Source organism: Homo sapiens, chromosome Y (assembly GCF_000001405.40).
Source record: "Homo sapiens chromosome Y, GRCh38.p14 Primary Assembly".
NCBI lineage: Eukaryota > Metazoa > Chordata > Mammalia > Primates > Hominidae > Homo > Homo sapiens.
Genome location: NC_000024.10, coordinates 25,725,329 through 25,797,417, shown reverse-complemented (window position 1 = coordinate 25,797,417; position 72,089 = coordinate 25,725,329). Strand labels below are relative to the sequence as shown.

Genomic DNA, 72,089 nt, shown 5'->3' with positions numbered 1-72,089 from the left:
GTGCATGCAACTTTCATTGAAGGTCAGTCACTTACATGATAAAAGCCTGTAATTTTGGCTCTTTCTCTACAGGTGATAAGACTCTCACTCAGGACAAAATTAACAGATTTGGGGCTTCTGAAGCTGGGAGACAGAATTTCTGAGTGCATCATTACCTCTGATCATTGTGTCCACTGAACTTAAGAGCTACCAACCTGCTTCATTGTGATCCTTGGTTCTCCATATATGTCAAAATTATTATGCAGAGAGTAAACAAAACTCATTGCCTCTCACAATTGGTGAATCAGAAGTGTCAAATGCATTTACTTTGCATAACTCTATGAACGGTTTCCACCAAGGATTATCAGTGTTCTCCATATAATTAGAAGTAGAATCCTTAGCATTTTCACATCAAATTATATATAGCAGGCAACACCAGAAACTCCAAAACCAATGAAAGAACTTCCTTTTCAATATTCTGTTTTCCTAGAACCACTTCTGGTACCAAAATCTGTATTACTCAGGATTCTCTAAGGGACAGTACTTTAGAAGAGTTTATTAAATACTAACTTACACCATTGCAGTGTCACATAATAGCCTGTCGCCAAGCTGAGGAGCAACAGGAGCCAGTCTGAGTCCCAAAACTGAACAACTTGGAGTCCAACATGTGAGAGGAGAGAGCATGCAGCACAGGGCAAAGATGTAGGCTGCGAGGCTAAGCCCGTCTCATCTATTCACGTTCTTCTGCCTGTTTTATATTCATTGGAAGTTAATGAATTGTGCCCACCAGATTAAGGGCTGTTCTGCCTTCTCCAGCCCACTGACCCAAGTGTTAATCTCTTTTAGGCAACACTCACACAGACTCATGCCAAACTAATACTCTGTATATCTCAATCCAGTTAAGTTGACATTCAGTATTAGCCATCACAGGTTCATGGCAATAAACTTGCTGGCTCCCAAAGAGGTCCCACTGAATCTCCACCTTCAAGCCAGTGATGGCCTGAAGTCTGGATCTCAGGCTGATGGACAAGAATGGGAACCAATGGTGCTTTTTGAAATGCACGCATTTTTGCCAAATAATCCAATCAGCAAGCACTTTGTTTCCTTTGAAGCACATAATATTCCTGGACTCAACAAGATTTGAGGACTTTTCAGACTACCTACTGTGGAGAGGCGCTACCCACTCAAGGGCCATCTCTTTGCTGTGAGCTGAGGAGACTTCAGGACTGTCAGTGGTGGGCTAGAGCTACCTGCCACAGTCTCTGCTGGGGAGATAATGGGATGATCAGCTAGAGAAGGGAGATACCCACTTGAAGGTCTTCTCTTGACTGAAGGCTTAGCCAATGTTAGGACCACAAGGTGTGAAGAGGACCTACCCACTCCAAGATCTTCTCTCTGTGGAGAACTTAACACCTCATAAGATGATCAGCTGGATGGAGAAGCTACCAAGTCCAGGGTTTCTTTCCTGCTGAGAGCTGGATACTAATCCTTGACACCTTGCCTGTGGAAAGAGCTGCCCGCTCTAAAGCCATCTCTTTGCTGAGAGCTGGACACTCATCAGAACATCCAGCCTGTGGAGAGGAGTTACCCAATGGGGATCTGTTTTGAGTTCTGTTCCTGAGTAAATCTTATCTATACATTTCTCACTCTCTACGTGTCCGTCTACCTCATTCTTCCTGGTTGCAGAACAACTATTTGAGAATCACTGAATGGTGGAGCTGAAAGAACTGTAACAAAAATTGGGATAAAAAGATGTCTCTTGATCATCACATTCTGAAAGACAAAAATAAGAGGACAGCTGTGGCCCTTCAGGGTGCACAGACCTAGGGTCTCTCGAAGACAGGGCTATGACACCCTCTTTAGGGCTTTGCTGTTTTTGGCATCCCGAAACTTCTGGGCACCACTACATTCCCCAGTATCAGCTGTGGAAGCTGCTTGCAGTATGCCTGGTCCAGCTGCTGTGTCTCAGTGAGATGGCACTTCTGTTGGCACCTAAAATTTCCTGCTTTGCCACTGCCGGCAGGCCTGGCTGTGTATAGCGGCTAGACCCCACACTTGCTCATACACCACTTGCCACTCTACCTCATGTTTGCCCTTGGCAGGTATGAAATCCTGACCCATAATGCAAGCTGAGTGCCGCCTGTCAGGCAGAGTGGGTAGAGCAAGCTTAGCAGGCCTGAGCAGAACTCAGGCAAAAGCACCACTGGCCACAGAGGTTTTCAACTGTCAAGGTGACTCTCCCAAAATCCCATGAAAAAAGGAGCATAGCTAGTTGTGTTTAAATGTGTTACTTCTATTGGATCTTGAAATACTTAAAATTCAGTCTCCCACATTTGGAATTTTTAAACCTTATTTGAAAATTATTTTGTTTCAAAATCTTTTAGAACTTAAAGTTGAAAAGTTGGTATTTACATTGTACCACCCTATCCCACTTGCTTACACAGACATATATTCTGTGAGAATGTACTTCTCTAATTCATGGCATTGGGCTTAAGGTTAATATTTTCCCAATAGATTACGAAGCTTACTAATGGAGCAGAATTTCTGATCCCTGGATTTTGACATTTTGTACTCATATAATTTCTTTTTGTGAGGAGCTTTCCTTGTGCATTGTATGTTGATGAGCAGAATTTCTGGCCTCTTACATTAAGTGCAATTGTAAACTCCTTTTTCCATGGAAGCAATACCCAAATATGTTTCTGTCTTGTGGAAATGAATTTGATGACTATCTTTATCATATAAGTTAAACACATAATACTTTTCCTTTTGCAGGATAGTGTTTAAAAAATAGGTGAAATGGGTGTTGAAGAGCTGATATAAAAAGGCCAAACTGGGGTAAGAAAAGAGTTACTGGTCTTCTGTCTTCATGTCAAAAAGCTCAACATCACTAATGGTGAAGGAAAAAGAAATCTAAATGGCAAGGAGATACCGTCTTAGGCCAGTGGAAATGGTGATTACTAAAAACCCATGAAATAACAAATGGTAGTGAAGTAGTGCAGTAATAAAATTGTTTTTACATTGTTGTTCAAAATATAAATCAGTATAGACAATGTGGAAAAATGTGTGGCGTTTCATCAAGTATCTAGAGTGAGAAATACCTTTGGACCCAGCAATTTCATAACTGTGTATATAGCACCCCCCAAAAAAATAAGTCATTCTATCACAAGGTCACGTGCATGTGTATGTGTATTACAACTTCTTCTTTTTAAAGGCTGCATAGTATTCCATGGTGTATATGTGCCATATTTTCTTATCCACTCTATCATTGATGGGAATTTGGGTTTGTTCCATGTCTTTTTTGTATGTGAATAGTGCTGTAATAAATGTACATGTGATGTTTCCTTATAGTAGAATGATTTATAATCCTCTGGGTATATACCACATAATGTGATTCCTGGTAAATGGTGTTTCTGGTTATAGATCCTTGGGGAATCACCATACTTTCTTCCACAATGATTGAACTAATTTACACTCCCACCGGCAGTATAGAGCATTCCTATTTCTCCACATCATTGCCAGCATCTGTTGTTTCCTGACTTTTTAACGGTCACCATTCTGACACGCAGATACCATGTGAGACGATATCTCATTGTGGTTTTGATGTGCATTTCTCTAATGACCAGTGATGCTGATCTTTTTTTACATATGTTTTTTGGCTGATCTAATGTCTCCTTTTGAGAAGTGTCTGTTCATATCCTTTGCCCACTTTTTGATGGGGTATTTCATTTTCTTGTAAATGTTTTTATGTTACTTGCAGATTTTGGATATTAGACCTTTGTCAGATAGATAGGTTGAAAAAATTTTCTCACATTCTGTATGTCACCTGTTCACCCTGATGATATTTTCTTTTGCTGTGGAGAAGTTCTTTAGATTAATTAGGTCCCAAATGTCAATTTTGGATTTTGTTCCAATTGTTTCTGGTGTTTTTGTCATTATGTCTTTCCCATGTCTATATCCTGAATGGTATTGTCTAGGTTTTCTTCTACGGTTTTTATGATTTTAGGTTTTATGTTTAAGTCTTTTAATTCATCTTGAGTTAATTTTTGTATGTGTTGTAAGAAAGGGATTCAGTTTCAGATTTCTGCATATGGGTAGCCAGTTTTCTCAGTACCAAGGAATCTTTCCCCAATTGCTTGTTTCTGTCAGGCTTGTTGAAGATCAGATCATTGTAGATTTGTGAATTACTTTAAGCAGTATGGTCATTTTCATGCTATTGACACTTCTTATCCATGAACATGAATTTTTTCCACATTTTTGTGTCCTCTTTTATTTCCTTCAGCAGTGATTTGTAGTTCTCCATAAAGAAGTTCTTCACATGCCTTGTAAGTTTTATTCTTAGTTATTTTACTTTCTTTGGAACAATTGTGAATTTGAATTCACTCATGATTTGGCTATCTGTTCATCTATTATTTGTCTATAGAAATGCTTGTAATTTTTGCACAATGATTTTGTAGCCTGAGACTGCTGGAGTTGCTTATAAGCTTAAGCAAACTTACAAAAAAGAGAAGTTGCTTCTCTATTTTTAAGGAGTTTTAGAGCTGAGACAATGGGGTATTCAAAATATACAACTATGTCATCTGCAAACAGGGAAAATTTGATTTCCTTTATTTTTATTTGAATACCTTTTATTTCTTTCTCTTGCCTTATTGTCCTGGGCAGAACTTTCAATACTATGTTGAATAGGAGTGGTGAGAGAGGCCTTCCTTGACTTGTGCCTTGTGTTTTGTGTTTTCAAAGGGAATGTTTCCAGCTTTTGCCCATTCAGTATAATATTGCCTATGGGTTTGTCACAAATAGTTCTCATTAGTTTCTGATACATCTCATCAATACCTAGTTTATTGAGGGTTTTTAGTAGGAAGGGATGTTAAATTTTATCAAAGTCCTTTTCTGCATCGATAGAGATAATTATGTGTTTTTTGCCATTGGTTCTCTTTATGTGATGGATTACATTTATTGATTTGCATATGTTGAAACCAGCCTTGGAACCCAAGGATGGAGCTGACTTGATTTTGATGGATAAGCTTTTTGATGGGTTGCTACATTCAGTTTGCCAGTACTTTGTTGTGGACATTCACATCGATATTAATCAGGGATATTGGCCTAATTTTTTTGGGTGGTGGTCTCTGACAGGCTTTGGTATTAACATGATGCTGGCCTCATAAAAGAAGTTCAGTAGGAGTCCTTCTTTTTGTATTGTTTGGAACAGTTTCAGAAGGAAATGGAACCAGGTTTTCTCTGTACATCTGGTAGAATTCAGCTGTGAATCCGTCTGGTCTGGGCATTCTTGTTTGGTAGGCTACCAATTACTGCCTCAATTTTAGAATTTGTTGGTCTCTTCAGGGATTCTACTTTTTCTTGGTTTAGTCTTGGTAAGGTGTATGTGTCCAGGAAGTTATTTATTTCTTCTAGATTTTTAAAATTTATTTGCGTAGAGTGTTTACAGTATTCTCTGATGGTAGTTTTTATTTCTGTGGGATCAGTTGTTACATCCCCACTATCTTTCTTTACCATGTCTAATTGATTCTTCTCTCTTTTTTTCTTTATTGTTCTGGCTACAACTCTATTTTGTTAAACTTTACAAAAATAAAAATAAAAAAGCTCCTGGATTCATGGATTTTTGAAGGATTTTCCTGACTCTATCACCTTCAATTATCTGATCTGTTATTTCTTTTTTGTGTCACTGTTTGAATTTGTTTGTTCTTGCCTCTCTAGTTCCTTTTCTTTCTGTCTTCTTTTTTTTTTTTTTTTTCTGAGAAGGTGCCTTGCTTTGTCACCCATACTGGAAGGGAGTTGTGCAACCTCAGTTCACTGTGACCTTTATCTTTTGGGTTCAAGGAATTTTCCCATTTCAGCCTCCCAAGTATCTGGGATTACAGGTGTGTGCCACCAGGCCAGGTTTTTTTTTTTGTTTTGTTTGTATTTTCTGTAGAGAGAGAGTTTCACCATGTTGGTTGGCCAGGTTGCTCTTGAACTCTTGAACTCAGGTGACATTCCTGGCCCACCTTCTGAAAGTGCTGAAATATGACGTATGAGCCACCATGTCCATCCCTCTGGTTCTTTTCATTGTGATTTTAGGGTGTGGATTTTTGATCCTTCCTACTTTTTGATATGAATATTTCATGCTATCAATTTCTCTCTTAATACTTCTTTAGCTGTGTCCTAGAGATTCTGGTAGGTTGTGTCTTTGTTCTCATTGATTTTAAACAACTTATTTCTTTCTTTATTTATTTTATTATTTACCCAGTGGACATTCAGGAGCAGGTTTTAGAGTTTTCTTTTAGTTGTGCAGTTTTGAATGAGATTCTGAATCCTGAGTTCTAATCTTATTCCACTTTGGCATAAGGGACTGTTTTGATTTCAGTTCTTTTGCACTTGCTGAGGAGTGTTTTACCTCCAATTATGTGGTCAATTTTAGAATAAGTGCTATGTGGTGCTGAGAAGAATGTATATTCTGTTGATTTGGGGTGGATAGTTCTGTAGATGTCTATTAGCTCTGCTTGGTCAATAGCTGGGTTCAAGTCCTAAGTATTCTTGTTAATATGCTGTCTCATTTATCTGCATAATATATCTGACTGTTAAAATCTCCTTTTATGATTGGGTAGTAGTCTAAGTCTGTGTAGGTCTCTAAGAACTTGCTTTATAAATCTGTGTGCTCCTGTATTAAGTTCATATATTTTTAGGATCATTAGTTCTTCTCGTTGCACTGATCCCTTTACCGTTATGTAATTCCCTTCTTTGTCTTTTTTGATCTATATTGGTTTAAAGTTTGTCTTAGGATAGACTAGTATTGCAACCCCTGTTTTTTCTTTTTTTTTTTTTTTGACTTTCTCCTTATTTTGAGTGTATGCCTGTCTTCACCCATGAGATGAGTCTCCTGAATATAGCACACCAGAGGGTCTTGTCCCTTTATCCAATTTGCTAGTCTGTGTACTTTAATTGGCAAATGTAGTTCATTTACATTTAAGGTTAATATTGTTATGTGTAAATTTGATCCTGCATTGGCATTGCTAGCTGGTTATTTTGTATATCAGTTGATGCCCTTTCTTCTTGGTGTTGTTGGTCTTTATATTTTGCTATTTTTTTCAGTGGTGAGTACAGTTTTTTCTTTCCATATTTAGTGCTTACTTCAGGAGCTCTTCTAAAGCAGGCATGGTGGTTACATAAATCATCTACACTTGGTTGTGTGTAACAATTTTATTTTTCTTTGGCTTAGGAAGATTTGTTTGGCTGAATACAAAATTCTAGGTTGATTTTTTTTTTCTTAAGGATGTTGAATGTTGGCCCCATTCTCTTCTGGCTTGTAGAGTTTCTGCAGAGAGATCCACTGTTAGTACTATGGGCTTCTCTTTCTAGGTAACCTCACGTTTCTCTCTGGCTGTCTTTAACATTTTTTTCTTTTGGTTCAACTTTGGAGAATCTGACAGTTATATGTCTTGATGTTGCTCTTCTCAAAGAGTATCTTAGTGGTGTTATCTGTATCTCCTGAATTTGAGTGATGGCCTGTCTTTTTAGGTTGGGGAAATTCTCCTGGATAATGCCTTGAAGCGTAATTTCAAACTTGGTTCCATTTTCCCCCTCACTTCAGGTACACTAATCAGTAGTAGGTTTTGTCTTTTGACATAGTCCCATATTTCTTGGAGGCTTTGTTTGTTCCTTTTCAATCATTTTTCTCTAATCTTGTCTTCATGCTTTATTTCTGAAGGGGTGGACTGCCCCTCCACACCTGTGGGTGTTTCTTATCAGGTGGAATGAGAGACTGAGAAAAGGAATAAGACACGGAGACAAAGTATAGAGAAAGAAAAGTGGGCCCAGGGGACCAGCACTCAGCATATGGAGGACCCGTGCCAGCACTGGTCTCTGAGTTCCCTCAGTATTATTAATCATTATCTCTACCATCTCGCGAGGGTGATGGTAGGGATGAGCAGGAGATAGATGCCTTCCTCTTATCACAACTGCAAAGAAGCCTTCCTCTTTTACTAATCCTCCTCAGAACAGACCACTTAAGGGTGTCAGGCTGGAGGATGGTCAGGTCTTTCCCTTCCCATGGGGCCATATCTCAGGCTATCACATGGGGAGAAACATTGGATGATACCTGGTTTTCCTAGGCCGAGGTCCTTGTGGAATTCCACAGTGTATTGTGTCCCTAGGTACTTGAGATTAGAGAATGGTGATGACTTTTAACAACCATACTGCCTTCGAGAGCTTGTTTAACAAAGCACCTCCTTCATAGCCCTAAATCCATTAAACCTTGAGTCAACACAGCACATGTCTCTGTGAGCACAGTGTCAGGGCTAGGGTTACAGATTAACAGCATCTCAAGGCAGAAAAATTTCTCTTAGTACAGAACAAAATAGAGTATCTTATGTCTAATTCTTTCTACATAGATAGAGTTACAGTCTGATCTTTCTTTCTTTTCCCCACAATTTCATTAAGTTGATCTATAATCTGTGATATCTTTTCTTCCTTTTCATTGACTCGACCAATGATACTTGTTTTTGCTTCACAATGTTTCTTGCACTGTGTTTGTGAGCTCCATTAGGTAATACATGTTCTTCTCTAAACTGGTTGTTTTAGTTAGCAGTTCCTGTAACATTTTATCAAGGTTCTCAGCTTCCTAACATTGGGTTAGAACATACTCCTTTACCACAGATAATTTTGTTATTACACACCATCTGAAGCCTACTTCTGCCAATTCATCAAACTCCTTCTCCATTCACTTTTGCGCCCTTGCTGGGGAGGAGTTGCAATCATTTTGAGGAGAAGAAGCGTTCTAATTTTCTGAATTTTCAGCTCTTTTGTGCTGGTTATTCCTATTTCTCATGGATTTATCTACCTGGGATATTTTATGCCGATGGTCTTTGGATTGGGTTTTTGTATGAGCGCCCTTTTTGTTGATGTTGATCAGTCAGGCATCTCTTCTGCAGGTCTGCTGGAGTTTGCAAGAGGTCTACTTCAGATGCTGCTTTACTGGGTATGACCATCTGAAGTTGCAGAACAGCAATAAGTGGAAGATTTTGCCCTGAGTGGGTCCTGACTGGTGCCAGCCAGAGCTCTTCTGTATGAAGTGTCTGTTGAAACCTGCTGGGATGTGTTCCCTAGTCAGGAGACACAGGGGTAAGGGGCATAGTTGAAAAGGCAATCTGTCCCTGAGCAGGGCTTGAACACTGTTCTCAGAGATACACAGCTCTCTTCACAACAGGCAGGCAGGAATGTTTAAGTCTGCTGCAGTTTCACTCGCAGCCATCCCTTTTCCCAGGTGGTCTGTCCCAGGGAGATGGGAGTTTTAAGTATAATCCCCTGACTGGGGCTGCTGCCATTCTTTCAGAAATGACATAATCAGTGAGGTGGAATCTAGAGAGCCAATCTGGCCACAGCTGCTTTGCATGCTTTTGCAAACTTCCTGGCAGCTTTCTTAATACTGTTAGGGAAACCCTTATATGTAAGCCTCAGTAATGGTGGTCGACCCTCTCCCCACCAAGCTTGATCATTCAAGGTTGACTTCAGGCTTTTATGCACGTAGTGAGAATTTGAAGCCAGTAGATCTCAGCTTGTTGTGTTTGATGTGAATGGGACCTGATGAATGAGACCACTTTTTTCCCTAGCTTCAGCCCCCTTTCCAGGGGTGTGAATTGTTCTGTCCCAGTAGGGTTCCAGGTGCCACTGGGGTACAAAAAAAATCTTTTGCATCTAGCTCAGTATGTGTCAAAGCAGCCACCCAGTTTCATGCTTGAAATCCAGGGTTGTGGTTCTGTAGGCACACTAGGGAATCTCCTGGTCTGTGGGTTGCAAAAACCCTGTGAAAAGTGCAGGATACGGGCTTGATGACACAGCCCCAGATGGCTTTCCTTGGCTGTGGGAGGAAGTTTCTAGCCCCTTGCGCTTCCTGGGTGAGGCAACAATCACCCTGCTTCTGCTTGCCTTCTGTGGGCCTCACTCAATGTCTAACCAGTCCCAATGAGATGAACTGGGTACCTCAGGTGGAAACACAGAAATCACTTGTCTTTTGTGTTGATCTCACTGGAAGCTGCAGACCAGAGCTGCTCTTTTTCAACCATCTTGCTAGATGCCAACTGTCTTTTATTCTTATTTAAAATGTGCACTGTTGAAGTTTCCAGCAATTTCACATGTAATGTGTAAAAGCAACAATGAAAAGGACAGTGAAAAATATTTTAATAAATTAGTCTCTGTCTTCAAATATCAATCAAAGGAAGTGCCATGTTTTGAAAGGTGAAGAAAAACTAACAGACCAAATACATGTGATTTTACACTTTGTCTCATTTTTGAAAAAGCAGATTCAAGAAGGTAAACCTCCAGAGTTCTAATCTGTATCATGTATTAAGCAATGAATATATGTACTGAAATTGAAATCAATGGCTTTTTCAATTCCCAGAGAAACTAGTTTGTACTCCAGAAATTCTTATTGCAGCTTTGACATCTGTGTGGGTTCAGTCAGGATGGTGGGGAAAATTATCAGATGCAAACCTTCTTGGAAGGCTTTGGGGATTGGCATAAGCTCCAGTAATAAACTTGGCTAAAGGCAGCCTTTTCCATTTAGTTAAATAAGTTAGAGTAGAAACAAAGGAATATGGGGTGTTTATCTTAATAGCTTGTTTGTTCATGTGGTCCTAAGACTAATCTTTGACTTACCACAGTGATTAATTGCTTTCTAATTGGGAAGTCCACACTGTCATTTACCCTTTAGTGGTGTTGACTTAAAGCCTTGGTCAATTAATCTTTACTTAATAAATGCGAGTCTCACTAGCTGGTACGGGTCACAGTCAAAACTGTTTACAACACTCTGCCTGGGGTCTGTAATCAGCCCAATGCTCAGCTGGACTGGCAAGGCAGAATATTTGTGTGTCAGTGTACTTTATTCATCCATTTATTCATTGTAGAAATCATGAATTAAAAAAATAAGGGTATAAATGTGACAATATGTACTAGCATTTTTTTTTTTTAGTTTTTACTAAGTAGAGCTTAGTGTGTGATCAGTTTTCTGTGGCACAAGACATGCATGCTTATTTTGGCAGCAATTATGGAATAACGAGAAAACATTAGTAACAAAAAGTGCCAGTCTGAAGAGATCACATATTGTATGATAGCATTCCTATGACATTATAGAAAAGTCTACAGAGAAGGTAAGCAAACCTGTGATGTACAGTGGCTTGTAGCGGGGCAGGGAGTAAGTTGAATAGGGGAATAGGATGTTGGAAAGAGGTGCAAACAGACCAGTTAGAATTGGACTGCTTGTGATTTGTGAGGTCATGCTTTGTGTGTGGAAGAGCCAGGAGTGTGTGGTACCAGCATGGATAAAAAGGTTCCTACTCAGCCAGGTGTGGTGGCTCAAGCCTGTATTCCCAGCACTTTGGGAGGCCAAGAAGGGTGGATGATGAGGTCTAGAGATCGAGACCATCATGGCTAACATGGTGACATCCCGTCTCTTCTAAAAAGTACAAAAAGTTAGCCAGGCATGATGGTGGGCACCTTTAGTCCCAGCTACTCGGGAGGCTGATGCAGGAGAATGGTGTGAAGATGGGAGGTAGTGCTTGCAGTGAGCAGAGGTCGCACCACTTTCCTCCAGCCTGAGCCACAGAGCAAGACTCAATTTCAAAGTAAATAAATAAATAAAAGCTTCTACTCCCTCTAGGAGAGACGGGTCTTCTTTCATTCACATGGAACTATTTCAGGACCAGTTCTCAGGAAGACTTTGTTGTATTTAGTAAAAGAAATGTAACATAAAATTTACCAATCTAAGCATTTGTAGGTGTATACGTAAGTGGCATTAAGTATGTTTGTGTTATTGTGCAACCATCACCACCATTTCACTTTCTCACCAGCAATGCACAAGGGTTCCATTGTCTCCACATACTCTCCAGTTGTCCCTTCTTCAAAAAAATAAAAATCACATTCTAGTGGGTAAAAAGTGGTAATATCATTGTGGTTTAGATATTCCTTTACCTAATGGCTAGTGATGTCAAACATATTTTTATGGACTTATTGACATTGAATTCATCAAGTTTCCTGGGTATGACAGAGAATGCACAGAAAACAAAAGAAAAAATAGATAAATTGACCCTCTTTAAAACAAAATTTAGGAAGATAAGAGGAAAATCCAGAGATTAGGAAAGATAGCTTCAAATTCTCTTAAAATGTGTAGCTTTCAAAAAAAAATGGAAGAGAGAATCTGAAATATATTTCAAAAGCACATACAATTAAAAAAATAAATCATAAGAAAATTGTCTAGCTCTCTGGGAGATTTGTTCCAAAGCTGCAGTAGCGAAATAGAATTTCACACGTAAAAACCCAGAGAGGCAATTATAAAAGCTCTGGGAATGACAGACCCACCCCAGGCCTAGAGAGATGTTGGTTGGATGGGAAAGGGGAAAAGGAAGGCGTCCAGCAGTGACTTTTCAGATGGCAGGTTAGAAATGCAGGAAAACATTAAGGATGTAATAAAAGTAGACAGTTTAATTTAAAATGGAAAGAAGAAAAGGCAATTAGAAATGACAAGAAAACAGAAAGCTAAAGACAAAATATGTATTACCCATAGAATACTAAGAAACGTAGGTGAATTCACAATGCCAATATACTCCTTACAAGAGGACAGTCTCAAGATTGTCCTGTATTGGACTGATGAAATAGATATCTAAATATATATATTCTACAATTGCTTACAACTTCAATGATCACTAAGAAGGAAACTAAACTCATGATATGCCTACCATTGGCTGAGGGTGGATGAAAGGTTAGGAGTCTAAGAAGCTCAGCCTTCCTCTGTTGTACCTGGTGTTAACAGGTAACTCAGGGCACTAGGTTTAGGTGCACATGGTGGCAGCTCCTTCTGTGTAACTCTTGCCTCACTTCTGTATTTTTCAGTCATGTGGATACATTTTTATTTTCAAAATGAAATATATGAGAAATAATCTGTGGTGTCAGAGACTCTAGGAAGAGTCTTTGTTCCAGCTCTACTGGTTTGAAGCCTAATTAAGTACCACAGATTCCAGCAGGAAATCCTGGCTCTACCCCACTTCCTCTCCCTTAAAACAAAACAAGAACTGAGTAGTCACAATATCCAGCTCAAAAACTCAATCAAGATCTGTCAAAGGAGATCCACATGTAGGCATCACCAAAGGTATCAATAGACACAGCCACAGAGGTGTCTGCAGTGTGCATCATGAAGTCCAGCCCCTAACTGTAGACCAACTGCCGAGCCTGGAAGGAAACTTCCTTGGAGGATGCCAGTGGTAGAGGCCTCAGCCATGATTCAGTTGCAGCCATAGAGGACTCTAGCATGTTACTGCAAGCAACCAGTGGGCAGAGGAAAGGACCAGGAAAGATGAAGGGGAGGGTGGGAGCATCATGGTCGTGCCCATACTGGTACATCTCGCCACCCTGCAGTGACCTGCGGGACACAGAGGACACCATATTTTTGTGGGCAGAGGCTCTCTCAGACCAGAGCAGTACTGTGTCCAGAATTCGGGGGTTCTTGGCCTCACTGACTTCAAGAATGAAGCCGCGGGCCCTCATGGTGTGTTTTATAGTTCTTAAACATGGTGTGTCCGGAATTTGTTCCTTCTGATGTTCGGATGTGTCGAGTTTCTTCCTTCTGGTGGGTTCGTGGTATCGCAGACTTCAGGAGTGAAGCTGCAGACCTTCATGGTGAGTGTTACAGCTCATAAAGGCAGTGCTGCCCCAAAGAGTGAGGAGCAGCAAGATTTATCTTGAAGAGCAAGAGAAAAATCTTCCACAGCATGGAAGGGGAATGAAGCGGGTTGCCACTGCTGGCTTAGGTGGCCAGGTTTTACTCCCTTATTTGGCCTCATCCATGTCCTGCTGATTGTTCCATTTTACAGAGCGTTGATTGTTCCATTATACAGAGCTCAGTTTGGTCCATTTTACAGAGTGCTGATTAGTCCATTTTACTGAGAGCTGATTGGTCCCTTTTGACCGAGTGCTGACTGGTGCATTTACAAACCTTCAGTTAGACACAGAGTGCTGATTGGGGTGTTTACAGTCCTTTAGCTAGACACAAAAGTTATCCAAGTCCCCACCCAATTAGCTAGACACAGAGCCCTGAATGGTACAATTACAAACCTTTAGCCTGACACAGAGTGCTGATTGGTGTGTTTACAATCCTTTAGCTAGACAGAAAAGTTCTCCAAGTCCCCACCCACCCAGAAGCCTGGCTTCACCTCTCAGTAAGACCCGGAAAGAAACTGAAGCCAAGCTAAGAATGTGGGTTCCTGTTTCAATTTGGCTACTAGTGGCTGTGGGCTCCAGGATATCACAAATTGCAATGCCTTTACCATTTTCCCTGTGGTTGCAAAGACTTTGGCCAGGCTCTGATTGACCTGGCCAACTTGAAACACTTAATAAAGCCTATTACTGGAAAACGATAATATTTTAGCACTTTATTTACAATGACTTTCAATGAAGTATTGTTCTCCAGTTTTGAAACTAGGAAAACAATTAACAAGAGCTTACTAGTTATGTGAATAAACGACAGTTTATCCTAAAGATCTATTAGGCAACAGTTGATAAAAAAAGAATTGGTATTTTGTGAATGCTCACTGTGTCTCAATGGTACTCAGGCTTTTGATAACCACCGCCCCTTAACATTTGCAACAATCCCATGGCAGGTCCTGGCAGCATCCCTATTGTACAGGTGAGATGTCACATGAATCTGCCTAGGGTCACACACCTAGGCAGTGCAGGATCTAAATATAAGCAGGCACATGAGGTGTCAAGAAAGATGCTATAGTCATAATGTTATGTGAAATGAAGGAGCAAATGTGCACATGGTGTGAAGGCCAGCCAAGATGTAGGCCTACCCCACATGTAGACCAGATCCACAGCTGGCCAACCTATATACTTTTCTTATCCTTAAAGGATCCTCTTCATCAAAGGAAGATCACAGAGTGCAAGGAGGGTGCTCAAAAAGCACTGATATGTATCAGAAACATGAGAAGAGTAAAAAAAAGAAAATAATAAAAATAAACACCCCACAATGACAGCTGGGTTTGTCTTTAGGTGGCAGGCCTGTGTGTCTTGTTCTAAGTTTGTTGTCTCCATTCTCCAAATATATATGTGAATTCAAGTGATGAGTCAGGCTGCAGGAGCAAGTGTAAGGTTAGAGAAAGCTGCTCCCCAAACCTGGCCCCTGACATGGGCTCCTTGCTGGTGGTTTTCTCCTCCCTGGGGTCTGACTTGATCACAGTGACAGGGCCCTGTCATCCCTAGGCCCACTCCATGCTCTACTCACTACTAGATGGTAGAGGGGAACTGAATAGGTGAGATGGTCCCATGGCCCATAGGATGACAGTACCTGGCAGTCAGTGGATTTCAAATGTTCTTGTCTCCTGGAAAGTCCAAGGCCAAGCCCAGTGGTTCTGATGGTCCTTGAGTGGTCCATTTTATTCATGTCCCTCTACAAGAGATCAGATAGCAGGGGAGGTTTTGTGGGACTCTGAGGCCCAGCCAGAAAATGCTGTCACCACAGGGCCACTCCAATACGCTTTGTTTATCTCTTTTACTGCTTTTGGTCTAAACCAACAATCTGTAATTGGAAAAGAGAGTTTCTCAGGTTCCAGGTGAGTTGGTCTACCCTCTGTGAGACATCCATGGGGAGCCATGGGCTGCTTCTGTGGAGAAAAGTCTCCTTATTGCCTTCAAGTCTATATGCCCTGAGAGCGTAACTGCTCAGCAGCATTTCACAGGTTGCTCAGGGAGATAACACTCCCTTGAAGCAGTAGAGTATAATCAAATATCTTGGCTCTTCCTGAAACCCACTCTGAACTGTTTCAGCCCCAATAATTTAAAGATCTTAAGTAGTTTAGACATACGCCTTTGCTCTAGGAAATTCACAGAAACTGCCCCCACTATACACCTTATTGAATGACTCGTGAGTTCTCCTTCACTGGCTAATCCTTTTCCTCATCGCTTCCTCATCCTCGCAGCTACCATGAGAACAAAGAGCTTGTAAACCAATAAATTGGGTGGAGCCCTAGAGATCTGGGCTGTAAGCAAGCCTCCTATGCTCCAGACCCCTGGTCCCAACCTTTAAGCAGTTATTCTGTCTCTTTGCAACTCATTTGTCTCTGCCAGTATTGGGGTACCCATCAGGTGATGTGGGGCTGGTTTCCCCAACACTAACCTGGGACATTCCAAATATTAGTGCTTGTGTTGTTTCTCAAATCAACTGACCAAGACCTCCTCTGGTGACACAATGCACTTTTCTCCAGCCAAAGACCTGACCCTGCCACACAGTGACCTTGAAATGCAGAGGGGCACCCACAACACCCCTTGGGCCAGTCCTGAGCCTCAGGTCCCTGGTTTAAGTGATCTCACAGCCAGCTGATTGAAAGGGACAGGGAAGTGGGTGAAGAAAACAAGAAAACCCTGCAATTCACGTTTATCTGTAACACAGGTTTAAAGTATATGTTCAACAAAACTGGATGTATGAGCACTTAAATAGAGAATTTACCTTGGGCCAAGCACAGTAGCTCATGCCTGTAATCCTAGCACTTTGAGAGGCTGAGGGGGGCAGATCACAATGTGATGAGATCAAGATCATCCTGGCAAACATGGTGAAACCCCATCTCTACTAAAAATACAAACAATTAGCCAGGCGTGGTGGCAGGTGCCTGTAGTCCCAGACACTTGGGAGCCCGAGGCAGGAGAATGGCATGAACCCATGAGGCGGAGCTTGCAGTAAGCCTGAATCATGCCACTGCACGCAGCCTGGGTGACAGAACAAGACTCCATCTAAAAAAAAATTACCTTTAAAAATGCATCCTATTTATTTTTCTGAGGGTGTTCCAAGATGGTCAAATAGGAACAGCTCCAGTCTGCAGCTCCCAGCATGATCGACACAGAAGATGAGTGACTTCTGCACTTCCAACTCAGGTACCTGGTTCTTCTCATTGGGACTGGTTGGACAGTGGGTGCAGCCCATTGAGGGAGAGCTAAAGCAGGTTGGGGAGTCACCCCACCTGGGATGCAAAAGGGATCAGGAGATTTCCCTTTCCTAGAAAAGGGAAGTTGTGACAAACTACTTGGAAAAACAGGACACTCCCACCCAAATGCTGCACTTTTCCCAAGGTCTTTGCAACTGGCAGACAAAAAGATTCTCTCCCATGCCTTGCTTGGTGGGTCCCACACTCACAGAGCCTTGGTAACTGCTAACACAGCATTCTGAGATCAAGCTCCGAGGTGGCAGCCTAGCTGGTAGAGGGACAGCCATCATTGTTAAGGCTTGAGTCGGTAAACACAGCACCCAGGAAGCTCAAACTAGGTGGAGACCACCACAGCTCAACAAGGCCTACTGCCTCAAGACTCCACCTCTGTAGGCAGGGGATAGCTGAAAAAAAGGCAGCAGACAGCTTCTGCAGACTTAAACATCTCCGTCTGACAGCTCTGAAGAGGGCAGTGGTTCTCCTAGAATGCTGTTTGAGTGCAGAGAATGGACAGACTGCCTCCTGAAGTGGGTCCTTGATTGCCATGTAGCCCAACTGGGAGACACCTCCAAGTAAAGGTCAACAGACACCTCATATAGGTGGCAGCTCCTTTGGGATGAAGCTTCCACAGAAATTATCATGCATCAATATTTGCTGTTCTGCAATATTTGCTGTTCTGAAGCCTCTGCTGGTGATGCCCAGGCAAACAGAATCTGTATTGAAACTCCACAAAACTCCAATAGACCTGAAGCTGAAGGACCTGACTGTTTGAAGGAAAACTAAGAAACAGAAAGGAATAGCAGCAACATCAACAAAAAGGTCATCTATGCAGAACCCCATCTGTAGATCACCAACTTCAAAAATCCAGGTAGATAAAACCACAAAGATGGGGAGAAATTAGAGCAGAAAAGCTGAAAATTCTAAAACTGAGAGCACCTCTTCTCCTCCAAAGGATTACAGCTCCTCACAAACAACAGAACAAAACCTGATGGAGAATCACTTTGACAAGTTGACAGAAGTAGGCTCCAGAAGGTCAGTAATAACAAACTTCTCCAAACTAAAGTAGCATGTTCAAAACCATCACAAGAAAGTTAAAACCTTGAAAAACGATTAGATGAAAGGCTAACTCGAATAAACAATGTAGAGAAGACCTTACATGACTTAATGGAGTTGAAAACCATGGCACAAGGACTTTGTGACATATACCACAAGCTTCAGTAGCTGATTCAATCAAGTGGAAGAAAGGATATCAGTGACTAAAGATTACATTAATAAAATAAAACAAGAAGACAAGGTTAGAGAAAACACAGCAAAAAGAAATAAACAAAGCCTCAAAAAATATAGGACTAAGTGAAAAGACCAAATCTACATTTGATTGGTGTACCTGAAAGTGATGGAAAGAATGGAACCAAGCTGGAAAACAATCTTCAGGATATCATCCAGGAAAACTTCCCCAACCTAGCAAGATAGGCCAACATTCAAATTCAGGAAATACAGAAAAAACCACAGAGACACTCCTCGAGAAGAGCAACATGAAGACACATAATTGTCAGGTTCACCAAGGTTGAAATGAAGGAAATAATATTAAGGGCAGCCAGAGAGAAAGGTTGAGTTACCCACAAAGGTAAGCTCATAAGACTAACAGCGAATCTCTTGGCAGAAACTCTAGAAGCCAGAAGAGAGTGGGGACCAACATTCAACATCTTTAAAGAAAAGAATTTTCAACCCAGAATTTCATATCCAGCCAAACTAAACTTTGTAAGTGAAGGAGAAATAACATCCTTTACAGAGAAGCAAATTCTGAGAGATTTTGTCACCACCAGGCCTGCCTTACAAGAGATCATGAAGGAAGCACTAAACTTGGAAAGAAACAATTGGTACCAGCCAGTGCAAAAACATGCCAAATTGTAAACAACATCAATGCTATGAAGAGACTCCATTAATTAATGGGCAAACTACCCAGCAAACGTCATAATGACAGGATCAAATTCACAGATAACAATATTAACCTTAAATGTAAATGGGCTAAATGCCCCAATTAAAAGACACAGACTGGCAAATTGCATAGAGTCAAGATGAATCAGTGTGCTGTATTCTGGAGACCCATCTCATATGCAATGATGCACATAGGCTCAAAATAAAGGGATGGAAGAAGATCTACCAAGTCTATGGAAAGAAAAAAAAAAAACAGAGAAAAACAAAGCAGGGGTTGCAATCATAGTCTGATAAAACAGACATTTAACCAGCAAAGATCAAAAGAGACAAAGAAGACCATTACATAATGATAAAGGGATCAATTAATGAAGAAGAGCTAAGTATCCTAAATATGTATGCATCCAATACAAGAGCACCCAGATTCATAAAGCAAGTCCTTAGAGACTTACAAAGAGATTTAGACTCCCATGCAATCATAATGGGAGATTTTAACACCTCACAGTCAGTATTAGACAGATCAATAAGACAGAAGATCAACAAGGATATTCAGGACCTGAACTCAGATCTGCAATAAGCAGACCTAATAGATATCTACAGAACACATCACACTTATTCTAAAATTGACTACATAACTGGAAGTAAAGCACTCCTCAGCCAATGTAAAAGAACAGAAATCATAGCAAACTGTCTCTCAGACCACAGTGCAATCAAATTAGAACTGAGGATTAAGAAATTCACTGAAAACTTCACAACTATGTGAAAACCGAACAACTTGCTCCTTAATGACTGCTGGGTAAGAAATGAAATGAAACCAGAAACAAAGATGTTCTTTGAAACCAATGAGAAAAATGACACAATGTACCAGAATCTCTGGGACACATTTAAAGTAGTGTGTAGAGGGAAATGTGTGGCACTAAACACACAAGAAAAACCAGGAAAACTGACACCCTAACATCACAATTAAAAGAACTAGCAAAGCAAGATCAAACAAAATCAAAAGCTTGGAGAAGGCAAGAAATAACTAAGATGAGAGCAACACTGAAAGAGATAGAGAGAAAAAAAATCCTTCAAAAAATCAATGAAATCAATAACTGGTTTTTTGAAAAGGTCAACCAAATTGATAGACCACTAGCAAGACTAATAAAGAAGAAAAGAGAGAAGAATCAAATAGATGCAATAAAAATGATAAATGGGATATCACCACCGACCCTACAGAAATACAAACTACCATCAGAGAAAACTGTAAACACCTCTGCACAAATAAACTAGAAAATCTAGAAGAAATGGATAAATTCCTGGACAAACAAACCCTCACAAAGCAAAAGCAGGAAGAATTGGATCTCTGAATAGACCAATAACAGGCTATGAAATTGAGGAAATAATTAATAGCCTACCAACCAAAAACAAAAGTCCAGGACCAGTTTGATTCACAGCTGAATTCTACCAGATGTACAAAGAGGAGCTGGTACCACTCCTTCTGAAACTATTCCAATCAATAAAAAAGAAGAAATCATCCCTAACTTATTTTATGAGGCCAACATAATTCTGATACCAATAAAAAAAGAGAATTTTAGACCAATATCCCTGAAGAACGTCAATGCAAAAATCCTCAATAAAATACTGGCAAACAGAATCCACCACCACATCAAAAATCTTCTCTACCATGATCATGTAAGCTTCATCCCTTGGATACAAGTCTGGTTCAACATACACAAATCAATAAATATAATCCATCACATAAACAGTACCAATGACAAAAACCACATGATTATCTCAACAGATGCAGAAAAGCCTTCAACAAAATCCAATAGCCCTTCATGCTAAAAACTCTCAATAAAGTAGGTATTGACAGAAATGTATCTCGAAATAATAAAAGCTCCTTGTGACAAGCCCACAGCCAATATCATACTGAGTGGGCAAATACTGGAAGCATTTCCTATGAAAACCGGCACAAGACAAGGATGCCTTCTCTTGACAAGGATGCTCACTTCTATTCAACATAGTGTTGGAAGTTCTGGCCAGGGCAATCAGACAAGAGAAAGAAATAAAGAGTATTCAATTAGGAAATGAGTGAGTCAAATCATCCCTGTTTTCTGATGACATGATTGTATATTTAGAAAACCCTGTCATCTCATCCCAAAATCTCCTTAAGCTGATAAGCAACTTCAATAAAGTCTCAGGATACAAAAATAAATGTGCAAAAATGACAAGCATTCCTATACACCATTAACAGACAAACAGAGAGCCAAATCATGAGTGGATTCCCATTCATAATTGCTACAAAGAGAATAAAATATGTAGGAATGAAACATACAAGGGATGTGAAGGACCCGTTCAAGGAGAACAACAAACCGCTGTTCAACGAAATAAAAAAGGACACAAACAAATGGAAGAATATTCTATGATCATGGATAAGAAGAACCAATATCTTGAAAATGGCCATTGTACCCAAAGTAATTTGTACATTCAAGGTCATCCCCATCAAGCTAACAAAGACTTTCTTCACAGAATTGGAAAAACTACTTTAAAATTCATATGGAACACAAAAAAGCCCACATTGCCAAGACAATCCTAAGCAAAAAGAACAAAGCTGTAGGCATCACGCTACCTGACTTCAAACTATACTACAAGGCTACAGTAACCAAAACTGCATAGTAGTGTTACCAAAACAGATACATTGACCAATGGATCAAAAGAGAGGCCTCAGAAATAAAAACACACATCTACAATCATCTTATCTTTGACAAACCTGACAAAAAGAAGAAATGGGGAAAGGAGTCCCTGTTTAATAAATGGTGCTGGGAAAACTGGCTGGCCATTTGTAGAAAGTTGAAGCTGCATCCCTTAATTACACCTAACACAAAAATTAATTGAAAATGGATTATAGACTTAAATATTAGACCTAAAACCATAAAAACCCTAGAGGAAAACCTAGCCAATACCATTCATGACATAGGCAATGGGCAAGGACTTCATGACTAAAACACCAAAAGCAATGGCAACCAAAGCTAAAATAGACAAATGAAATCTAATTCAACTAAAGAGCTTCTGCACGGCCAAAGAAACTACATTTGAGTGAACAGGAAAGCTACAGAATGGGAGAAAATTTTTGCAATCTACCCATCTGACAAAAGACTGACATTCAGAATCTACAAAGAAACCAAATTTACATGAAAAAAATTTCACCAAAAAGTGGACAAAGGATATGAACACATACTTCTCAAAAAAACACATCTGAGTGGCCAATAGACACATGAAACAATGTTCATCATCACTGGTTATCAGATAAATGCAAATCAAAACCAAAATCACACAACATCTGACACCAATTACAATGGCAATCATTAAAAAGTCAGGAAACAACAGATGCTGGAGTGGATGTGGAGAAACAGGCATGCTTTTACACTGTTGGTGGGAGTGTAAATTAGTTCAACCATTTTGGAAGACAGTGTGGAAATTCCTCAAAGATCTAGAACTAGAATTACCATTTGATCCAGCAATCTTTTTACTGGATATATACCCAAAAAATTATAAATCATGTTACTATAAAGACACATGCACACATATGTTTATTGTGGCACTATTCACAATACCAAAGACTTGGAACCAATCCAAATGTCCATCAATGATAGACTGGATTAAGAAAATGTGACACATATACACCTTGTAATACTATGCAGCCATAAAAATGGATGAGTTTATGTCCTTTGCAGGGACATGGATTAAGCTGGAAGCCATCATTCTCAGCCAACTATCACAACGCCAGAAAACCAAACACTGCGTGTTCTCATTCATAGGTGGAAATTTTGAACAATGAGATCACTTGGACACAGGGCAGGGAACATCACACACTGGGTCCTGTCTGGCGGTGGGGAGTGGGGGACTTGGGGAGGGATAGCATTAAGAGAAATATCTAATGTAAATGATGAATTGATGGGGGCAGCAAAGCAACATGGCACATGAATACATATGTATCAAACCTGCATGTTGTGCACATGTACCCTAGAACTTAAAGTATAATAAATAAATAAACAAATAAATAAATGCATCCTATTATGTGCATTTCATGTGTACTACATGATGCTATGGGATGTATTTTGATATTTCAAAGGCTACTATACTGAAGCAAATTAACATGTTTGTAATCTCACATAGTTACTGCTATAGTTTGGATATTTGCCTTTACAAACTACATGTTGAAATTTGATCCCCAGTGTTGGAGGTGAGGTTGAGTGGGAGATGCTCGGTTCATGAGGGTGGATCCCTTATGAAGAGTTCGGTATCATTCTTGTGACAAGGAGGGAGATCTTGTTCTATTAGCTTTTGAAAACAGATTTTAAAAAAAAGGCTGGCATCACTCTCCCTCACAAAAATATTGTGATATTACACAGTATTTTTCTCTCTGTGTTTAGTTGATTTCACTTAGCATGTTTTCCTCCAAGGTCCTCAGGTTTTGGCAAATGGCAAGATCTCACTCTTGTTCAGGGCTAAATAATACTTCATTATACTGGACAGTAAGATTTTTTTCATATCTTAGCTATTGTTAATAATGCTGCAATGAACATGAGAGTACAGATACCTCTATGAGGTAGTGATTCCCTTTGTTTATATGTCTAAAGGAAGAGTTGGTGAGGCATATGGTTGTTCTATTTTTAATTTTCCAGAAACCTCCATATCAATTTTTATAATGGCTATATATCACCAACAACACTCTTCAAGAGTCTGATTTTCTCTACATCCTAGCCAACATTTGTGATCTTTTGAGTTTTTGATAATAGCCATCCCGATGTGAGTTATGTAATGTCTCAAAGTACTTTTGATTTAAAATTTTCTGATGATTAATGATGTCAAATATGTTTTAAATACCTGTTGCCCATTTTTGTGTTCCTTGGAGAAATGTTAATTCAGAGCTTTTGCCCATCTTTTAGTGTGTTTATTTGTTTTTCTACTATTGAGTTGTACAAGTTCTTTATAAGTTTTAGATTTTAACCCATCATCATATATGTAGCTTGAAAACATTTTTTCCAACATTTAGGCTATTTTTATTTTGTTGATTGTTTCCTTTACTGTGCAAACGCTTTTTCATTGAATGCAGTCTTGCTCATTTATTTTCAACATATCCTCAGTTGATTTTTGTGTATGATGTAAAATGTGGGTCCAATTTTGTTCTTTTGCGTGTGGAAATCTAGTTTTCCCAGCACTGCTCATAGGAGAGATGATCCCCTTCTATCATATCATTTTGCTGCACAATTCAAAAATTAATTGACTATATATGATTGGATTTATTTCTGGACTCTCTGCTCTGTTCATTTGGCCAGGATTCCATGTTCATGCCAGTTGCAAATAAGGTAGGGTGATTCCTCCTACTTCATTTTTCTTTATTAAGAATTGTTTTGACAATTGAAAGACTTCCAGATTGCTATATAAATTTTATATTTTGTTTTCTATTTCTATGAAGAATGCCATTGAAATTTTGATTGGCTAGCATTGAATCTGTGTATTGCTTTGGATGCTAAAAACATTTTAACAATATTAACTCTCCCAATCCATAAGCATGGACCACCTTTCCATTTATTTGTGTCTTCTTCAATTGCTTTTATCAACATTTCATAGTTTTCAGTGGAGACATCTTTTACTTTCTGGATAAATTTTTTCTTAAGAATTTAACTTCTTTGATATGCTTATAAATGAGAAGAGTTTATTTCTTTTTCAGTTAGGTAATTATGTGTACAATGACTTTACTAAATTTATTCATTACTTATAAAAGTTTCCTAAATAGAATATTTGAGCTGTTTATACATATAGGAGTCTGTCATCTGCAAATAGAGATAATTTTATTTCTTGCTCTATAATTTGTCTGCCTTGCTTTTTTTTTTTCTTACCCGATTACTCTTGCCAGTACTTTCAGAACTATGTTAAATACAAGTGGGGAGAGTGGGCATCCTCGTGTTGTACCAGATGTCTTTGGAAAACCATCAATTTTTCCTTGTTAATGATAAAGTTAGCTTTTCCTTTTTTTCTTAAATGGCCTTTATTACAAAAAAAAAAACAACCCTTTATTTCTATACTTAAACTGTTGAGGGTTTTTTAATCAAGAAAGATTGTTGGGATTTTCCAAAGTGTTTTCCACATTAATTGGGATGTATACATGCTTTTAATCTTTTATTCTGTTAATGTGATGAATCACATTGATTTATTTGTATACATAACCAGCCTTGCATGACAGGGATGTAAAATCTTGGCCACGATGTATAATATTTTTGGCATGTTGCTGGATTCAGATTGCTCATATTTTATTAGGGATTTTTGGTCCAATGTTTATCAGAGGTAATGGCCTATAGTTCTCACTTCTCATGATGTTTTTGTTTGCCTTAGTATCAAGATGATACAGGACTCATAAAAAAAATTTGGAAGCATTACATTTAACTTCTTTTTTTGAAGACTTTGAAGCATATTAATATTCTTTTCTGAAAATATGGTAGAATTCATCTCCAAAGCCATTTGTTGTTTACCTTTTCTTTGTTGGAAAGCCTTATAAAATCACTCCTCATCCATCATTTGTAATTGTTTTGTTTGTTTGTTTATTGTAATTTCTATAACTTAATTTTTTATTGTTTTTCAGTCATTTTTTTCTTCATCTAGCTATGTTTGCTTTGCTTCTGTTTTAATTATTATTCTATTTATTGTGTTAATTTTGAATTTAGTTGTTTTGTCTTCTAATTCAGTAGGTACAATGAGATGTTGCTTATTTGGAATCTCTATCTTTTTTTTAAATGCATGCACTTATTGCTATAATCTTCCATCATAATACTGCCTCACTGAACATCATAGGTTTAGGTATGTTGTGTTTCCACTGTCATTTATCTGAAGATATTTATAAATTTTCATTTTTATTTTTCTTTTCATCAATGGTTATTTAGGAGCAATATTTTAAAAATGTTCATGTGTTCATGATTTTTTTCAAGATCCATCCTGCTACTGATTTTTGGTTTGCTACTATGATGGCCTGAAACAATATTAAATATGTTTTTAGCCATCTTAATTTTGTTAAGACTTGTTAAATATCTGTCAAGTTTATCTATTCCTTGTTGCAGTTGAAGTACTGAAATTTCCTACTGTTGTTTTATTTGCTATGTACTATTTTACCTACTATTATTTTATTTATTGTTTTTTTTTCATTTCTATTTATCTTTGCTTTAAATATTTAGGTGCTCCAATGTTGAGTGCATATGTGTGTATATATGACAGTTATATACTTTTGATGAATTGATTGCTTTATTATTAAATGATGACATTTTCAGTCTTATGACATGTTTTCACTTGAAATCACTTTTATCAGATATGAGTATAGCCACCCCTAATTTTTTTAATTACCATTTTCATAGGTTAACTTCTTCTATTCATTCATTTTCAGCCTATGTTTGTCCTTAAAGATTAAGTGGGTCTCATAGTTAAAATGTAGTTGAATCTCATTTTTAAAATCCATTTGGTCACTCTATGTCTTTTAGTTGTATGATTTAATTCATTTACATTCAAGATAATTATTGATAAGTAAGTTCTTACTACTGTTATCTTGTTAGTTGTTTTCTGATTGAGTCAGAAAACAAGAAAAAATCTGATTGATTATTTCCTTTCTTCCTCTGATGTTTGCTTTTAAATGTTTAGCATTTAAATATTTTCAGTAGTGCTAAGCTTTAATTCCTTTGTATTTATCGTTGGTTTTGCTGCTGTACTTTTTGATGGCCATTAAAGGCTCAGAGAAAACATCTTATAGTTAATAATCAAGTAGTTTAAGCTGAAAATTTTGTGACATAAAAACTCTAGACTTTTACCCTTTCTTCCAACTATGTTTTTGACGTCACAATTTATATTTTTAATTCTGGGTCTTCCTTAAAAACCTATCGTTGACAAGTCTTTTGCCGAATGATTTCAAACTCCTCCAATTTTTGTTTATTTGCCAGTATTGCTTTTAGAATTTTCTTTATTTCTCGGCCTTTGAGAGTTAGATTCTTATTTGTTGTGTGGTAGTTTTATGGGGTATTAAAGTTTTTTGTAGTCTAGGATTTTTCTGAAGCTGTATAAGTAGCTGTTTCTCAAATTTTTGAAAGCTGTAATTATTCATGTGAATATGCTGTATATACCTTCCTCTTGCTAAGCTCTTCCATGAATAGTGCTAAATCTTCGATTTGCTTATTTTAGGTAATTTTTATATCATGTAAATGTTCTATTTTTTATTGTTTTTGTGTTTCATTCTGTTTGTTTCCTAATAACCTGTGTTAATTTTCTTTTCTTTTTTCTTTTTTTTTTTTTTCCTTTGAGACAAAGTCTCATTGTGTTGCCCAGGCTGGAGTTCAATGGCACGACATTAACTCACTGCAACATCTGCCTCCCAGGTTCGAGTGATTCTCCTCTCTCAGGCTCCTGATTAGCTGGGATTAGAGGTGTGCACCACTATGCCCAGAGAATTTTTTGTATTCTTAGTAGAGCCTGAGTTTCACCATGATGTCCAAACTGGTCATGAACTGCCAACCTCAAGTGATCAAACTGTCACAGCCTCCCAAAGTGCTGTGGTTACAGTCATGAGCTGGCACACCTGGCCCTAATAATTCGTTTTAAAGCTAATGATTCTTTATTCTGTTTCACCTATTCTGCTGTTGAAAGCCTTTTGAATTTTTTACTTCAGAAAATATAGTTCTCAGTTTCAGAAATTTTTTATTTTTAAATTAATTAAGTCCATTTTTAAAAATTTCTTTCAGAAGTATATCAGTTCCTTTTCTCTGCTGTTTTAGAGATCTGAGTTTCCTGAAAACTGATATTTTGAATTCTTGATCAAATAACCACTGGTAGCCATCTCATTAATTAGCACTGGTCAATGGTTTATGGCTTTGTCCATTTAAGGAGGTTACAATTTCTTGTTTGGTGTTATTTATTGTGGTAATATAACTATATATTTTTATTGAAGGCCTAATTATTTAGTCCTTTGTTTTCTCTGTCTTAGTTTGCATTTTATTGTATATGATTGCTTTGAGTTTTCTTTAAGACATAACCATTGTTAGGGTTTTGTTTACTTGCTTTTGGCTAGCTCGGTGCCTCTGTTTTGGCAGTAGATGGTGCCTTAATCCCAGGTGTGTCTCAGCTTTAACAAACTTTGAAACAGTCAGTCTCCTATCTGAGCGATCTTGAAGGTGATCTATAGGATCTGTGGGAAAGCAGTCTATAGATTTGTGATCAAGGAAATTATGAAATATCCCTCCTACCCCATGGTAATGCTGCACAGGCACTCGGGTTTGGCATCTCCTGTGACTGAGATATCCAGGCTGGAGGTGGGAGTCCTGCCTTTCTACTTTGTCTCTGTTGTATTTTTGAGTAACCCAGCTTCCTTGGGTTAAAGCAGGAATAGGTCTCCTGCCAGGGAATCCAAAGTCGTGGGGAAGCTGGTCATCCACTTCAACTTTATTTTATCCAGTGTAGTAATCATGAGTCAGAGGATTTTTGTTTTGTTTTGTTTTTTTCCACACTTGGTTGCCAGCTGACTAGGGGAAGAGTGTCGTGAATATAAAAGGCAAACTTTCTTACCATCTGCCTGGTTTCTTCACTTTTCTGTCACCCTAGGAGCTGCCTCATTATCATATTTGGGCTCTGCGTTATTGCTGGTAATAATCTCAGCACTGTGTACTTGGTTTGGTTTTTCTGTGTGTGTTCTTTGGGGTTAGTGTTGGGGGCCAATGATGGCAGCTTCCTTTACTAGGCCATTTTTTTTTTTTTTTTTTAAAGTACTCTCCTCTACTTTGCACATTTTCTGCTTCCTTGTGTGTAAATTTATGTTAGAAATTTTACATTTCTTCTTTTTTATCTATATGTTTACATGTGTATATTTCACAACATTGATTTAGCTGCATTTCAGAAGTTTTAGTATGTTTTAATTTTTTATTTATCTGCAAAAGTTATTTAATTCCTTGCAGATTCTTCAGTTAACCACAGGTTGTTGAAGAGTGTAATTTTTAGTTACCAACATTATATATTTTTCAGTTTTTAAAAAAAGAGTCTTGGCCAGGAGTGGTGTCCAAGACTAATCTATTCATTTTTGTTTTATATATCCTGAGAATGTGTTATTAGATATATACATAAGTATTGTATCTTCTTGATGAATTAAACAATTTTGATATTTGTACAGTTTTTCCAGCTCTAATTTGGTTACTGTTTGCACTATTTTTTTCCTCACCTTTAAAACATTTAAAATGTTACTCTGCTAATCTTTGACATTTAACTGGATTTTAGTTTATTTGGATGGAAAGCAATTGCTGACAAGAATTTATTTTCCTATTTGTGTCATTTTTTCTACTAGTTTTGTTGTTGTTATTATTCTTCTATTTCCCCAAAACTGTTCAATTTGCATTTGATTGTTTTTCTAGGGTACCATTTTGACTTCCATGTTTCTCTTCAGTATATTTGAACAGTATTTTTCTTAGTGATTATTAATGGTATTATAATTAATATCTTAACTTTGTAATTATGTAATGTGAATTATAAAAACTGAGTGTTGATATTATACAAAAATCATTTACCTATAGTACTCTCCGTAACTTCCTATTTTATTGTCAAAAATTGTTTGTTATACAATGAGTGAGAACAACACAGATGTGTAATTATTGTTTTATTCTTTATTATTTCTTTATCTTATTTTACTTTATTGAGACAGAGTTTCAGTCACACAGGCTAACCCTTGTTCACTACAGCCTCAAGCTCATGGGCTCAAGGGATCCTTCCACCTCAGCTCCCTGTACCTGGGATAGAAGTGCATGCCACCATAGCTGGATAATTTTGTTTATTTTCTGTAGACACAGAGTCACACATTGTTGCCGTGGCTGGTCTCAAACTCCTGTGCTCAAGGAAATCTCCCACATTGGTTGGTATTACATTTGTGAGATACTGTGGCTTACCTCTTGTCATTTAAATCTAGTAGAAAAATAAAGTTGCAGAATCCGCAAATACAATAATATTGGCTTTTCTATTTCCTGGTGTAATTACTTTTCTTCTTCTTATTATTATTGTTATACTTTTAAGTTTTAGGGTACATGTGCACAACGTGCAGGTTTGTTATATAGGTATACATGTGCCATGTTGGTGTGCTGCACCCATTAACTCATCATTTGACATTAGGCATATCTCCTAATGCTATCCCTCCCCCATCCCCCACCGAACAACAGTCCCTGGGGTTTGATGTTCCCCTTCCTCTGTCCATGTGTTCTCACTGTTCAATTCCCACCTATGAGTGAGAACATGCGGTGTTTGTATTTTTGTCCTTGAAATAGTTTGCTGAGAATGATGGTTTCCAGCTTCATCCATGTGCCTACAAAGGACATGAACTCATCATTTTTTATGGCTGCATAGTACTCCATGGTGTATATGTGCCACATTTTCTTAATCCAGACTATCATTGTTGGACATTTGGGTTGGTTCCCAGTCTTTCCTATTGTGAATAGTGCCACAATAAACATACACGTACATGTGTCCTTATAGCAGCATGATTCATAATCCTTTGGGTATATACCCAGTAATGGGATGGTTGGATCAAATGGTATTTCTAATTCTAGATCCTTGAGGAATCAACCCACTGACTTCCACAATGGTTGAACCAGCTTACAGTCCCACCAACAGTGTAAAATATTCCTATTTCACCACATCCTCTCCAGGACCTGTTGTTTCCTAACTTTTTAATGATAGCCATTCTAACTGGTGTGAGATGGTATCTCATTGTGGTTTTGATTTGCATTTCTCTGATGGCCAGTGATGATGAGCATTTTTTCATGTGTCTTTTGGCTGCATAAAAGTCTTCTTTTGAGAAGCATCTATTCATATCCTTCACCCACTTTTTGATGGAGTTGTTTGTTTTTTTCTTGTAAATTTGTTTGAGTTCCTTGCAGATTCTTGATATTAGCGCTTTGTCAGCTGAGTAGGTTGCAGAAATTTTCTCCCATTCTGTAGGTTGCCTGTTCACTCTGATGGAAGTTTCTTCAGCTGTGCTGAAGCTCTTTAGTTTAATTAGATCCTATTTGTCAATTTCGGCTTTTGTTGCCATTGCTTTTGGTGTTTTAGACATGCACATGCTTATGTCCTGAATGGTATTGCCTAGGTTTTCTTCTAGGGTTTTTATGGTTTTAGGCCTAACATGTAAGTCTTTAATCAATCTTTAATTAATTTTTGTATAAGATGTAAGAATGTATCCGGTTTCGGCTTTCTACATATGGCTAGCCAGTTTTCCCAACACTATTTATTAAATGGGGAATCTTTGCATTTAATAAATGGGGAAATTATAACCGTTTGTTAAAATTTCCAGTATTTTACATTTACTAAGGAGTGCTTTACTTCCAACTATGTTTTCAATTTTGGAATAAGTGTGGTGTGGTGCTGAAAAGAATGTGTATTCTGTTGATTTGGGGTGGAGAGTTCTGTGGATGTCTATTAGGTTCGCTTAGTGCAGAGCTGAGTTCAATTCTTGGATATCCTTGTTAACTTTCTGTCTCATTGATCTGTCTAATGTTGACAGTGGGGTGTTAAAGTCTTCCATTATGTAATGGTCTTCTTTGTCTCTTTTGATCTTTGTTGGTTTAAAGTCTGTTTTATCTGAGACTAGGATTGCAACCTCTGCCTTTTTTGGTTTTTCATTTGCTTGGTAGATCTTCCTCCATCCCTTTATTTTGAGCCTATGTGTGTCTCTGCACATCAGATGGGTTTCCTGAATATAACACACTGATGGGTCTTGACTCTTTATCCAATTTGCCAGTCTGTGCCTTTTAATTGGAGCATTTATCCCATTTACATTTAAGGTTGTATTGTTATGTGTGAATTTGATTCTGTCATTATGATGTTAGCTGGTTATTTTGCTTGTTAGTTGATGCAGTTTCTTCCTAGCCTTGATGGTCTTTACAATTTGGCATGTTTTTGCAGTGGCTGGTACTGATTGTTCCTTTCCATGTTTAGTGCTTCCTTCAGGAGCTCTTTTGGGGCAGGCCTGGTGGTGACAAAAATCTCTCAGCCTTTGCTTGTCTGTAAATATTTTATTACTCCTTCACTTATGAAGCTTAGTTTGGCAGCATATGAAATCCTGGGTTGAAAATTCTTTTCTTTAAGAATGTTGAATATTGGACCCCACTTTCTTCTGGCTTGTAGAGTTTCTGCTGAGAGATCAGCTATTAGTCTGATGGGCTTCCCTTTGTGGGTAACCTGATCTTTCTCTCTGGCTGCCCTAACATTTTTTCCTTCATTTCAACTTTGGTAAATCTGACTATTATGTGTCTTGGAGTTGCTCTTCTCGAGGCGTATCTTTGTGGCATTCTCTGTATTTCCTGAATTTGAATGTTGGCCTGCCTTGCTAGGTCAGGGAAGTTCTCCTGGATAATATCCTGCAGAATGTTTTCCAACTTAGTTCCATTCTCCCCGTCACTTTCAGGTACACCAATTAGACATAGATTTGGTCTTTTCACATAGTCCCATATTTCTTGGAGGCTTTGATCTTTTCTTTTTATTCTTTTTTCTCTAAACTTCTCTTCCCACTTCATTTCATCTTCCATCGCTGATACCCTTTCTTCCAGTTGATGGCATCGGTTACTGAGGCTTGTGCATTCATCAGGTAGTTCTCATGCTGTGGTTTTCAGCTCCATCAGTTCCTTTAAGGACTTCTCTGCATTGGTTATTCTAGTTATCCATTCATCTAATATTTTTTTCAAAGTTTTAACTTCTTTGCCATTGGTTCGAACTTCCTCCTTTAGCTCAGAGTAGTTCGATCTTCTGAAGCCTTCCTCTCTCAACTCGTCAAAGTCATTCTCCATCCAGCTTTGTTCCATTGCTGGTGAGGAGCTGTTTTCCTTTGGAGGAGGAGAGGCACTCTGATTTTTAGAGTTTCCGTTTTTCTACTCTGTTTCGTCCCCATCTTTGTGGTTTTATCTACCTTTGGTCTTTGATGATGGTGATGTACAGATGGGTTTTTGGTGTGGATGTCCTTTCTGTTTGTTAGTTTTCCTTCTAACAGTCAGGAACCTCAGCTGCAGGTCTGTTGGAGTTTACTGGAGGTCTACCCCATACCCTCTTTGCCTGGGTATCAGAAGTGGTGACTGCAGAACAGCGGATATTGGTGAACCGCAAATGCTGCTGCCTGATCGTTCCTCTGCAAGTTTTTCTCAGAGGAGTACCTGGCTGTGTGAGGTGTCAGTCTGCCCCTACTGATGGGTGCCTCCCAGTTAGGCTGCTCAGGGTCAGGGGTCAGGGACCGACTTGAGGAGGCAGTCTGCCTGTTCTCAGATATCCATCTGCATGCTGGGAGAATCACTACTCTCTTCAAAGCTGTCAGACAGGGACATTTAAGTCTGCAGAGGTTATTGCTGTCTTTTGTTTGTCTGTGCCCTGCACCAAGAGATGGAGCCTACAGAGGCAGGCAGGCCTCCTTGAGCTATGGTGGGCTCCACCTAGTTCGAACTTCCTTGCGGCTTTGTTTACCTACTCAAGCCTAAGCAATGGCGGGCTCCCCTCCCCCAGCCTCGCTGCCACCTTGCAGTTTGATCTCAGACTGCTGTTCTAGCAATGAGCAAGGCTCCATGGGTGTAGGTCCCTTTGAGCCAGGTGTGGGATAAAATCTCCAGGTGTGCCATTTGTTAAGCCCATTGGAAAAGTGCAGTATTACGGTGGGAGTGACCCGATTTTCCAGGTGCCCTCTGTCACCCCTTTCTTTGACTAGGAAAGGGAATTCCCTGACCCCTTGTGCTTCCTGGGTGAGGCAATGCCTTGCCCTGCTTCAGCTTACATACGGTGCCCTGCACCCACTGTCCTGCACCCACTGTCTGGCACTCCCCAGTGAGATGAACCCTGTACCTCCATTGGAAATACAGAAATTTCCCATATTCTGCTTCACTCATGCTGGGAGCTGGAGACTGGAGCTGTTCCTATTTGGCCATCTTGGGTCCACCCCCTATAATCTGGTGTAATTACTTTATTGATATTCTTTATTTCTTTATTTGCACAATGAGTTACTATTTTTCTTTCATTCCTTACTTGTTTTTATCATGTTTTATAAAGCTGATCTATTCTGTTTGCTTGGAAATGACTTATTTGCTCATAAATTTGAATTTTGGTTTGGCCAGATATTGAATTTATGATCAACTTCATTTTTTATTTCAGCACTTTAAAGATCTCATCACAGTGACTTCTTTCCTCATAATTTTTAATGAGATATTGGCTGTTAATATCATGGAGGGTAACTTGCATATGGTCAGTTACTTCTGCCTTGCTTCTTTTAAAGTTCTCTATTTATTTGTCTTCTATCAAATTCAGTGCATGTGTTTCACTGTGGGTATCTTTGAATTTATTCTTTCTGGAGTGCCTTTTTCTTTGTAGATACTTGGATCAGTAGATTTATATCTACCAACACATTTGGCAAGTTACATCCACTGTTTCTTCAAATATTCCTTTTTTCCCCCATCTCTCCTTTTCCAGTGGGACTCCCATTATCACTATGTTGATATTCTTGATGGTGTCCCATGAAAACCTTAGTTTTTTTCATTATTGTTGTTTCTCTTCTTGTTCCTTACACTGAATAATATCAAACAATCCATCTTCAAGTTGCCTCATTCTGTGTTCTGCATGCTCACCCAGGCTACTCAGTCCTTCTAGTTACAGATTATTGATTTCATTTTTTAAAATAATTTGTCTGTCTTTATTGGTATTTTCAATTTTGAATCGCTATTCTTCTGGGTTCCTTTAGGTCTTTGAGAACATTAAAATTTAGTGAATTGAAATATTTCCCTAATTAGTACCATGCCTGGGCTTCAGGAAGTAGTTTTTTTTTGTTTGTTTGTTTGTTATGACTTCTCGTGGTGTACCTTTTTTTTCCATTGAATGCCTTTCAGTTTATTGTTGAACACTGAACACTTTGGATATTATTCAGCATATTCAGATAACAAATCCTTGATCTCCACAAATGCTTAGTTTGTGGGTTGTTTGCTTGTTTAGGAGCCATCCAGACCTATGTTTGTAGTCTGAATTCTTTGTCATGTATGGCCACTTTACCTGTGTTCTGTCACCCTTTTGGTCATCTACTCTTATTGCCACATTTTTAAAAAACAATCCAAGCAAAGAAAAGAAAAAATAGAAAAAGAAAGTAGAGAAAAACCGCCCAGACTTTGCATATGGACTCCTTGAGGAACTCTAGTATTTAGCCCAAAGCCAAGGAAAAATGAAAAGTTTCGGGGTCTTCTCCACACATGCATCCAAAAATGGACATACTTATATCCCTCTAAATATATCAGTAGGAATATGGATGTGGTGCTTCATATCTATAACCCCACCAATTTGGAAGGCTTAGGAGAACAAATCACTTGAGCCCAGAAGTGTGAGACAAGCCTTGACAACATGGCAAGATCTCTTCTGTATAAAAAAAAAAATACAAAAATAAGCTGGTTATGGTGGCCAATGCCTGTACTGTGAGACACTGAGAGGGGAGGATAGGTGGAACCCAGAGACATAACATGCTCAGGAGGCTGAAGTGGGAAGACCATTTGAACCAAAGGAGGTTGAGCTTTGGACATGATCATGCCAGAGGACTCTAACGTGGGCCACAGCGCAAACTCTGTCTCTATTTAAAACCCAATCCACAACAAACAACAACAAACTGAGGGTTTTTCAAACCTGGTTTTCCACATCAATTTTTTTCCTCAGCCTCTTCCTTCCAGGTATTTTGTTGGTGTACTGCTTGACCTGACTCTTATTCCTTGCTACAGATGGCTCTGACTAGTATATTTCCTTTCCACAAATGCCTCCCGGGAGTCAGCTTCTGCCCCCAAGAAAACTGTGTGGTGAGCTAAAGAAAAGCCTCTGAGCCAGTAATCTTCAAGGGAACCTCAAACATTTTAAATCACACAACCACAATTCTTTGAGATAAGCTCTGTATTTCCCCCACAGACATCAAAAGCTGAATCTATAATTTAATCTTCTTCACAGTTTCCATGAAGCCATGGAGTGGATGATGATGGGCAGTTAAAATGCCCCATACTATCATCCCCAAATTTAGAGGTCTGTTCTTTCTTCAATAAACACTCCCCTGAGTTATGTTATTAGATTCCAGAGCTCCCAAAATCATGGCTGAAGTTTTCTTTTTTTCTTTCTTATATCTCTTCACTTTTAACCTAATGAACTTTAAAGACAGCATGAAATAGAAACTTGATTAAATTTACCTTGCTTTTTAATGTTTAGAAGCCATGAAGTGGATGATGATGGGCAGTTAAAATACCACATACTCTTTTGCCCAAATGGAGAGGTCTGGTCTTTCTTCATTGAACATTCCCCTGAGTTATGTTGTTAGATTCCAGAGCCCCCAAAATCAAGTCTGAGGTTTATTTTATCTTCCTTGTATCTCTTCCCTTTTATCCTAATGAACTTATATGATAGCATGAAATAGAAACTTGATTAAATTTACCTTGCTTTTTAAAGTTTAGAGGGGTTTTTATGAGATGGAGTCTCACTCTCTCACCCAGGCTAGAGTGTAGTGGCCCGATCTCAGCTCCCTGCAGCCTCTGCCTTCCAGGCTCAAGGGATTCTCTTGTCTCAGCCTCCTGACTAGCTGGGATTACAGGCATGCACCACCATGCCTGGATAATATTCTTATTTTTAGTAGAGAGGGGGTTTCACCATGTTAGCCAGGCTGGTCTCAAACACTTGACCTCAAGTCATCCACCTGTCTCAGCCTCCCAAAGTGCTGGGATTACAGGCATAGGCCATCATGTCCAGACTGTTTTGTAACATTTCATTTGAAGCTGCTTCCATCATTATCATGAGAGCCATTCGGTCTTTCAGGTAGTAACAAATAGTTAAGAAATACACGTTTTTGTTAGTAACATTTAAGTAATATAACTTTATTATTTTCCAAATTATTAAAAGTTCAGTTCTTCCATTTGTTTGTATCCTCTTTTATTTCCTTGAGCAGTGGTTTGTAGTTCTCCTTGAAGAGGTCCTTCACATCCCTTGTAAGTTGGATTCCTAGGTATTTTATTCTCTTTGAAGCTATTATGAATGGGAGTTCACTCATGATTTGGCTCTCTATTTGTCTGTTGTTGGTGTATAAGAATGCTTGTGATTTTTGTACACTGATTTTGTATCCTGAGACTTTGCTGAAGTTGCTTATCAGCTTAAGGAGATTTTGGGCTGAGACAATGGGGTTTTCTAGATATACAATCATGTCGTCTGCAAACAGGGACAATTTGACTTCCTCTTTTCCTAATTGAATACCCTTTATTTCCTTCTCCTGCCTAATTGCCCTGGCCAGAACTTCCAACACTATGTTGAATAGGAGTGGTGAGAGAGGGCATCCCTGACTTGTGCCAGTTTTCAAAGGGAATGCTTCCAGTTTTTGCCAATTCAGTATGATATTGGCTGTGGGTTTGTCATAGATAGCTCTTATTATTTTGAAATACATCCCATCAATACTTAATTTATTGAGAGTTTTTAGCATGAAGGTTGTTGAATTTTGTCAAAGGCTTTTTCTGCATCTATTGAGATAATCAGGTGGTTTTTGTCTTTGGCTCTGTTTATATGCTGGATTACATTTATTGATTTGCATATATTGAACCAGCCTTGCATCCCAGGGATGAAGCCCACTTGATCATGGTGGATAAGTTTTTGATATGCTGCTGGATTCGGTTTGCCAGTATTTTATTGAGGATTTTTGCATCAAAGTTCATCAAGGATATTGGTCTAAAATTCTCTTTTTTTTGTTGCAAAAAAGAACAAAGCTGGAGGTATCACACTACCTGACTTCAAACTATACTACAAGGCTACAGTAACCAAAACAGCATTGTACTTGTACCAAAACAGAGATGTAGATCAATGGAACAGAACAGAGCCCTCAGAAATAATGCTGCATATCTACAACTATCTGATCTTTGACAAACCTGACAAAAACAAGCAATGGGGAAAGGATTCCCTATGTAATAAATGGTGCTGGGAAAACTGGCTAGCCATATGTAGAAACCTGAAACTGGATCCCTTCCTTACACCTTATACAAAAATCAATTCAAGATGGATTAAAGACTTAAATGTTAGACCTAAAACCATAAAAACCCTAGAAGAAAACCTAGGCATTACCATTCAGGACATAGGCATGGGCAAGGACTTTATGTCTAAAACACCAAAAGCAATGGCAACAAAAGACAAAATTGAGAAGTGGGATCTAATTAAACTAAAGAGCTTCTGCACAGCCAAAGATACTACCATCAGAGTGAACAGGCAACCAACAAAACGGGAGAAAATTTTTGCAGCCTACTCATCTGACAAAGGGCTAATAACCAGAATCTACAATGAACTCAAACAAATTTATAAGAAAAAAACAAACAACACCATCAAAAAGTGGGTGAAGGACATGAACAGACACTTCTCAAAAGAAGACATTTACGCAGCCAAAAAACACATGAAAAAATGCTCATCATCCCTGGCCATCAGGGAAATGCAAATCAAAACCACAATGAGATACCATCTCACACCAGTTAGAATGGCAATCATTAAAAAGTCAGGAAACTACAGGTGCTGGACAGGATGTGGAGAAATAGGAACACTTTTACACTGTTGGTGGGACTGTAAACTAGTTCAACCATTGTGGAAGTCAGTGTGGCGATTCCTCAGGGATCTAGAACTGGAAATACCATTTGACCCAGCCATCCCATTACTGGGTATATACCCAAAGGACTATAAATCATGCTGCTATAAAGACACATGCACACGTATGTTTATTGCGGCATTATTCACAATAGCAAAGACTTGGAACCAACCCAAATGTCCAACAATGATAGACTGGATTAAGAAAATGTGGCACATATACACCATGGAATACTATGCAGCCGTAAGAAATGATGAGTTCATGTCCTTTGTAGGGACATGGATGAAATTGGAAATCATCATTCTCAGTAAACTATCCCAAGAACAAAAAACCAAACACTGCATATTCTCACTCATAGGTGAGAATTGAACAATGAGATCACATGGACACAGGAAGGGGAATATCACACTCTGGGGACTGTTGTGGGGTTGGAGGAGGGGGGAGGGATAGCATCGGGAGATATACCTAATGCTAGATGACGAGTTAGTGGGTGCAGCGCACCAGCATGGCACATGTATATATGTAACTAACCTGCACAATGTACACATGTACCCTAAAACTTAAAGTATAATAAAAAAAAAAAGAGTCCAGTTAACTCATTTCATCACAGTGTGGTAGTTTTTACAAATAATTAATTTCCATCTTGGCCAGTTTAATCTCACAGTATCTAACTAAACTATTTGAGTGTAAAATTAACTCTCTAATTAGACTACATAATGTACAGCTCATATATTGTTAATATTAGTGGTGTTTTATATAATTAAATGTAAGGGTGATATTTTAGGTCATTATCATATTCACCTTGTAGAATCATACCGTCCAAGAAGACACAATTACACTGGGTAGTTTTAGGCATATCACTATGGAGTTCAAAAGAAACTCCTCAGATTTCCTTGGGAAATGAAAAGTGAAATGTTATGAGTGTTCTGGAAATACGGCCTTAAGCAGTAAGGAGATGGCCTGTGTTTTCTATGATAAAAAGAAAGATAAATAATGAATTACTTGAGATTTTCCCACATTTTTGTTTCCTGTATTGTTTGAGATTTAAATAATAAAAATCTAAATAATAACTGTAATAATAAATTTAAGTAATTAAAATAAATAGATTTTAAATATAATACATTTATATTTAGTTACATGAATTAAATTGTCAGTGTACTTTTCTTTATTCATATAACTTCAATAGGCTGTCAAGTACAGGGAAGAATATGCCAGGTTCATACCTCTAAATATCTTATAGCTAGGATGGATAAAAATGGAAGGAGTGAGTAAAAAAATAGCATAAGCTTATCTGCAACTCAACTAAAATCTTGTTTTATGAATAATCTATAGACATTATTCAAAAATTTAATACTGAAATTATAGTTTCATTATTTTTGTAATATTAAACACTTATAGAGAGGCTATTATATCTCTGAATTTTAGCTTAAAATGGTGGATATAATAGTACACTGAAATTGCTCCTCAATTCGTATAGTAACAGTATTAAAGCAGAAGGTAAGAAGAAAAGAAAGAAAAAGGAAAGAGATGTGTTGTATTCATTGAAAAGAAGAATAATTCTAGACCCTCAATAAAAAATAAATTGAATAGGGTAACACAGAAGCAGGAAGTAAATTAAGTTGTTGATATTATCATTTAGTGAAGAATGAATGATGACCTCAACTGGAATGTATAAAGAGCAATAAGAAAAACACATTTGTAATTGGTAGATAATAAAAAAGTTCTTGTAGATAAAATATGTAAAAGATGAGGGAAAATAATGCATTTGGGATATCTCCAGTTTTTATGTTATATAGATGATATATTTTTATACAAAAAAGGGTGGAAGACAGAGGCATGTAGGAAGTGTGAAGAAGTTCAGGAGAAGTTTACAATTTAGCTGTCTTAATCTTGGTATGCTCATAAGAAAAAAAAAAAGCACAATGTATAGGATTCCAGAAGTAATATCACTAGTTGAATTCCCTAGAACTGCTGTCGTCTCCGCTACAGAGGAGACCAATCCAGGATGATTGCTTGAGCCCAGAAATTTGAGGCTGTAGTCAGTCAAGTTCTCACTACTGTACTCCAGGCTGGGTGACAGAACCATCTCTTAAAAAAAGAAAAGAAAAGAGGTAAGGGAAAAGAGAAGGGGAAAAGGAAAAAGAGAAAGAGAAGGAGAAAGAGGTATTCTCTGTAGTTACATTAGTAGTCTAATGAATAGACATATATGAGATAAAATGAAACAAAGCACACTGACAATTAAATAGAGAAATCAGTGGAAAGTTGAATCATGTAATCCAAAACAAAATAGTATTTCAGGAATGAGGGTGGGAATCAGTTTTACAGATACACATGACTGTTTGAGTAATATGCTACAGATAAATGAAATATGGGATTTAGTGACAAATATAAGATACGATTCTAAAAAAACAGGGTAAATGCCTTAAAAAAGGATAGTTAAGAGAAATAAAATTAAACCTTTTCAGGGCCAACTCTTTCCATGAGTCTTGCTATCAAATAAAATAAATAAATGAATAGATAGTGGCATATCTAGGACTGGGACAAGCAGCATGTAGTTCTAGTAAAGGAAATGATCAAGCCGGGTGTGGTGTCTCACACCTGTAATTCCAGCACTTTGGGAGGCTGAGAGGGTGGATCACTTGAGGTCAGTTCAACACAAGCCTTGGCAAAATGGTGAAACCACGTCACAATTAAAAATTCAAAAGTCAGCCAAGCATGGTAGTGCATGACTGTAATGTCAGGTATTGAGGAGGCTGAGGCAGGAGAATTACCTGAATCTGGGGGGCCAAGGTTGCAGTGAGCTGAGATTGTGCCAGACACTCCATCTCAAAAAAAAAAAAAAAAAAAAAAAAAAAAAAAAAAGACTAAAAGAAAATAAAAAGAAAAAAACGATCCTGCAGGTACAGTGAAGAAGTAGTGGTACAATGAGATGACAAATAGTAAGTAAATCAGTGTTTTATGAAGCTATGAAATCCAAAGCAAAGGCAAAAAGGGTCATAGATAGGAGCAGAAAAAATTTACACAAATCTACATGAACATTATTTTTTGGTGGCGATTTCTCCTGAGAAAGAAACACAAAAGAAAGTGTGAATAAGAAAGTTGTCTCCATTACTTTGGTAGGAAAAAAAGGAGAAAAACAACAAAAACAAAATAATGGAAATTGTATAATATTAAGCTTTATTGTTCTTCATCCCTTCCCAAGGTGATTGCTTCCCTAAGAAATAACAGAAGCCAAATAGTCAAAATAGAAGAAAACCTTAGCATATTTTATTGTCTATGTATATTAAGCCAAGTTTATTTTAATTGTAATTCATTCTTTTAAAATTTTTATTTTAAACTAACAAATGTAAATATTTATGGGACACAAAGTGATTTTATAATGCATGTATATATTGCAAAAGAATTAAATTGGGCTAGTTACCATATCCATCACCTCACATACTTATCATTTCTTTTTTTGTGGTAAGAATATATAAATTCTACTTTTTAAACAATCTGTTTTTTTGAGATAGAGTTTTGCTCCTGTTGCCCAGACTTGAGTACAGTGGCGCAATCTCAGCTTATTTCAACTGCCATCTCCCGAGTACAAGTTATTTTGCCTCAGTCACTCAAGTAGCTGGGACGACAGGTGAATGCCACCAAACCTGGCTAATTCTTATATTTTCAGTAGTGACGATGTTTCATCGTGTTGGCCAGGCTGGCCTCCAACTCCTGACCTCTAGTGATCCTCCTGCCATGGCTGCATAAAGTGCTGGGATTTCAAACATGAGCCACCATGCCTGCTCTTTTTTTTATTAAGCAATTTTGAAGTTGACATGTATTAATGTGGTCACCATTCTGTGCAATGGATCAGAACTTCTTCCTGTCTCACTAAAATTTGTTACCCTTTGACGAACATCTTGCCTTTCTCTATCCACCCCCATCACCACGTCCCAGTCCAATCTCTGACTACTTTTTGTGGGTTTGTTTAAAGAGTCAGGGCCTTGCTGCATTGCCCAGGCTGGAGTACAGTGGCTCACTGGGGCCTCAAAGTTCTGACCTCAAGTGATCCAGCCATCTCTTACTCCCAAATTGCTGGAGTTACAGGCATGAGCCACCACATCTGGCATATTCACTGTTTGAATGAGTTCAACTTTTTTAGATTTTACATATAATTGTGATCATTCTATACTTGTCTTTTTGTGCCTCTCTTATTACACTGAGCATCGTATCTTCCCATACCATTCATTTGGTCACAAATAAATAACAGAACTTCCTCCTTTGTTTAAGGATGCATAGTATATTTCATTGTGTATATGTGCAACACTTTATCTGTTGATCTGTTGATGAGCACTTGGGTTGTTACCATATCTTAGCTATTAGGAATAATGCTGAGATGAATATAGGACTGCAGATATGTCTCTGACAATCTAATTGTATACCCTTTGAGTACATATTCTGAAGTAGAGTAGCTGGATCATGTAGTAATTCTATTTTTGATTTTATTTTATTTTTGAAACCTCAATTCTATGACCCCAAAACACAGGCTACTAAAGCACCACACAAAACAAGTGGATCACGTTACATCAAACTAAAATGTTTCTGCACAGCAAAGGGAAAAGGGAAACAAATAGTAAAGTGAAGAGACACCCCAAACACTTGGAGAAAATATCTGCAAACCATATGTATGATAAAGGGCGAATAATGAATACATACAAGGAACACAAGTCATTTAACAACAGAAAACCCAATTAAGTCTATTAAATATGGTCAAAGGACCTGAATTTACACTTCTCAAAAGAAGATATACAACTGGCCAACAACTCTATATTTAATATTGATTGATTGATTGATTTGAGAGGTATTCTCACTCTGTCATCCATGCTTAAATGCAATGGTGTGATCTCAGCTCACTGAATCTTCCACCCACTGGTTTCCAGCAATTCTGCCTCATCCTCCCTAGTAGGTGTTTACAGATGTGCACTCTGTCGCCCGGCTAATTCCTGAACAACTGTATATTTAAAGATGCTCAAAACCACCGATCATCAGGGAAATGCAAATTAAAACCAAAAATGAGCCCTCCTCTCACACATGTTGGAATAGCTATTATTATCAGGATGAAAGATGACAAGTGTTTTGAGAATATGGAGCACAGAGAATCCTTGTGCACTGTTGGTAGGAATGTAAATTAGTATTTTAAATTGTTAACATGGTGATGTCTTTTTAATAAAACAGGTTTGTGCTTTAAGATGCATTAATATGAGTTGCTTTCTGTTAGTCAAAGTTTAATGAAAAAGACTTTAGTTACCTTAAATTAATATAAACTGGAGCATGCTCATAAGACTTCTCTTTCAGATTCTCATTAAGTACAGAATGAAACCTGTGGTAAGTACCAATTCTGAAAAATAAAAAAAAGTTCACCGATAATGTGTATGCTAGATTACAAACACTTGTTAAATTAAAGGCATAGGTTCTAAAAATGTACTAGGTGAAAAATTAGTTATAGTTATTTTTTTGTGCTCAGTTTTTGGACCCAGATGGATTTTTTGTTTTGTTTTGTTTAATAAGTTGTACAATTATATTTCAGAAAACAAAAATTACTAATGTATAGTCACAGGAGAAAAATCAATTTTATTAGAAACTACTTCCACAATTTTGCTGTTTATAATTTTTTATGAGTATCTTTATAAAGTCACATTCAGCTTCTCTACTGTTAGTTCTGTGAAAGTATATATGTGTATTTTGTGGATATTGCATACTTTTTTATTGAAAATATCCAACCCTTCTCCATGAATAATAGTAATTCCTCAGCTGCTTATTTTTATTCTTTTAACTGAGTTTTCTCTACATGTTTACACAATATCACAATGCTTCTGGATGATTTTCAGTATGTTCTGGCAATACTTTGCCTGATGACCTTGAGTGCAAATACTGACAGAAGCGGAGCCTAAAATAATGGCTAATAGGTAGGTTATGATGAGCTACATGGCAATTAATGAGTCACAAGTCTTCAGTAAAATTTCCCTCCAAAGAACTTAAATACCAATATTATTATCACATTTTCTAAAAACTCAAAGCTGTAGTATAGGATTCTATGGCCCACCTGTCTCTCATCAATTATTTCCTCATTTGACAGCTACAGTTTCACTGCTGACCAGCAAGAGAAGTTGATGGCAGCATATGCTAGCATGGTTAAAATAAGCATCCGTACTGTACCCACCATGCTAGAATTATTTTCTGTGTTGCTGGGAGGATGAGCTCCACTTTTCCAAAACTCCAGCCATGGTGCCAACAATAATACAAAATACATGATTAATAGAAAGGGTAGGCTCCTCAGTTTCAGAGATGCAGGCAAAAATGCCAGAGCCATTACACATGAGATTACCACCAAGGAACGCAATACCACGACACGGATGAATTTTATCACCTGTAGCTTAATGGCAGCAAAGTCGTTGCTGGTGTGGATGGCCAGTATATTGCAGTGAATGGCCCCATACACAGCTGATAAAAGGGAAAATGTCATCAGCAATGCTATTAGATAAACATGAAAATGTTACGGAATAATTTTCATTAGTAATGGCCACTTTCTCTTTCAATCTTGCCATGTTAAGATATATTCCTCCCAACCCTCCTCCTTCAGAAAATAATTTACTTAAAAAAGGAAAAAAAAAAGATTTGTTAACTTTCCATTATCAGGGATTTAGTAAATATTTGCATGCAAAACATATATTACACATGGAAAAAACAAATAATAAGCTAATACATATATACCCACATTTATAAATATATATACACATTCCCCCCCCAATAAAACTGGAACAGCTGAAATAGGATAGAGATATTCATATCTGACGCTGTAAGGTGTGACAGCACATAGAAAGAAGTCTCAATTAAGAAAAAATAAAATTACTTAAATTAGACCTTGAAAAGGTAGTTTCTTTTTATAGAAAGTTAGAGTGTAAAATAGGAAATTACAGTCTAAAGTAGGTGGTGAATGTAATATAAGCTGTGTTTTAGAATAAGGTGATAACAGGAAACAAGACATATGCTGTGGAGTTAAAGTCAATTCTGGAAGTGGAGCTGACAGATTTTGCTGAGTAATGCAATACAAGGTACTAGACTAGCAGAAAAAATTAAAAGTTTTAGAAATTAATTGGTATGTGTGTGCTTGTTTTTGTTCATTTGTATTTATGTCATTATATCAGAAAGTTTTTCATAAGCGAATTAATTTTGACATTGTTGTCCCAATAATTTGACCAATATGCACAAGGAAGAAAACCAAAATTATGAAGTCATTGAATAACCAGTTTAAACAGTTTTGTACTACATTATGTTGAAAGAGGAAAAATTCATTTCACATATACAGGCAGGTTAAAAAAAAGTACATTCTTCATACACAATGAAATGAAGCCAGAAAACAAAAAGAGGCCAAATAATCATTACTCATCTGAAGCAATTACTCATTTTCTAACACCATTTAGAAAATGAATGTTAAGAATCCATTTATTACTTCAGGAATACCCCAAATGTTAAGAATCCATTTATTACTTCAGGAATACCCCAAAAGAAGCTCTAAAGCAATAACATTCTTAACTTCATTTATGAGAAATAAGACTGAATAAAAATAAATGACCTAAAAATTAAATTTTAGAAAGTAAATTTTAGCTTGGTGTAGTGACCCATATCTATAATCCTAGCACTTTAGGAGGCTGAGGTGAGTAGATCACTGGAGCCCAGCAACAACAACAACAACAGAATAAAAAAAATTTAGCTGGGCCTGGTGGCACATGCATGTAGTCTCAACTCTTCAGGAGGCAGAGATGGGAGGATTGCTTGGGCAAAGGAAATAGGCATCGGACTTTTTTGCCTTGGGAATTCTATTTGCCTGTCCCCTGACTCCAGCACTTTGGGAGGCAGTGTATTCAAGGCATTTTGTAATTAAAATTCATAGTTGCCACAAACTGCATTGAAAACTAAATTATTATATATCACTTCTTAATTGATTGAATTTATTTTCTTTTATTTGTATAAAGGAATCTCACACTGTCTCTTTGGCTGGAGTACAGCAGTGCAATCTTGGCACACTACAACCCCCTGCTTCCCAGTTTCAAGTGATTATTCTGCCTGAACTTCTTGATTAGCTGAGATTACAGGTGAGCACCTCTACACCTGATGGGGTTTCACCATAGTGGCCAGGCCTGTCTCAAGCTCCTGGCTTCAAGTGTGCTGCCTGCCTTGGCCTCCAAAAGTGCTGGAGTTACAGGTGTGAGTCACCATGCCTGTCCCTTGATTGTACTCCTAATTGAGAAAAATATCCATCTTGCAAAAACCTATTTTTCATATCATATTTTTGATGAATTTCTTTATATGTCTCATAATACAAGGAAAATAAGATAATTTTCATGCATTTTATTTTTATTGAAAATAATTTTTTTCCATTAATATGTAATTAAAAGAGTAGATTAATTTAGAATGCTATTTTTCTTTTCAGTCAAGTTCTCAAGTTTTAGAAATTTCTTCAAAAATTAATTATGGAAATGAATTATATTTATTGATTTACTTCTTTTTTAAATAATTTTGCTTTGGAATAAAATTCAAAATTGTTTAAGATATAATGAGATGTTTAATTATGTCAAATAAACATAAAAGCATGTTCTTGAAAAGACATATTTTTCTTACCATATGTTTTCTAGTAATAATATATGATTCCTTTTTCTAAATTACTAGGAATTAATTGATGTTATCTTCCCTGCATCAAAAGCTTAACTGTAACGTATAAGAAGTAAAGAACTGCCAGAAGAGCCAGCACTTCCAGTCTGTAGCTCTCCCATTACCATCAATCCTGGTTTTGATCTACTTGTAGCACCAGCTATTGGCTGTGTAAAGAACCTCAAAAAGATAGTAAACTGTTTAAATGAAATATATTACATAGACAAAGCAATTACTCATGAATTTTTAAATTATAAAGCTGTTTTTCTTTATTAATAATTGTTTACTTTGAAAGTCCATTTTTCATTTAGAAAAAATTAACTCATGTTTTTTTTTTTTTGTCTGTTTGTGGTTTTTTTTTTTTGAACAACTAGTTTAACATTTTGTAGCCATCAGGTGTACATTTAAAACCATTTACATCAGACAATATTAAATTTAAAAAATGTATGTATTTCTTTAGTGCTCCCCCCTATACTTGGCATTTGTAACCAAAGTGGGTTTTATTGAATCACATGTTTAAAAATACTGAATCCTCAGGGTAACCAGAGCCAAATTTAATGCTACAAATAGTTTATCTTTAAAATGTATGCATTAAAAAGATTTTTATAAACTTGAAGTTGCTTAATGTTATTTTAGTTAAATTCTAAGAGAGGTATGGCTTTAAAAATCATAATGTGAGAAGAGAAATTTGAGTACATTTTATTAGTTCTAAATGTCTGCTAGAGTCCAAAAAAATAAGCAGTAATGTTCAAATCTTACACAGAACTGACACTGAGGGTGGGAAGTAATATATGTAAATTAACAAACGATAACAACATTTAGTTTATTTCAAGAGCAAACTGAGTGTTAAAAGGCCAATTAACAGCATTCTTTAATTGAATTAACAGATCTTTAATTGAAAAATGTGAAATTTTTTTTATGTTTTTCTCTGTGTGAGTATATTTTCTAGCACACTGTATGAGTTTCTAGCTGAACTCACTGCTTAAAAATTCAGATCTTTGTCTTGTGGGATCCATGTAGAGAGAAGAGTTTCCTTTTAAAAACACATTTTATGTTAATTTATTTAACAATTGAATTGACATAGTTAACATATATGTATTCAAAGGAGATTTTTTAAACAAATAACTTTTTTTAAAAAATAAACAGATGTAATGCCATTAAAATATGGACGTGAGTGGTCTGTGGTTAAACATCTGTAATGGTCTCTCAACTTGTTGTTAACATGAAAATTTAAAGTACTCTTTCAAAATGGTTGTGTTGATAAGTGAATGTTTGTTAATATCAATTTGCCACTAGATGGAAAGAAGAGTGGGCAAGATCATTATTTTCATAGTAGAAGCATTATTTTTTCTTCTGATCTCAGGTTGTGAAGCACTTTTTAAGTGAGAATACCTGCTCCCTGTTAGATCTCACCCACCAGAAAGATTTGTGGGACTCAAAAATGCTGGTGCTACTTATCAAATGAATTCTGTGATGCAGTATATATATATACATACACACATATGTATATATACACATATTATACATATATATATATTCCACTAGAAACAGTGCTCTTGCTAATGAATGCATAGCTGAAAATATAGACAATGATTTTCCAAAGATGAGAAGCAGAACAGTGAGGTAAATTCTAATTATTAATTACTATCACTTTGAAGGTTCTGATAGCAGCTACTGTTTTTCTCTCTGACATTATTTTACTTTAAGTGAATTATGCGGGAAGTACTTTTTCATAATATGTCTAAGATCTCTAAGACACTATGACTGATGTATTTATATTTATCTTTCAAAAGCCGTGCTTATTTTTAAAATTATCTATACATTTTTCTCAAATCAGAGCTTTTCCTGCTAAAGAAAAAAATTTGTTCTTCAAATTATGCTATGTGAACTTGTAAAAAATATTAGTTAAGAATTATCATCAAACTGCTATGAAGAGTATTCATTTGAAAATAAAGCAGTTAAAAAGTTAGGTTATAGTGGCAGATCACCAATTTAGGATATAACACCAAATCAGTGAATATGGAATACCTAAATTTTGGTAATGTTTATACTCAAGCTCTTTCTCCTTATTATTATTTTTATTTTTCTGTATAGATACTGATAAAATCTAAATTAAAAAATTAGAATATTTTAACTGTAATAAATGGATTTCCTACAATTTTTTCATTTTTCCTTTCAATAGGCAAAAATAGTTTGTCTTTCAGCTACTAGTGTGTCAGCACTTAACCGTTTATAGAAATTACAAAACACACACTTTCTTCCTCTTTCTTAGACAGAGAAAATTATATCATCCAAGCATCGCAGTCAGGGTAGCTTTACTTTTAGTAGAATCTTCATATAGGATATTCACCAATCCTTGGTTAACAGCCACTATCGGAAGAAAAATTGGAAGGTAAGTTCTGGAACTATAGCCCGTGTTACCCCTAGGGGGTTGAATTTAACACACATAGAGATGGTTAGTCACAACAGCAAGAAGCAAATGAAACAGAATATAAAATTTCAAATTAGGTATCTTACCTTTGGACTTGGTTGCTTGTGATTTATGTTGTTTCATTACTGTACTGTGGCATGTATATCTGCCTAGTTCCTTTTTCTATGCAATGAGCTTCTCCAGGGCAGGAACTGGGGATTGTTTATTTCTTCATCACAAATCTAAGACACAATGAAAACCATAAGAAACCTCTCAGATACTTGGAAACCAACTGTATTTTATTCTATGGCTACAGTCATGTTTTGACTTTTGGAGCTTCTGTCTATGCTCCCCAACCTTCCAAAATTGTGTTTAATGGGTATATTTATTGAGTGTTAATAATGCTGATTTCATCATGTAAATAATCTTATATAATTTGGAAAATGCATTATTCTCAAAGGAAGATACTGAATCCTACAAAGACTAAGTAAGTTATTCCCCCAAAGTTACTTATTCCCCCAAAGTTACTCATGGCAGAGGACTCATTTGTCTTACTCCTGCCTACTTCATCAAATTTTACCATATTATATTACCTCCAGTGTAGATTATTATTTTACTACTCTTTTATGATAACTTTTCTGTTAACCCAGTTATAAACCTGGAAATGAGTCAGCTTTACCAGTCAAATTACTCCAGCCATGAAATTCTGCTCATTAGTATTTTCCCTTGTGTTACCAGGGCTGAAGTAATCATAGATTTAAAGACCTTAGTTTCCTTCTTCTCCTTGCCCTGAATCTCTGTACAGGCTTACTGTAGAAGAAAGCTTCCAAACAAAGCCAAACCATGAACACTGAATTAGGCACCTACATCACTGCACAGCCATCAGTGCATAGTCACAAGGATTAGGATCAATGAGAGAAACATGATGGCATCAGATGGTCAAAATAAGGTGCTAGAAGTGACTGACCCAAAAGAGATGGGCATGGAACATGGCCTGACAAGGAATTCAAAATATTTATTTTACGACAATGCAGAGGACTTCAGCAAAACACAAAGAATTCTGGAATTTATCGGAGAAATTTACCTGAGAGTTTAAAATAACAGGATGGAAAAACAAACAGAAACCTTGAAGAATAAAACACAACAAAATAAAAAATGCAATTGACAGTAGTGACAACGGAAGTGGCCAAGCAGCAAAACTCAAACAGGAGTCAATTGAAAATATGCAATCAGAGAGAAAACATAAATAAGATTTATGAGATTAATGGGATAACATCCGAAGAGCAAAGGTATCAGACACTGGCATTCAAGAGTGTGGTAGAGCTGGGCCCAATGACTCATGCCTGTATCCCCTGCACTTTGGGAGGCCAAGGCTGGTGGATCATATGTTGTCAAGAGCTTGAGAGCATCCTGCACAACATGGTGAAACAGTTTCTTTACTAAAATACAAAAATTAGCCAGGTATATTGGTGGACATCTGTAATCCCAGCTACTCAGAAGTCTCAGTCAGGAGAGTCACTGGAACTCAGGAGAATCACTGGAACTGAGGACGTGGAGGTTGCAGTGAGCTACAATCACATGATTGCACTCCAACCTAAGAGACAAGAGCAAACCTCCAACTCAATAAAAACTATTAAAAAAGAGTAGAAATCTTATTTAGATAAATAATAACAGAAACCTTTCCAAATTGATATAAAATATTAATATTCTGCTACAGGAATATTGAAGGCTTCCAATCAGATTCAATTTCAATGAAAATATTCCCATAACTTAATCTAATCAAACCACCAAATATCAAAGACAAAGAGAGGATACAGAATTAAGCAGAACAAAAAAAAGACAATATTATATCTGGAATACAGCTATATAAGTAATATGTGCATATATGTAATGCAGATGTTAATAGATCCAAAGGAAGAAAAGAAGTGCAAGATAATCCTAGAAAACTTCAGCACATTACTTTCAGCAATGAATAGATAATGCAGACAGAATTCAACAAGTAAACACTGGATTAAAATGCCCCGTAGGGAAAATGCTAAAAACAGTTACTGAACTATCCATCCAAGAGCTATGGAGTAAACATTCTTCTCCACTGCATATATGGAACATCTTTCAGGATATATCATACATTAGCCAAAAAATCACATCTTAATGAATTTGAAAAAATCAAAGTCATATCAAGTGTCTCTTCTGAAATCACTAATTCATAAGCACATCAAAATTAAACAACATACTCCTGAACAACCGCTGAGTCAATGAAGACATTAAAGAGAAACACCCTATTTATTGAGACAAAAACAGAAACACAACACAACAAAACCTATGGGATACATTCAAAGCAGTTTTAAGACGGAAGTTATGGCAATAAATGCCTTCAACTAAAAGAAGATATTAAATACACAACTTGATGTTTCAATCAAGGAATTATAAAAACAGAAAGCTAAACTCAAAAGTAATAACAAACAAACAATCTCTTAATAAAGTGTATTGGAGCCAAAAAAGAGATACCATAACTGATACCAAGAAACAAATTAATAGTAAGAAATCGAATCAGCAATAAAAAGGCACCTATTAAAGAAAAGACCAGGACCTGACGTATTCACTGCTGCATTCTACCTACCACAAAAAATAAACTACTGCCACTTTTTGTGTAATCTAGTCAAAACAAAAACAAAATCATTAAACAGAAATGAATATATGGGAACTGTTTGTTCCAACTCATTCCGTCAGGACGGCATTATGCTGATTGCAAAACCAGACAAGGATACAAGAAAAAAGAGAAAACTATGGGCCAATAAATCTGAAAAACATAGTGCAAAAACCCTCAACAAAATACTGGGAAAATGACTTATCATGCATATTTAGAAAGTCATTCACTGTGATCAAGAGAGATTACAGGGATGCAGGAATGTTTTAATACACAAGAATCATTAAATGTCATACATTACATCAGCAAAATAAGAACAAAATCTATGCAGTCATTTCAATATGTGAAAAAAAATTTGATAGAATTCAACATTTTTCACAGTATAATCTCTTAACAAATTATGCATGGAACAACTGTAACTCAACACAACAAATGACCTAGACCCAAATAAGCAGATAATGCTATGTATGACAAAACCTTAGCTAATATCCACTCAATGGGAGTTAAAAGTTGAAAGGTTTCTGTGAAGAGCTGGAAGAAGACCAGGGTGTTCACTTCCACTACTTATATTCACATAATACTAAAAGTCCTTAGCCAGAGTAATTAGACAAGAGAAAGTAAGAAAAGGTGCCCAAATTGGAGAGGAAGTAAAATTTTCCATATATGCTAATGATGTAATATGAAAATCCTTAAACACACCACTAAAAAGTAGTTAGAACTAATTCAGAAAGTCAGTAAAGTTTCAGTTTACAAAATCAACATATACAACTCCATAGCATTTCCATACACTAATAGCAAGATATATATTAAAAAAACTTAAGAAAAAATCTCATTTACAGTAGCTATGGAGGATAAAAAGCAGTAAATTTAACCAAGGAGGTAAAAAAAAATCTACATTCTGAAACCTATGAAACATTAATAAAATGTTAAAATGGCATAAATAAATGGAAAAATATCTATGTTCATTGATTGGAAAAAGTAATGTCATTAAAATGTTTATATGATCCAAAGCAGTGCACAGATTGAATGCAATATCTATCAAAACACCCATGGCATTTTTCACAGAAATTGAAAAATATCCTAAATTAATATGAAACCACAAAAAAATCCTGAATAGCCAAAGCACTCCTGAAGATGGCAGTGGGATTGGCGTTGTGGAGTGAACTGACAATGTCACAATGCTATAAACCAATAAAATATAATACAGTGAGTAAAAATAAATTTCCACCTGTATAGCCAACTGATATACTGCAGAGGTGCCAAGAACACAAAATGAAGAAAGGTCAGTCTCTTCAATAAGTGGTGCTGGGAAAACAAGAGAGCTACATGCAGAAGAATATAATAAGAACCTATCTCTCACCACATGCAAAAATTAACTCAAATGGATTAAAATGCCTAGTGGAGTGGTGTTCACCTATAGTTTCAGCTACTCAGGAGTGTCAGACAGGAGGATCATCTGGGCCTAGGTGTTCAAAGCTATAGCATGAAAGACTTGTGCCACTGCACTCCACACTAGGTAAAATAGTGAGACCTCACCAATAAGAATATATTTTTAAAAACATTTAAAAATAAAGATGTAATGAAAACACCAAAATGTCAAACTAGTAGAACAAATCACAAAACACATTTAATGATCTTGGTCTGGGCAAGAGTATTTTTTGGATCAGACAAAAACGCAAGCAGAAAACACACAAACAGAAAAACGAGGTTACATCATACTAGAAAACTTCCATACAGCAAAAAATAAAAATAAAATAAAATAAGTCACCACAGTAATAGAATGACAGCAAATATTTGCAAAGTGTACATCAGAAAAGGGGTTAATCAAAATATACAAGGAACTAAAAACAGATTCAAAAGAATAAGAAAATAATAACCCAATTAAAAATAAGTATCTTCTGTTTTCAAAAGTATATATATACAGCTAACAGATGTGTGTATGTGTGGGGGGGTGGGCTCTGTGTGGCTGTGTGTGTGTGTGTGTGTGTGTGTGTGTTTGTGTTTGTATATATATATATTCTCAACATTTCTCCTCATTACAGAATTGCAACCTCTCCCTCTCAGGTTCAAGCGATTCTACTGCCTCAATCTCCTGAATAGCTGGGATTACAGGCATGAGTCAGGGTGCCCAGCTAGTTTTGTATTTTTAGTAGAGATGGGATTTCACCATGTTCGCTAAGCTGGCCATGAACCGCCAACCTCAGGGGATCTGCCCACCTCAGCCTTTCAAAGTGCTGGGATTAAAGGTGTGAGCCACCATGCTTGGCTTATTTTAAGAAATTTAAGAAATGTATAAAATTAAAGAATGTAAATTTAAGAAATTTATAAAATTTCTTAAATTAGGCTTGTAAAAAAGAAAAAGTTGGCCAGGTACGATGGCACATGGGAGGCCAAGGTGGGTGGATCACTAGATCAGGAGCTTGAGACCAGCAGGGCCAATATAGGGAAACCCCATCTCTACTAAACACGTAAAAATTAGCTGGGTGTGCTGGTGTGCACCTGTAGCCCCAGCTACTCAGGAGGCTGAGGTAGGAGAATCCCTTGAACCTGGGAGTTGGAGGTTGCAGGAGCTTAGATCATGCCACTGCACTCTAGCCTGGGCGACAGAGCAAGACACTGTCCAAACAACAAGTATAGCAACAAAATTAGGTACATGGAGATTTACTACATGGAGATTTATTGGTTCTAATATTGCCAGGAGTTTTATTTACTTGTTGAGTTTACTGGCTAAAGTGTTGTTCATTTTTTTTGTTGTTTCTGCCTAAATCCTTTTCTTTCAGGAGATTCAGTCAATTAAACTTAAATTCGCTCCAGAGTACGGCCCAAAATCACTTCATGCATTGTCACTGGAATTAACTCTTTGGCTTTGCAGGAATGTTTATTGCCCTGCTAGTATTACTAACTGTCCCTGCGATTACTAATTTTTATTTGCAAAGAAGTTTAAATCGTGAGGTTGCATATTTTTGCATGTGTTTATAAACTTCTTCACTTACCTTTTTAATGAAAGGTAACACTTATCCCCATTGGTTCCTAAATCTATAAAATGTATATAATTTTTATACATTTTACTCTCTTGGAACTGTCAGTGCAGATCTGAATGAAATTAGTTCTTACAAAATTTATAGTACTCATGTAAATCACTATAGTAACAGATAGAAGTCATATGGAAATGAGTTGCTTAGCTATGTTTTGATATTCAAAGTCACAGCTACAAATTTAAGGAGTCTAGAAAATCTACCACTAACATATTAAATCACATCAGTTGACAAATAAAATCTACAAGATTATTTCTGAACCATAGTCTTTTCTCACTCACTCTACTTTCATTCATTAATTTAAGGTTATATTTCTATTCCTCATAACTATTTAGAATGCTCATTAGGCTGAATGAGAATCATATTAAAAGAAACAGAAAAAATGACCGACTTAATCGCATTTGCATTTTTTAAAAACTATCATTACCTTAAGACTGAAAAATTGCATAGAAAATAATTCAGAATTGTGAAAAACAAACAGGGACACATTTCTATTAGAAGAATGATGATCACATCTTAATCTTGTTAGTGAACTATTCATATTTATTTACTTGTTGGAAACAGAGAACGAGAGATATTTGTGTCACTTACCTCATGATATGTCCTAAAGGAAGAATGCGCCAACAAAAGTAATGCAGCTTTATTTCACCTCAAGTCTTTACTGAAAAACTTTAGGGTAATTTGATCCAAAATTACCTCCACAATAATAAAGCTCATAGCAAATAACATTAGAATATGTCAATAGCTTTTCAATTAATTTCAAACCTATACAAAGCATAGGTGGCCTCACCACAGCAGAGAACAGTTGAGCAGAGAATGCTGAAAGGAAAGCTGTACTTTATTTATTAGTCTCTTCAAACGCTGTGTCCATTCTCAGCATGCTGCTAATTCGTACTCTTCTGTCAGTGCATCCAGTATAATTTGGTATCAGATCCAAACAGAAGAAAACAAGATTCTGTATAATTCAGTATTCACGGAAAATCTAAAAAGGTAAATAAGGATCACTAATCACGATAAAAAAATCTATGTCTGGTTTAGGAAATATTGAACCACCACTTGACATAATTTAGTCAATTAAAGCATTTGTCATAAGTTAGTCAATATGTCAAATAACTTGACATATTATTTCTTTAGCAAACAGTGTTTTAAGGAAATAGACAATAAAACTTCTATGAGGCCTTAACTACCTCTTAACGCCAAGATGATAGTCCTGTCTTCAAGTAGTATGAAACAAGGTGTATATTTCTCATAAGTTTGTGTGTTTGTGTGTGTGTGTGTGTGCTCTTCAGCCACTGTCTGATGCTGACATTGACTAAAACAAAACAGCACAAGGTCTAAGCCAATTCTAATGATGATGACACTAAGAAAAATATCTAGCAGATATTTCTGATTAGGAAAGAAATAAAAAACAGTGAGCCCTGTAAGTTCCACTTATTGTTAGACGATGGCCATTTTGCATATAAAAAACTGTTTCTTGGCTTGATTTAATGCTATGAAGTTATGAATCAAGTAAAGTTTCAATTTATATAGATGTGAAATCCAGAGTTTGCATGGTTATTGAAGATCTAAAATCTCTTTTCTTGGGGGGTTGGGGGGAGGCCAAATAGCTCATATTAGGTGCTTTCTAGTCAAACAGCCAGATAAATTACTAATATATTGTGAAGGTCAATTAGCCATTATTTGTGGGAAACAATATTCAACAAACATGAATAAGAAGGAAGATAAAAGGCAACAGTAAATATTGAAACCGAATTTAGACAGAAACCTTTTTCTGATTAAAAATGTTGTTAATATAATAAAAACACATGAAATATGTAAGAATCTAATGCAAATTACAAGAGAGAAAGCATAATATTTCCCCAGAAGATGTTGGTCATTGGTTAAAATATATCAGTGGGGAAAACTGAAGTAGTAGTTTTAAAAAGAGGGAGGGAAGAATCAAGAAGTTACCTATTTTATTTTATTTGATAAGATGTTCATTTCCTGAACTTTCTTTGCATTGCTTTGATTCTCATAACTTAACATAAATATGCTTTCCTCCAATTTGTTAAGTTTTATGCTGCAGAATTTTAAATTCCTCAACTTCTGTGGTTGGTTACTCTGATCTAAATCACACCTTTATCTACATGCACTTATTTATTCAAACACAAAGAAAAAACCTTTATCATATTTTAAAATACATCCTCCTGGACCCAACCCATTAATATGATTGATCTTTTCCTCTTTCATGTAATTTATTTTATTCTCTTCTTCACTACCCTGATTTCCTTATCGCAAATGTAAAACAAACTCCATATTTTATGATCCACAACAAAAACTGTCTCTTTTGTTACTGATGTTTTCGTCTGCTTTTAATTTCCACACAGAATTTCTATTAGCTATTTGATTTTGATCAGTTCTTATTCTGTCTCAGGTTTTATCCCACATCAGTGAAGTCACGGTCCTTTCTCAAAGGTCATCAGTGACACCCTAACTGCTAAATTTAAAATGTTACCTTGAATTTCAGATGAATATTTTTACCATTGATAATATGCTCTCATTTCAAAATTCCACTTACCTTTACCATTCAGGCTTTCATCCCCAACAATCTATCAAATGTACTATATTTAAAATAATCAACTTCCTTTTTGCCAAATATAATAGTTTTAAAACAAAAATTCTTGTCTTTGTTGTTCGTGTGTCTATTGAGACAGGGTCTGCCTCTGTTGTCCAGGCTGGAGTTCAGTGGTGCAATCAAGAATTCACTGCAGCCTCAACTTCCTGGGCTCAAGTGATCTTTCCACCTCATCCTCCTGGGTGACTGTGACTACAGGTCACCCAGACTAGCTAATTTTGGTAGAAACAGGGCCTTTCCATTATCCCAGGCTGGTCTTGAGTTCCTGGGATCAAGCTGTCTGCCTGCCTCAGGCTCCCAAAGTGCAGCCACTGGAGGCATGAGCCACCAGGCCTGGCCAAATATGAGTTATTTCTTAGTCTCCCTCTTCCTTGAACTATCCCTGATGAATTTACTGTCAATCTCTCAGTTATGTCTTCCTGTACAATCAATTTCTGCATGGTACTATGATTCCCAAATTGTTATTCCAGCCAGTCTCTTACCAAACCCCAAATCATATATGACTCTATTACATGTACTCATGTTTAACGGGCAATTTGATCTCAAGGCTACACACTGAATTCTGATGCTCTATTGGAGGAAATTCAGCCCCTGATATTTCACGTAGGTTCTTTTCTATTTTCCCTAAGTGTTGGCCTCTTTGAGAAATAAAGGGAAAGGGTACAAAAGAGAGAAATTTTAAACCTGGGTGTCCGGGGGAGACCTCACATGTTGGCAGGTTCCGTGATGCCCCAGAAGCTTCAAAGCCAGCAAATTTTTAACAGTTATTTTCAAAAGGAGAGGGAGTGTATGAATAGGGTTTGAGTCACAGAGATCACATGCTTCATAAGGTAATAAGATATCACAAGGCAAATGGAGGCAGGGTGAGATCACAGGACCACAAGACCGGGGCAAAATTTAAATTGCAAGTGAAGTTTTGTGCACACATTGTCATTGATAACATCTTGTCAGGAGACAGGGTTTGAGAGCAGACAACCGGTCTGACCAAAATTTATTAGGCAGGAATTTCCTCGTCCTAATAAGCCTGGGAGTGCTATGGGAGACCGGGTCTTATTTCTTCCCTCAGCTATGACCATAAAAGACAGCCATCACCAAAGCGGCCATTTCAGAGGCCTCTCCTCAGGGGCACATTCTCTTTCTCAGGGATGTTCCTTGCTGAGAAAAAGAATTCAGTAATATATCTCCCATTTGCTTTTGAATGAAGAGAAATATGGCTGTGTTCTGCCTGGCTCACTGGCAGTCAGAGTTTGTTATCTCCCCTGTTCCCTGAACATTGCTGTTATCCTCTTCTTTTTTCAAGGTGCCCAGATTTCACATTGTTCAAACACACATGCTCTACAAACAATTTGCACAGTTAACGCAATCATCACAGGGTCCTGAGGTGACATACATCCTCCTCAGCTTACTTAAATGACAGGATTAATAGATTAAAATAAAGACAGGTATAGGAAATCACAAGGGTATTGATTGGGGAATTGATAAGTGTCCATGAAATCTTCACAATTTATGTTCAGAGATTGCAGTAAAGACAGGCATAATAAATTATAAAAGTGTTAATTTGGGGAACTAATAAATGTCCATGAACTCTTCACAATTTATGTTCATCTGCCATGGCTTCAGCAGGTCCCTCTGTTCGGGGTTCCTGACTTCCTGAAACAATGCTTTTTCCAAATAACCTTCCCGAATTGTTTCCCATTTCACCTGATAGTAATCACGTCCTGTTGCAAAGGCCTAAAACTGTAAGGTCATCCTTGATGCTTTTATTTTCATCTCATCTTTTCTATTAATCCTCAAATTCTGCATGTTTTCTTTTTAAAATAGGTTCACAATCTAACCACTTTTCCCTATTTCTCCTGCGTCACCCAGATACAGGTCATCCACATTTCTCATCTGATTCACTCATCCCCTTTAGTTATCTTCTACCTTCCACCGTAAATAAACCCACCATCCTTGTCCTTCTTAATTAAAATTAAATCACTAGATATTGTCACTACTTTCCACTAAAGCCAAAATATAAGTTCCATCAGTATGTGGATTTTTGTCTTTTGTCAGGTGAACTGGGGTAAATAATACCTGATATATTTGCAGTTAATTTGATCCTTTTTTCTTATTTATTTATTTATTTATTTATTTATTTATTTATTTACCTATTTTTGGCCTGCAGTGGGGTGTGATTAAGTCTTGCTCTGTTGCTCAAGCTGGAGTGACAGGATCTCAGTTAACTGCAACCTCTGCCTCTCAAGTTCAAGCAATTCTCCTGTGTCAACATCCTGAGTAGCTGGGAACACAGGGGACTGCCAGCCCAACTGGCAGTTCTTTTTTGATGTTTTTTTTTTTTTTGACATTTTTAGTACAGACGGGATTTCACCATGCTGGCCAGGCTGGTCTCAAACTCCTGACCTCAGGTTGTCCACCCGCCTTGGACCCCCTGTATTCTTTCAATTATAGGTGTGATTAACCATGCCTGGCATGATCTCTATTCTAAAAGATTCATAGACATAATTTCTGCAACAGACTTATTATTTGGTCTTCTTATTAAACTGTGGAGATTGAAGCAATAAAAGGTTAAGCAATTATTTATCCTGCTGGTTTTATTAACAAACTAGATAATTCTGTGTGATTCTATTTATGTATAACAAGAATTAAAAGGTAAATTAAATTCTTCAGGTGTATGCTGAACAATTTATAATTTAATGCTGATATTCCTGACTTCTTTCCAGATTCTGAGTTTCGCTTTCTTATAAAAAATGATTTAACATTTAGGGGCATAGTTAGAGGCATTATTTATAAGGAAAGCATCATCCAACTACATGGCCTTTTCCTCCACTTTTTGCTATGTAGACTGGAGAAAGCATTCTTTCATATTTAATTCCAATTTTGAGTTTACCTCACATTGTTTTTCAGTTGTTCAATTCCCTTCCACTTTATGTGACTGGGGCCCATTTCGTACTTTTAAGTTGCTTTTAAACACATATCTGTGTGTTTAACTTGCATCTACATTCCTGCTAAGGCTTGTAGTGCTCAAAACTTTCACTGAGGTTTCAACACATTTTTAATTGAGAGATAACGCACAAACTATCATATTAGCCATTTTAAAGTACACATTCCATGATATTCTGGGTATTCATAAAGGTGTACAAATATCACCACTTTTTAAATACAGATTTCCATCACCTGAAATAAATAAAAAAATACCACTGCACCCATTACCATTAAATCCCAGCTTCCCCATTTCCTAAAGCCCTTGGTATCCAATAAGACATTTTCCGTCACTATGGATTTGCCTACTACAGACACTTCATATAAATGGACTCATACAATATGAGGCTCTTTGTGACTTACAGCCTTGTGCTGTAGATTATCCTCAATGGGGCTATGTATAACAAACACCCATGAAAGATAAAGATAATGCCTCCTTCCAAGGCAGAGTGTCCTTTCTTTAAAATGCCGGCATTTCCTAAGCTTGAGATTTCTGAAACAGGTTTAATATTCTGTCCTATTTTTAAACCAAGCATACTGATGGAAAAAAGTTCCAGTATTTTGTCCAAATTCTTTATCTTGGTGGTTTCACTATGAAATAAATGAATTTGCATCAATTGTATCAGATATATGGTAAGGGAATGTATGATGCGAATGCACTGCAAGGGTAGTGTTGGCCTAGGTCCACCTCCACATCAGGAGTTGATGGAAATATTTATATTGTGAATAATGCTACTACAAACATTCCTATACAAATTGGCATAAATATACCTTAATTTTTGGGAAATATGCTGAATGTACATCCAATTATTTGGGAAACTACTGGACTGTTTTCTAAAGGAGCAACCTCACTTCATGTTCCCGATAGCAATTGGATGAGTTTCCCAATTTTTCCATATATTTGAAAACATCTGTCATTTATTTCTCATTACAGTCCATTCTATTCAATATAAACTTGTATCTCATTGTGGCTTGATTTTTCATTTTTCTGATAACTTATTATCTCTTCATATGCTTAGCTGTAGATTTGATGTGACAATGATAGAAAAAATTAGCTGGGTGTGGTGGCTGACACCTGTAATCTCAGCTACTGAGGAGGCTGAGGCAGGAGAATTGCTTGATCCGGGGAGGCTGAGGTTGCAGTGAGCCAAGATTGCACCATTGCACTACAGTTTGCATGAAAACAGAGAAACTCTGTCAAAAAAAAAAAAGAAAAAACTTGTGGAAATTTTATATGAGATCTCATTTTTCTCTAACTTTCTGCTGTTCTAATATCCTGTCATTTTCTCTATCTAATAAGTTGAGCCTATAATACTTTTTCTTTTGCAGGGTAGTGTTAAAACACCGGGAAATGAGTGCTGATTAGCAGATATAAAGAGGCCACACTGGGGTAAGAAAAGAGTTATGTGTCTTTCATTTCAGAAGACATTTAACTCAAAATGGTCGGCATCACTAATTGTTAGGGAAATGCAAACCAGAATCACAATGAGATATCATCTGAGGCCAGACAAAATGGAGATTACTAAAAAGCCAGGAAACAACAGATGGTAGTGGGTTAGTGCAGACATAGCAATGCTTTTACACTGTTGTTAGGAGTGTAAATCAGTATGGACATTGTGGAAAAGTGTGTAGTAATTCATCAGATATTTAGAACCAGAAATACCACTGGACTCAGCAATTTCATTACTGGGTACATAGCTCCCCTTCAAAATAAGTCATTCTATTTTAAGTATACATGGATGTGTATGTTTATTACAGCACTAATCACAATAGCAAATACATTGAATTAACTCAAATGCCCATCAGTAACAGACTAGATAAAGAAAGCATGGCACATATACATCATGAAATAATATGCAGCCACTAAAATGAAAGAAATCATGTTCTCTGAAGGGAGATGGATGAAGCTGGAAACCATCATCCTCAGAAAACTAACAGAGAAACGAAAAAACAAGCACTCCATGTTCACAATCATTAAACGTTCACACTGAACATTAAAGACACACAGAACAGCTTTCGACTTGGTCTGTCCAGAGGCAGAGAAAAAAAGACCTTCAGAATAAATAGCTTATTTATGTGGGGCTGAATAACCTCGGTGATGGGTTAATAGTTGCAGTGAACAATCACGGAAAAGTTTACCTATGAAATAAACCAGTATGCCCTGCATATGTACCCTGGAACTTAATATAAAATGAAATTGAATACATTAAATAAAAAAAAAGCTTTCTTTTTGTAGAGGTGAGGTTACAGTAACTTTGAAATGTGTGCCACACTTTATTTAAGACATTTTTGTAATTGCAATTCGAAGTTGCCAGAAACTACATTGAAAAGTAAATAAGTAATATATCTCAATTCTTAATTGATTTAATTTATTTTCTTTTATTTTTATAAAGGAATCTCACACTGTCTCTTTGGCTGGAGTACAGCAGTGCAATCTTGGCACACTGCAACCCCCTGCTTCCCGGTTTCAAGTGATTATTCTGCCTGAACTTCTTGATTAGCTTAGATTACAGGTGAGCACCGCTACACCTGATGGGGTTTCACCATATTGGCCAGGCCTGTCTCAAGCTCTTGGCTTCAAGTATGCTGCCTGCCTTGGCCTCCAAAAGTGCTGGAATTACAGATGTGAGCCACCACACCTGTCCCTTGATTGAATTTCTAATTGAGAAAACATTCATCTTGCAAAAACTTATTTTTTATATCATATTTTTGATGTTTTTCTTTATATGTTTCGTAATTCAAGAAAAATAATGTAACTTTAATGCCTTATTATTATTGAAAATAAATTTATTTCCATTAATATGTAATTTAAAAAGTAGGTTAATTTAGAATGCTATTTTTGTTTTGGGTAAAGTTCTCAGGTTTTAGAAATTTCTTCAATAATCTAATTTTGGAAATGAATTACATGCATTGACTGTTCTTGGGTTTTTTGAAATGATTTTTCTTTGGAACAAAATTCAAAATTGTTTCAAAATATAATGAGATTTTAATTATGTCAAATAAACATAAAAGTATTTTCTTGAAAAGACATATTTTTCATAACATATGTTTTCTACTAATAACCTGTGATTTATTTTTCTAACTTACCAAGAATTAATTGATGTTGTTGTCTTCCCTGCATCAAAAGTTTAACTGTAATGTCTAAGAAATAAAAAAACTGCCAGAAGAGCCAGCTCTTCCAGTCTGTTCCTCTTCCATTACCATCAATCCTGGTTTTGATCTGCTTGTAGCACCAGCTATTGGCTGTGTAAAGAACCTTAAAAAGATAGTAGACTGTTTGAATGCAATATATTACAGAGAGAAAGCAACAACTAGTGAATTTTTACATTATAAAGCTGTTTTTCTTCAGGAATAATAGTTTACTTTGAAAGTCTACTTTTTATTTAGAAGGAATTAACTCATAGTTTTCTTGCTTGTTTGCTTTTGATCAACTAGTTTAACATTTTGTAGCCATCAGGTATATATTTAAAACCGTTTATGTCAGACAATATTAAATTTAAAAAAATATATGTATTTCTTAAGTGCTCCCCTATACTTGGTGTTGGTAACCAAAGTGGGTTTTATTGAATCCCATGTTAAAAAATACTGAAACCTCAGAGTATCCAGAAGCCAAATTTAATGGTCCAAATTTTATATTTAAAATGTATGCATTAAAATGATTTTTATAACCCAAACCTCGAAGTTACTTAATGTTATTTTAGTTAAATTCTAAGAGAGGTATGGCTTTAAAAATCATAATGTGAGAAGAAAACTTTTGAGTGAATTTTATTACTTCTAAATGTCCACATAAGTCCAACAAAGTAAGTATCAATGTTCAAATCTTACACAGAACAGAAACTCAGCCTGTGAGTTAATATAAGTAAATGAGCAAATGATAACAAAATTCAGCTTATTTCAAGAGAAAACCAAGGATTAATAATACAGTTAACAACAGCATTCTGTACAGATCTTTAATTGATGAATGTGAAATTCTATTTGTTTACGTTTTTCTCTGGGCGAGTATATTTTCTAGCATATTGTAGGAGTTTCTAGCTAAACTCACCACTTAAAAAGTCAGATCTTTATTTGTCTCGTGAGATCTATGTAAAGAGAAGAGTTTCCCTCTTAAAAACACCTTGTATGTTAATTTATTTAACAATTGAATTGACATAGTTTATATATGTATATATATATTCAAAAGACAGTTTTTAAAATAAACCCTTTTTTAAAAAAACAAACAGATGTGATGGCATTAAACTATGTACCTAAGGGGTCTGAAGTTAAAAATCTGTAATGGTCACTTGATTTATTGTTAGTATGAAAATTCAAAGTACTCTTTCAAAATGGCTGTGATGACAAATGAGTTGTCATCAATATTAATTTGTCACGTGATGGAAAGAAGAGTGGGCAGAATTATGATTTTCATAGTACAAGCATTGTTTTTTCTTCTGATCTCAGGTTGTGAAGCACTTTTTGAGTGGGAATATCTGCTCTCTGTTAGATCTCACCTGCCAGAAATATTTGCGGGACTCAAAAATGCTGGTGCTACTTATCATATGAATGCTGTGATCCAGCAGCCATATATATCTATATATATGTTATAGATATACATACGTGTGTGTATGTGTTTCCCCCCACACTGAAAACAGTATTCTTGCAATTGAATGCATAGGTAAAAATATAGATAATGATTGTTTGAAGATGAGAAGCAGAACAGTGAGGTAAATTCTAATTATTAATTACTAATAGTTTGAAGATTCTGATAGCAGCTACGGTTTTTCTCTCTGCAATTATTGTTCTTTAAAAGAATTTGTGGTAAGTACATTTTTATAATGTGGCTAAAATCGCTGAGAAACTATGACTGTTATATTTATATTGTCTGTGTTTCATAAGCTGTGCTTATTTTTAAAATTCTCTAATATGTTTTTATGAAATTAGAGCTTTTTCTGCTAAAGAATCAAATGTGTTCTTCAAATTATGCTCCCTGATTTTGTAAAAAATATTAGTTAAGAATTATCATAACACTGCCTATGAAAAGTTTAATTTGAACATAAAGCAGTAAAAAATTAGGTTACAGTGGTGATCACCTATTTAGGATACACCTCCAAATAAGTAAACATGGAACACCTAAATTTTGGTAATGTTTATACTCAAGATCTTTATTATTATTATTATTATTATTATTATTATTAATTTTACTTTTTGTGTGGATATTGATAAAAACTAAATTAAAAAATCAGAATAGTTTTACTGTAATAAATTGTTTTCCTACAATGTCTTCATTTTTTCCTTTCAGTTGGCAGAAATAGTTTGTCTTTCAGTTACCAGTGTCCCAGCATTTAATGATTTATAGACATTACAAAACACACACTTTCTTCCTCTTTCTTAGACCCAGAAAATTATATCATCCAAGCATTGCAGTTGGGGTAGCTTTACTTTTAGTAGAATCTTCATATGGGATGTTCACCAATACTTGGTTAACAGACACTATTGGAAGAAAAGTTGGAAGGTAATTTCTGACATGATAGCCCGTGTTACCCCTAGGGCGTTGAATTTAACACATATAGAGATGGTTAATCACAACAGCAAGAAGCAGATGAAACAGAATATAAAATTTCAAATTAGGTATCTTACCTTTGGACTTGGTTGCTTGTGATTTATGTTGTCTCATTACTGTACTGTGGCATGTATATCTGCCTTGTTCCTTTTTCTATGCAATGAGCTTCTCTAGGGCAGGAACTGGGGATTGTTTATTTCTTCATCACAAACCTATGACACAACGAAAACAATAAGAAACCTCTCAGATACTTGGAAAGCAACTGTACTTTGCTCTATGGCTACAATCATGTTTTGACTTTTGGAGCTTCTCTCTATGCCCCCCACCCCATCCTTCCAAAACTAGGGTTAATAGGCATATTTATTCAGTGTTAATAATTCTGATTTCATCATGTAAATAATCTTATGTAATTTGGAAAATGCATTATTCCCAGAAGAAGATACAGAATCCTACAAAGACTAAGTAACTTATTCCCCCAAAGTTACTTATTCCCCAAAGTTACTCATGGCAGAGGACTCATTTGTCTTACTCCTGCCTGCTTGAACAAATTTTACTATATTATATTATCTCCAGTGTAGGTTATTATTTTATGAATCTTTTATGATAACTTTTCTGTAAACCCAGTTATAATAGTCTATGTTTGAACTGAGCAATAAGAGTAAAAAATAAAAAGTAATTTAAGTGTTTTGAAAATTAGGAATGTACAAAATGTATATAATTTTATTCAGCAAGTTTTTTATTTGTTTCAACTTCTTTCCTTATATTTATAAAGTTAAATGAGTGCATTACTGATTTTTTGGTCATTAATGTTGATCCCCAAGGTAATTTATCAGAATATTTTTATTAATTGGAAGACAATCCAGAGTTAATAAAGACAGAAGATAGAAAAGAGAACAATATTTGTGTCATAAGACATCTTCAAGACATCTTTGTTCATTGAGCTGTTTTCAAAGTACAATCATATGTACCCAAAGAATTTTGGTAACAGTTATGGTAAATTTTAGGTGAGTGATTATTTCAGTTGTATAAAAGCCTCAATAAGTTAACTAAATATTACTGAGGCAAAATACTTCATTTAAGAGACATTATATTAAGTGAAATTTGCCAGGAAATATAAAGCGCAAGGATTGGTTGATTTTATTCATATGTGAGAAATAACAAAGTTGATCTCATATAGGTAGAGAATAGAATGACAGATTATTATAGGCTATGAAAGACATTAAGCAAATAAATGAGTTAGTTAATGTGTAAAAAATAGTTAGAAAGAATAGGTTCTAAAGTTTGATTGTATAGGAGGGAGGTTATAGGTATGAATAATTTATTATAGATTTCATAATAACTAGAAGTTTAGATTTGGAAAGTTCTTGAAACAAATATGTCATATATGTCGGAAATGACTAATATACCAATTACCAGTATGCCATTTAAAAATTTGGTCATTGCTGATTTTGTGCATGTATCAAGATAACGGTTCTACATTGTAAATATGGAAAATTATAATGCATCAGTTTAAAAATGATAAATAGTGGTCTGTTTAAATAAGAAATTTCACTAAATGTGGCCATTTCTGAATTGTAAAAACCTCTTTCTCTCTACACATTGGGACTTTGTGATCCAAATTCTGATTTTAGAAGTACTTGCGACATGTTCTTGGGCAGACTGAGGACATGGCAGAAAAGCCACACATGCCCCTCTTCAGCATTAGCTGGAAATTGTGGTCCAGGGCTCTCCTGGATGCCATGAAACAATATGTGCCATTGGAAAGATAATTACTAGGTTTTCTTGCCTTAGTGTTGAGACAGCTTCTTTGACTGAAGACCATAAAATAATTATAAAACTTGCAACACGTATAAAGTGTTGGGCAAATTAAAGAAACAGTCTAATGAGGAAGTGCTCAGAAGACTTTCAAATAACATAAAAAGATGGTTTTATAGAGGAAAATATTACCAGGGAAGTGCAATGAGATGATGATCCTATTCAAGAGCAGGCAGTCTGGTATTTTCTAGCATGTAGTTTGCAATAACCTCAGGAATTACTGGATCCCACTGTCACATGGGCAATGCCCTTTGAAGAGCTCCCTATTGACAACAACAACCTGCTTAGTTGATGAATGGCAGTTTCAAAGTGGGTGTATAATGTCCTGTTGCAAGGCTCTCATAGAGACCAGAAATGAAGACCAGTTGAAGATTGAATGAGTAAATTAGCTCAATGATTGAACTCTATGCTGTTAAATGATTGTTTTATAAAGGCAATTGTTTGAATTCATGAGTCGTAAACAGTAATCAGTATCCTGGCCATGTGAACAATAGAAAACTGGACTTTCAAACAGATGCCAGTATGTGATACACGGACTTTCAATGGGCTGAATCATATCCTGGCATCCACTTAATAGTAGAAATTTAAGGGGTACCTTAAATAAGGACATGTTGATCCCCATTTGAAGAATCTTCTGCAGGATGATTGGGAGGTCATTAGAAACAGGACATCATGATGTAGTCCCTTGAAGTGGCAACCTTAAAGAGGTGCAGCAGTAATGCAGAAATGGGATTAATCTAAATATGCTTCTCTTGTACTTTCTAAGGAACAGAAATTCCAAAATCTAAGTCTAGGCCAGAAGAGAAACATAGACTGCAAATAACAATAGTCCATATAGGAAGACACATGACATAGTTGGATTACAATATACCAATATCAGTAGCCCTGATAGTGTATTTATAGGTCTTGACTAATGTAGACTGCATTTTGCATTCATGGTGTTCAATGCTAATGCTTATATACTATAAAAAGATAAAAACATAGTATATTGTAACCGGTTCAAACAAATGAATTGCTGATCCTCACACTATGCAACACACTTCATATCCTACTGTTTCCAACAGGGGCATAGAGATATTACATCAAATAAAAAATTATATTAATTATTTAAAATCAGAAGGCACTTTTATCTTCAGTAAACCCTACATCTAATGACAAAAGCTTTAAAATAATATAGAAATAAACTAGGAGACTTACTGCTTTCAAGGAAAATTGTGACTGGCTAGCAAAACAGTCAGAAATCTTGGCACAATGGTGCTTCAAAGTACTGTGGATTCTGATAATATGCACTTTACTGGAATTAGGTGAAGCAAATTTTAGAAGCATCCCTTAGTAAATTCTACCACAAAAGTGCCCCCAGCACAAAAAAATACAACTTCCCATGCTCCAAACATTGTGACATATGAAAAGTATGTATATTGGTTGTAATATTTAAGAATTCCTATTAAAAATATGGCAATATCTTTATCTCAGCAAGAAATTAAGCTATCAAACATTAAAGGTGAAGAATGTGTAGAATTAAAATCTGCTTGTTTTTTACATTTTTACCCTGTCTTTGATTGTTTCTGGCATAAAAAAATAAGGTTTCTGAGAAATAGAGCTGTTACTCTGGACAACTGCTGTAATTTAGGTAATTCCAATTTTTGGCTACATGAACTTGGTGAGAAGTCATGCTAAATGTTATAGCACACTAAAATCTTTTAAATGATTAACCTGGCTGGGTGCCATGACTCAAAATAATCCCAGCACTTTGAGAGGCTGAGGAGGGTGGATCGTGAGGTCAGGAGATCCAGACCACCCTGGCTAACAAGGTGAAACCTTGTCTCTACCAAAAATACAGAATTAACCAGGTGTGGTGGCACATGACTGTAATCCCAGCTACTTGGGAGGCTGAGGCAGGAGAATCGATTGAACTCCTGGGGTGGAAGTTGCAGTGAGCCAAAATCACAACCATTGCACTCCAGCCGAGGCAACAAGAGTGAAACACCATCAAAAAAAAAAAAAAAAAAAAGGAAAGAAAGAAAGGAAAGAAGAGAGGAAGAAAAGAAAGAGAAAAAACAAAGGAAGAAAGAAAGGAAGAAAGAAAACAAAGAAAGAAAGAAAGAAAAAGAGAGAAAGAAAGAAAGAAAAAGAGAAAGAAAGAGAAAGAAAAAAGGTAAGAAAAGAAAAGAGAAGACTGCATTACTCTTGTTGTGGCTAATCTTCCCAGAAAATTTTAACAAAAATATTCGTTTTAACTTAGAAGTGTTCATAAATGGTATTTATTTATATTTTGATCAGTATTTGTTTTTTAGTAAACTTTGTATTAAAGCCCGTAAAATGGTTAATTTTTACTGTCTCTGCATTTTGAGAAAGAATAAATAAATTACTTTATGCTCTTCTTGAAATCTCACAAATTTTTATGAACTAGGACAAGGTAGTACCTATTGACAAAGAAAATGTCACAAGGGTAAAATAAAACATGACCACACTTAAAGTATTCTTCTTCTGGGCCGGGCGCGGTGGCTCACGCCTGTAATCCCAGCACTTTGGGAGGCCGAGGCGGGCGGATCACGAGGTCAGGAGATCGAGACCATCCCGGCTAAAACGGTGAAACCCCGTCTCTACTAAAAATACAAAAAATTAGCCGGGCGTAGTGGCGGGCGCCTGTAGTCCCAGCTACTTGGGAGGCTGAGGCAGGAGAATGGCGTGAACCCGGGAGGCGGAGCTTGCAGTGAGCCGAGATCCCGCCACTGCACTCCAGCCTGGGCGACAGAGCGAGACTCCGTCTCAAAAAAAAAAAAAAAAAAAAAAAAAGTATTCTTCTTCTGATCATCTTGCCAAAGCTGTCCTAGATAATTCTTTCCTTTTTTTTTTCTAGTAGGTGCTTGATACAATTTTTTTATTAGACTTTAAGTTTTAGGCTACATGTGCACAATGTGAAGGTTAGTTACATACGTATACATGTGCCATGTTGGTGTGCTGCACCCATTAGCTTGTCATTTAACATTAGGTATATCTCCAAATGCTATGCCTCCCCACTCACCCCATCCCACAACAGTCCCCAGTGTATGATGTTCCCCTTCCTGTGTCCATGTGTTCTCATTGTTCAATTCATACCTATGAGTGAGAATATGCAGTGTTTGGTTTTTTGTCCTTACGATAGTTTGCTGAGAATGATGATTTCCAGCTTCATCCATGTCCCTACAAAGGACATGAATTCATCAGGTTTTAGGGCTGCATAGTATTCCATGGTGTATATGTGCCACATTTTCTTAATCTAGTCTATCATTGTTGGATATTTGGCTTGGTTCCAAGTCTTTGCTGTTGTGAGTAGTGCCACAATAAACATACATGTGAATGTGTCTTTAAAGAAGCAAGATTTATAATCTTTTGGGTATATACCCAGTAATGGGATGCCTGGGTCAAATGATATTTCTAGTTCTAGATCCCTGAGGAACTGCCACACTGACTTCCACAATGGTTGAACTAGTTTACAGTCCCACCAACACTGTAAAAGTGTTCCTACTTCTCCACATCCTCTCCAGCACCTGTTGTTTCCTGACTTTTTAATCATTGCCATTCTAACTGGTGTGAGATGATATCTCATTGTGGTTTTGATTTGCATTTCTCTGATAGCCAGTGATGATGAACATTTTTTCATGTGTCTTTTGGCTGCATAAATGTCTTCTTTTGAGAAGAGTCTGTTCATATCTTTTGCCCACTTTTTGATGGTTTTTTTTTTTCTTGTAAATGTGTTGGAGTTCATTATAGATTCTGGATATTAGCCCTTTGTCAGATGAGTAGATTGCAAAAATTTTCTCCCATTCTGTAGGTTGCCTGTTCACTCTGATGGTACTTTCTTTTGCTGTGCAGAAGCT

At 36.6% G+C, this 72,089-nt stretch overlaps 1 long non-coding RNA gene and 3 pseudogenes across 1 annotated transcript; 2 read left to right on the top strand and 2 right to left on the bottom strand.

Moving 5' to 3' along the window:
- Positions 44,003-45,801, bottom strand: XKRYP5 (XK related, Y-linked pseudogene 5; annotated as a pseudogene).
- On the top strand, positions 47,430-48,558 carry USP9YP19 (USP9Y pseudogene 19; annotated as a pseudogene).
- On the top strand, positions 63,966-67,408 carry USP9YP9 (USP9Y pseudogene 9; annotated as a pseudogene).
- On the bottom strand, positions 64,030-68,928 carry TTTY3 (testis expressed transcript, Y-linked 3). Its single transcript, NR_001524.1, has 3 exons — positions 68,825-68,928; positions 66,492-66,626; positions 64,030-64,134 (listed from the first exon to the last, which is right to left on the bottom strand). It is a non-coding gene; the product is annotated as a testis expressed transcript, Y-linked 3 (long non-coding RNA).
- Positions 68,929-72,089: the final 3,161 nt, after the last annotated feature.